The following is a 72,089-nucleotide window of genomic DNA, read 5'->3' as shown; positions in this document are numbered from 1 at the left end:
ACTTTCCTCTTCAAGCATAGGGGATGAAATAGATCTTCCATCAACTTCCATTCCAACGGATTACATAACAAATTCTAAAGACCTTGTAGGAAAATGTATAATAGAATGCACGAATGAGAAGCCTGAAGTAAGACCCGCAGCAGAAGATGTGATTCAGAAATATTATAGAGGGAAAAACCCATACCTTTCAGAAGCAGAGGAGAGAGAGTTATTTTCCTGTGGATTTATGGATAAGACAGACATATTCGTTGCAGATTCCTGCACAGACGAAGACGCTACTCAGATTGGCTATTTTGAATCTGGATACCGACCAAGTGGGTACCAACATGAAGACTTGAATTGTCCAATCCAAGTAGAGTCCAGACCTTGCAGGGATAGATATGAAAATTGGGACAAAGAGGAAGAATATACCGAAAATTACCAAGAATTTAGCAAGCAGGCAAAGGCTAAAATAATCGACAACAATCCCACCGTGGCATTAAAAAGTCTAGCATTTGCCCGTCCTGGTGAAGACGAGTGTCAAAGGGTTGAAATGTTTTTTAAGCAGTCAGAATACGTTCATCACAGAGCTATGAGAAAAATTTGGATGAGCTTGAGCGATCAACAAAAGCGAGATGCTATTCCAAACAAAGGAGACGTGAATCCCTATTTTAGCAATACATTTGGACTGCATGTTGCGATTCTGACAAACGAAGGTCCAGGAAAGCCTCAATACTTCGTTTTTCCCCAGCGTGCAAAGCGTGCAGGAATGTCAGCCCCGGGGGCTTTTACATGTGGTGCAGTTGAAAGTGCATCGACCCCAGACATTCAAGGAGAGGGAAATTCAAGATCAGTAAACCTTGTCAATACGGCAATTCGTGGTCTACGAGAAGAACTTGGTCTTGAATTGACCGATTCCGACGCCGAAGCAGTCTGTTTGACCACGATCTATCTGAAAACCGATACCCACGAATGGGGACTTTGCGGATTCGTTGATCTTACGGATAACAGAATTAAACCTGAAAATCGAATCAGTGCAGATAATTTAAAAGATCGTTTCTCTAGTGGTCCAAAAGACAAATTTGAACACCAGACATTAACGTTTGTGAAATTTACGCTAGAAGACATGGTGGACTTTGTTTTTGAAAACCATGATAATTTTGCCAGTTCCGCTAAACTAGTCGTTGTGAAGGTTCTACAAGCATTTTTTGGATGGTCGCGAGTACAGAGAGAGTTTGAATCTCGAAAGGTTACCTCAGAGAAATAAAGTTTATACATGTATATGTATTTACAGACAATATAAATGAAGCTTATTTTAGAGTTACTGTATGATGTAAGTACATGTAGATTCAAATATACTGTGATGTTCTGTAGAGCCGCTTTTAGCTTTACTTCCAACGCAATTAAGATGTAACACTTCAGTGTTAGAGTGTCTTTCAACTTCAATAATATCCTCCTCTCCATCATATCCAAAGCAATGATAAATTCATATCTGACTTTGCTGAGTTTATTGTGTCTTGATATCGATCTTGAATCAACTTTATAATTACATGCCATCTATTTAAAACCATTGGTCAATCAAATGCTTTAGAATTTGAAATCGTGTTACAAAATTCCATTGTTAAATCTACCACCAGATCTTTCATCCTTTTAAGTTTTTGCCTTACTACATTATCATGCAAGAACAGTCTCGTTTATCAACAGGTTCTTGCTTTCTACTGTGATACGAAATAATTCCCCATTACAAATGAAAAAAAAAATATGCCTATTGCCTGGCAAAATTTGAAAATAAGAAGCATATTGAACAATAGAGAAAAAGCAAAAGTACAGCAAGAGACTCTTACCTGAAAACAAATAAAAAAATTCGTTTCGCAATATACAAATAATGAATTTAACAAACAATGTCCATGTAATACATTTATTTTCCTTTAATTTGAAAATTTTAAACATTATATAATGTTGCAATTAGTCCTTTTGTACATTTCAATGATAAAGAGTATATCTTCTTTATCCAAATGTTTCTAATTTGCCACTTTCCCACCACATTTTAGGAGCTAGAGTAGCGAATCAGAAACCATTGGTTAAAAAGGTGACAGCGAATAGAATAATTTCTCAGAGCTGTCACTTTGATGAATAAGATATTACACTGACATTGCGAAATGGTGCTATAGATATTAACATGTTTATCTAAAATGCCTAATACTTATATAGATAAAAATTAAAAATACAAACAAAGCATTGAAATGACATTGCACTGCAAATTGTACTTTAACAAATATACAATAAACGCATTCTAAAGAACATAAGCCACGATCCCCCACTGCCCAAGGAATACAATAGATAAAAACATTAAGAAATTGGGGGGGGGGGGGACGCTGTGCATAACCTACATAACAACCAAACCTTAATAACATGACATTTCCGTAATACCGTTTGTAAACATGTTGTTAGGACAAATATTTTTCGCTATACAACGTATACGTAACGCGAAAAAAAGAAATTTTGATATCCAAAAAAAGGATTTCAGAATAAATAATTTAATTTTTCTTGTAACACGTCATTTGATTGGATAAAAGATTTTATCCATTTTGTATAACATAACTTGCCTACGTCACAATGAGTTACGTCAAAAAACGTGTTACTCCGCTTGACGTTATTTTTAAAATTTAATCAATAAGAAGCCTTATTCTGGGGAAAAAATTGTCGCATTGTCTGCACTGAACTGAAATTAAATTATAAGGAATGAAGCTCATTTCAACTTATATTATACGATATAACATAACTTCACGGTTTATAAAGCGTAAACTGCCCCAAGTTATGTTATATCGTATAGTATAAGTTGAAATAAGCTTCATTCCTTAAATAAATGATATTTTTATGTATATTTTAAAAAAAAAATCAAAAAGCTCAAAAAACCACTGAGCAGCTTAAGTATTTAAAGTTTAAAAAAAAAGTCTGAATGAGTAGAAAATTCTAAAATTCCCACATTAGTTTTTATGCCCTCTTTCGAAGAAGGGAGGGCATATTGCTTTGCTGCGGTCTGTCGGTCCATTTAGTTTCCATTCATTTTCTTCACTACCGTTGCACATACTGAAATGAAATATGGTATACAGATTTATCAGCTGAATATCTAGGACAAGTTCTGTTTTGGGTACGATTGCACCATTTTTGAAAGAGTTATGCCCCTTGGACTTATAAAAATTCCAATTATTTGCAGTTTCCGTTCATTTTCTTTGCAGAGGTTACACATACTGAAATGAAATTTGCTATACTGATTAATCAGCTGAATATCTAGGTCAAGTTCTGTTTTGGGTAGGATCGCACCATTTTTGATAGAGTAATGCCCCTTGGACTTGGAAAAATTCCAATTTGGGGGAGGGGGTATATGTGTTTTACAAACATCTCGTGTTTGTTTTTTTTTAAATTAATTATTAAAGCATCTTATTTTACGAATGCAAATCCATTTTTCTGTAGAATTATTTATATAACACAGCGACGTCAGGCCCCCTTTGAACGATGATATAGGACTGGCTGTTAGTTTGTGTTTAACGTTCCCACCGTAGTTTTTGAGACGTACGGAGTTACCGTTGGGCGATTGCAGAATTAGTACTTAAGGTCTTTGAGCAATGAGGAATTTCCTTTCAAGCTAGCGTCTTCTGCGACACAGGACTACACGATTTCATCCAAAGGACTGGTCTCCTTGTCGATCCTGTAATCATAAATGGGATTCGAAACAGGGGATCAACTCATTACTCAAAACTCTAGAACAAACACTCTAACCACTGCGCCACGCTTTACTTAAGGTATACCTTTACTCAGATGACCAAAAATTCCACTGATAAGAACGAAAAACCACCTATTGCACATTGTACACCAATGATTCTTGTGTTAAATTTTAATTTCAAATAAGTAGGTCAATGACCTCTTTTCATGCTAGTGGTCCCTGAGTATTTCTCGGGAAATACCTCAATTTCTCGCACTATGACCAAATTTTTCTATACAAACAAAATATTACAAGCAACTAAACTCTTTAAATAATGAAATACTACAGCAATGGAACAGCGTTGCTTCATATAAAGAAATGATTGGAGTTTGGGTCAGAAATGTGATAATTATAACAGTTTGAATTTCCTCTGTCATATTTATATTTTTTCCCCATTTTAAATAGAATATTACAAAAATCTGACTGATAAGAACTCTTTAACTATCTATAGCCTCAGATTACTTTTGATGCCCTAATTCTCACGGTATTAATATTATATGAGGTCAATGATCAAATTATTGAGATATATTGTCTAGAATGGTTTTTGTACATATTTTTTAATTTCTTTATTTCGTAGCATTCAATAATTTGAAATAATTTATTAGCTTTAACACATATAATATTTGCAAAATGATGTTTAAAAATATATTTAACCTTTACTTCGTGATTATTATTGAAAGAAATCAAAATTTTTGACAAAAATGAAAAATTAAAAATTTAGTCCGAATTTCCTCTGCATTACCATATATTGACTTTTGTACCTGTATATTTTCTTTAAACAATAAAATATTAAATTTTTAAATTGATTTCGATTTAAAACTTGATTATTTTATCCATTTAGAACAATTTTTGATTTAACATATTATACTTTATAATATTTCCTTTCTGTTATCTGAAACCTGAGTAAACGTCATCCTTAAAGTTACTTATTCTTGCATATATTTCTTGGAAGGATATGGAGATAACGAACAGTATTCAATCTCAAAGTCCATAAAACAATACAAAATAGGAGCGGAGCAAACACGGGCCTCTAAAACATCAGAGGGGAAATCAAGTGCCATGGAGGATTGAGCATCCCTTGCTGACCGGTCACACATGCCGTGTGCTTCTTGTCATGATCGGGAAATAACGGGAAAATTCGTCGTCAATTCAGTTTATAAATAATGGACTAACAATTAGTATGAACAAGAGGCCCATGGGCCACATCGCTCACCTGAGTACTGTAGCTTAGAAAAAGTAGAAATTGGTTTATTATTGAAAAGTTAAAATCCAAAAGTAATCCCATGATCAATCATGGATTTGCTCTTCTTCAAAGAATTTTCCCATATATTTCTATGTAAAACTTTGGTCGGCCATTTTGGCCACGCCCTACCCCCTGGGGTCATGATTTGTACAAATTTTTGAATCTACACTACCTGAAGATGCTTCCATATAAATATGATGAATAATGGCTTTGTCATTCTTGAGAAGAAGATTTTTAAAGAATTTTCCCATTAATTTCTATGTAAAACTTTGGTCGGCCATTTTGGCCACGCCCTACCCCCGGGGGTCATGATTTGAACAAATTTGAATCTTCACTACCTGAGGATGCTTCCATATAAATTTGATGAATTATGGCTCTGTCATTCTTGAGAAGAAGATTTTTAAAGAATTTTCCTATATATTTCTATGTAAAACTTTGGTCGGCCATTTTGGCCCCGCCCTACCCCCGGGGGTCATTTTGAACAAATTTGAATCTTCACTACCTGAGGATGCTTCCATATAAATTTGATGAATTATGCCTCTGTCATTCTTGAGAAGAAGATTTTTAAAGAATTTTCCTATATATTTCTATGTAAAACTTTGGTCGGCCATTTTGGCCCCGCCCTACCCCTGGGGGTCATGATTTGAACAAACTTCAATCTACACTACCTGAGGATGTTACCCCATAAGTTTCATCTTTCCTGGCACAGTGGTTCTTGAGAAGAAGATTTTTAAAGAATTTTCCAATATATTTCTATGTAAAACTTTGGTCGGCCATTTTGGCCCCGCCCTACCCCCGGGGGTCATGATTTGAACAAACTTGAATCTACACTACCTGAGGATGTTACCCCATAAGTTTCATCTTTCCTGGCACAGTGGTTCTTGAGAAGAAGATTTTTAAAACATGCCACCAAATTTTCATTAATTCCTAATTATCTCCCCTTGAATGAGGGCGTGGCCCTTCATTTGAACAAATTTGAATCCCCTTCACCCAAGGATGCTTTGTGGCAAGTTTGGTTGAAATTGGCCCAGTGGTTCTTGAAAAGAAGTCGAAAATGTGAAAAGTTTACAGACAGACAGACAGACAGACAGACGGACAGACGGACGCCGGACAAAATGTGATCAGAAAAGCTCACTTGAGCCTTCGGCTCAGGTGAGCTAGAAACGTCAGTCAGCATTTGATTCAATGATAAATTGTATTTGCTGACAAGGTCATTGTATCGACCAAAGGATTTACGAAATGATGACTTTAAACGAGACTCCTATTATTCTTGTTTTATCTACTTGTTTGTCAATAATTTACATCGTTTTAGAAATTGTTCATAGTTACGTAAAGCATGCTCTTGCGTATCGAATCAACTGAAATATTTAAACGCCGTATGCAGGTGATGAAGGTATATCGCTGCATATACGTAAGGGAAGTTGACGATAGAAAAGTCATCACGTTTATCATAGAGCTTGGTTGTTAGATTACCATTCACATCTTTTTCAAGTAAAATATCCAAGTATGAAACAGAAGTGTCAGTCTCTTGGTATCTTTTATCTCAAGCTCACCAGGATATATCATATCGACATAGGAATGGAAATTACCATTGTTAATTGACAGTACATCGTCGATATATCTAAATGTTGAGTTGAAGGCCACAGCAAGACTTTAGTGTTCTCTTCTTTTCACGCATAAGATTTTGCACAAATTCTGCTTCATAAGAATACAAAAATAGGTTTGCTTATAACGGAGCGCAATGTATGATTTAATAATATTATTTCCTCAGAAATAATCCTTTAGTAAAAATCTTTAAATGCCTCTAAAAAAGTACATGATGTTAATAAGCAAATTTGTCCGAATAGTACTTTCATGTTTGAAAAAATTATGGTTTTTTTTTTTTGAAAAACCTATTTAATGTATAAGTATCGACCTTGAAATTTTCGATGATTACGATCAATTAAGTCCCGCAAGTGAAAGCAGATTTTGGTGTGTTCGCGCCTCTTTAGCGCCAACTATTGGCAAAACGTGATGAATGAACATAAATGATGTGTCTCAAATAATATACAATGTAAGTGATTAATCGCAACACATGCTGCATTATTTAAACATAATCTATGTATATACCAATGCACTGAAAAAGTAACCACAAACTCAATTTTCAGTAAACTGTACTATGTATTTTCCCTCCATTGCACATTATAGTTCAGAGTACAGGTTATTGTGAAATAGTTTCAAGGACTATTAAAAATTCTTACATTAACAGCCTTTATGATTACATGCAATTAAGTTTACAAAAACATTTATCTTTTGTCTTTAGATAGGATTGACAGCATAAATACATTAAAAAGGAAATTATGCATCAATTGATGCTGTACTAAAGTAGTTCTAACCAATAAAAATGTTAAACGCTTGTTCAAACAAAAGCATGTTTATCAAAATCATAAACCTTGCAAACAGCAAAAAATATTTAAAAAATTAAAAATAGTAACAATAAAACAATGTGCATACACAAATAAGAACTAGAATATCATTATAACCAAATTATACTTTTCTTTCTTGCACTTTTAATGGCTTTTATGTAAATAAATCGAGAATTTCCATCTATTACACCACAGATTCTACCGTATATATTTCATATTTGGATGAACTATATACTAAGGTGAAACTAAAAAGAAAATACATTTGAATGATCAACTTCCCTTTTTTTTTACTTAGTTATATGCCCCTATCACCTGCATATGGTGCCAACGTCTCCAAATATATCCGGTTTTCGCTCTTTAGCGGACTTTTTCTTATCAATTGGTAAGCCATAATTTGTACTGTTCCGTCTACTTGATCAATACATAGGGCCCACGGGGGTGTCAACAGGGGATGTTACTCCCCCCAATCACCTGACCCTGTATCTGAAATCTCCGGTTGTACGTGTTCATGACATGTTCATTAATTTGTATAGATTGGAAATTTTTTTTTTTAGATCTAACACAGTTTATTATATTAATTTTTTTTTCATTTAAGATCAATTGTTTTACATTGTACGAACTAAACTCTATTAATAAGATTTTCCTGACGGCCCTTTGATATTAACTTTTTTAAAAATATATTTCTTTGTTTGTTAATTCCAATTCCGAGATCGATATACGTACACACATGGTGCTTTGGATACGGCAATAAAATACATTAATCGCAAAAGTGGGAAAATAGAATTCTGTATATAAAATATCTTGCTGTGGTCTTCACTATATCAATTTCAGATTAACTTAAGAGTGAATCGGATTGATTCCAACAAAGGACCATAGAATAATTAAAGGAGTTCATCTGACTTTTTTCCCCTTTCCATTGTTTCCTCTTATAAAAAGCTTATATAGTCAGCTTTTTCTGCTCTTAGCTTTTGCACAATACACGTATTCTGAATGAGATGAGGTATTACATTGTTTAACCTAACTTGATCCACGGATAGCTTGGAAAATCCTTAGAAATTTTCACAACTACGATACATGTACAATCACCAAGTTTATAGTTGTCCATGCAAAAATCACCAAGTTTATAGTTGTCCATGCAAAATTCAATGAAACATTATATGACGCATCTGTTTCATATTTAGATACCGGTATTTTAGTCAAGAAAGAGATCCCCCTTAATGATAAACGGAATGTTAATTACTACCGGGTATTTTTTATCGTCAGCTCCCTCCTCTATGTAGCAATGTATCCTCATCACATGCCTATGGAGTTTATTCTTGCAGTTTATTCCATACACAAGACCACTCTACATACGAAAAATTTGGTGGTGAAACAAAGATATCAACAATTTTGTTTAATTGAAAATTTTAGGAATTTTAAAGGTGCATGGACACAGATTTGAAGTCATTAATTTTTGTATAATATTACGACTTATTTATTTTAATAGCATTTCGCACAAATATATATTAAAAATCTTATTTCATCTAAAAGTTAATAAAACTTCAGATTTTTAGAAGGGTTTAATTGACAAATCCTTGCACTTTCACAAATTTTGATTTTATGCTTAATAATTAGGAAAAGTGGCAATCTTGTTGTGTATAAATGCAAAATATTAAAACTATAGTCCAAAAAAAAAAATTAAGAGTAGAAATGTTCGAAATCAAAACGTACACAGTATATTGTCAGTGCGTGTAGTTGTGGTGAGCAGACTCTAAGAATTGCACGCACCCGGTGAATCGTAAACATCAACAATGACAGAGCTCGTGCCCTTTTTAAAAAAAACTGTGTTCTTTTCACGGGTGTGATCAATTTGCTTAACTTTGTACACAACGCTTAGCGCGGAATGAGGATACTTGTGAAGGGTTTTGCTTTCAAACATTTCTACTCTGAATATAATTATTTTTCTGGATTAAAGTCTTAATATTTTTAATGAAACTCACCCAAAAAATCTGAAGTTTCAATAACTTTAAGACAAATTAAGATTCTTAATATACTTTTGTGTAAAATGCTATTAAAAATTTAAAAAAAAAATTTAAAAAGTCGTGATATTATACAGAAAATATTAACTTCAAATCTGTAAGATCTTTCGGATTCGGACTCATACAATCAGCCATTAAAATCTTTCATAAAGTTGAATGCTTTCTGGGTTTTTTTTTTCATGCAAATTGACAGAAAATTATTTACAAAAAAAAAATTGTGTTCAAATCGTGATAAAGAGCTCCGGTTTGGAATGACCAGTAAACAGGGATGTCCATTTTTCCATGGCACTTGTTTTCCACCTCTGATGCTTGAAGGATGCACATGTTTGCTCTGCTCTCTATTTTTATTGTTTCAAATGACTTCTTAAGTTTGATTATATCATGTCTCTAACAAATTAGTAGTGCGTTCATAGTTCCACTTTTAGCATTTCAAGGTTAACATTTTTGAAAATTGTTTTCTTAGTTTTTTTTAGCAGATGAAATAATGTCAGTTTTCTTATCATTATTTGAGTTTCTAGTCGATTAACCCATATTTAAAGAAGGTATTGACCTTAAATTATGAACTTCCTTACTATTTAATGTTTTTTTTATCAATATTATTTTTACCTTGTTTGTACATATAGTTGATCACAATTTCCATTTGTAGGTTGTTTCATTATGTTATGGTATTTGCTAAATTATGCTATGGAAAATTGTATTTACAATAATAATAAAATGGAAAAAACAATTGTCAATTTTTTATGAGTTCCACCCTAAGTAATTTCATACCGGTGTCCTCAGTTCTAATTTTTGTAGAGGACACAGGTATATATACATGTGTAGTTATTTCACGTATTTCCGCTTTTAATCTTCATATTTTATTTAACGCTTGAACAATCTGTTTTTGGATTTTCTCAATAAAATTAACCTTCCTCATTCAACAGACTGTTTGAAATCATTGAGGATTTCCCTTTCTTCTTAAACGTCATTTCATGATAATGATGTGTGACCTTGAGGTCAAAATATTGCATTGCTTAATTTCGAGGCAAAAATTGTCACGTTCGAGGTGTTTTAAAGATAAATTACTGAATATTATTTTGAAATAGTTTTTAATTTGTCGCTTGAAAACTTGCTATTATTAACTGTTTTCATGGATTTGTGTCATCCAATAAAATTAAAGCACAAAAGCATCTATTATAATAACTCGTACTTATAAACATAAATAAAAATCAAATTAAACTAGTGCTTTGTAAATCATTCAGGATTTTCCTTTTTGGTGCCATATTCCCTGTAAGCTTCATTAAATAAGACAAACTCTGTGCATTTTGACTTTATTTTCTCAGATAATATTCAAATTTTAGTGACCTTGATGTCAAAATACTTGCATTATGATCATAATTTCTACACAACACAAATATACAATATATTGAAGTGTTTAAAGATGAATTACTGAATATTATTTTGAAATGATTTTTAATTTTTCCCATCCTGTTTGGTTGAAAAACAAGAGTTATAGCCATTTCAAGTTTAAGCCAATCAGATTGCAGCACACATTTGCTTTTCATGATTTATTTCTATATCATATTGTAGGATATCCTAATGCATGACAATGTTTTAAATTTCAAAGCATTTTGTCAAAAAACAAAGTAATAAAGCCATTAAAAGTGTCAGCACGCAGGTATGCCAACATGAAAATTCTAATATATCATACTGTAGATCTCCCTAATGTATGACTATGTTCAAAATTTCAAATGATTTTATCAAAAAACAAAAAAGATATTGAGACTTTAGTTTCAGCCAATAACGGCACACGTTTTTTATTAAAAACAATATATCCTTACATTATAATTTCAAAACATCAAAAATAGAAAAAAATTATATATTGGTCATTTTAAGTTTTGCACTTCTTGCAACAGTTGACCTTGATTCATTTTAATTTCAAAAAGGTTTCACCTAAGTCGGATGTGTAGTTTACAAGATCATAAAAAACATACCCCCAACTTGGGGCAATTGGAAATTTTGTTTTAATTTCAATTATGATACAACATCAAAAACATTCCTCGGCGCAATTGGTTTAGTTTTATTATGTGGAGTAGGATAAGAGAAGTAGAAAGCATAATTATCACATATTATGTGCTTTATTTTTTTATGTGGTAAATTTGGTCACACATTCATATCTATAAATACTTGTATTTTTACATCTCTGAAAATCTTTTCTTTTTAAACTTGTGGACCAAAAGAAAGAAAACTTTCTGCATGATTATGACGAGCACATACTAACCTCACATAAATTGAAGGTTTCATGGCTCCAGTGGGATCTAGAGTTCGAACTTAAAGTTTAATTAAGTTGATAGTTTATCAATAACGTATTTACAACTTTCTTCTTTAGTAAGGGATTTGATGCTGGCAGTCTTTTTTGTATTAAACTATCATACAAATATCTATTAAAATCTTTTTAGAATCAATATTTGCGATAAATTAAATGTGCAACATGATTGATTTAGTTCTCTTTTAAGCTATCATTGATCATTAAAATTTGAGTGCAGATTAATCGGAAAAATATTAACCAAATCTTTATTAAAACTTCAATTCATAGAAACGGGAAATAAAAAAAAAATTAAAAAAAAGATTTAAAAAGTTTTAGATTTTTTTTCTCTCTCACATATAGTTAAGAAATTACCGTAGCTGTAGTTTATAACTCAATTTTTTTTCATTTAACTGCTGTTCAGCAATCACACAGTGGCGTTTTACTTTTTTTTAAACGTACGTCAAGTAATTTGTAATTGGTGTATTTCAAATTTACCAACACCAAAATCGAATTAACTAAAACTGGTAAAATTAAGTGAACAATGATTTGATATTGATTAATTACGATAAAGGACCATTTTAAGTAAAAGAAATCATCTAACGTTTATTATTTCCTCTTGCACCTTTGGCCGAGGAAGCTTACATTGTAAGCTTTTTATTTTTACACATAATTCTGAAAGAAGTTTAGTATCAAATTGTTATTGTTTAACCTAGTTTTATCCACAGATAGCATGGAAAATCTGAATTACGAATTATCAAGTGTAGTTGTGTCTGGCTTATTCAAAATGGAACCGCTGCCATTGAAACTTTTAAGGATAAGTTTGAGAATGACAAACCCTATTATACTACGTATCTCTTTAATATTAGGATACTGTATTACAAAAAGAAGAAAAAGACGTCAGTGGTAAGCTAACAACAAATCTATGTGACAGATAAACGAGGAATAATTTTATCGTTTCTTTCCTTACTTGTGTAGCAATATACCCTAAACATTTTCAAACTTATGCAATTTAAATCTCCCCGTAGTTTCGATGTGCTGTACGTACGAACAATGTCTTTATACATATAAACGAGATAAGCTATTGCCTTACAAGTTGATAAAACAAGGACATCAACATCTTCTTTTAAAGTCATTATTTCGCAAATTTTGCAGTCGATTTAATAACCTTGTCAATACATATAAAAACAATATTTCATTAAGTCAAATGCTGACTGATGTTTTTCATACATATTGCTGAGTCATAATAACATAAATAAGTTGTCAACATTTTTTTCTGTTTTCCAGATCATAACAAGGAGCATAATATCCCATGGATATTGACAATGAATGATCTCCAATACATTGTTAAACCTGGAATATATCCTTTAGATTATGATGAGTCATAATTTATGGGATACATTCAATCTCTCACAATGTATGGGGGAAAAAATGTCTGGTTGTGAGTATCCGTGGGATTTATCCCATTGAACAAATACATGGGAGAAAATATCTTATCTGACATTTTTTCTCCCATGGGAGAAAGGTGGGATAGTTGGTGGGACTGAAAATCCAGCAATTTTCCCATGGGATTCTGAGGTTCAGGACTTCACACCTTTAGAAGTGGAGATGTTTGAGAGTTCAACATGAGACTCAGATATACTGCTACGATATCCCAGCAAGTGATATAAAAAGAAGTTGGATATCACAATCAGAAATAGTAGTAAAATTTCTGGACAATGTCGTTTCCAGAGTTAAATGTTATACTGTTATACGCAAATTTTAAGACGAATCAAGTAATTCTTAATAAAATTACTTATTTAATCTGATATCTCTGATTTGGACCAAAAAAACTACGATGTCCAATTGCATTTATACGACCATGTTTCAAAGACTTAAGAAATTAAAAATAAATTTAGTGTAATAAATATATTCAGTAGTATATGATGTTAATTAAACTTGTGGTTTACAAAGAAGTTTTAAAAAATCCAAAAATGATTTTTTTTTAAATCGACCTTTACAGTGTCATTTGAATTTGACCTGGAATCAAGGTCCTTAAACTGTCTAAGCAGGAATTAATCCATATGAGGTACATGTGTATTGTGTAATTCCTTTTTTTACAACAACTTCCTCAAACATTCTTTTAAGAAATAAAAGTCTGCTTTAACAAGCCCTTAAAACTGAAACACAATAATTGTTTTCATATAGAGTTAATTCACATTTTTAATTACGTAAAATGACTTCTGTAAATCAAAAAGTAAACAACTGTACCAGACTTATTCAAACAATTGTTTTCAGAGCACACAACAAATCGCTTATTAGCATTTTTTGCTGGCATGCATGAATGAATTTGCGTAAAACAAACCTTTTAAGTATAGATATTCAACAGGCTGCGCCCTGCAAGAATGATTAATTACCGCAAAATGACCCTATATTTTCTTCTCCTCGCGTAAAATATCTTCAGATGAAAAAAGTGCATCGACAATGATTAAAGATTTGTGTTTTATTTTAATTTTCTTTATATTGTGGGATGAAACGTATTCACAAACAAATGGTTCGTATCAATTATCAAAATAATTCTTTATTTACAAATATTCTAAATATCAAATATAATTTACATAATAACAAGTTAACACTTAATTAATTTCACATTATTTTCATTGCCATTAATATATTCGTTTTAATTTTTTTTACTCGCATGAAATGTACGCGAGTCTGCTCCTGGGTGCATTAAGGGATATTTTTTTTTACTATTTATGAATTGATCAATCACTTATTAATAGAACTGATTATTAGAACTGACGATTGTTTTTGGCGTATGTCATTTCATTTTCATATATATTTTAAATTTCTTATGCTTCGTGGATTTGAATCTATGGATCATATGCGATAAGTGAGAATTCAAGTCTTATTTGATTGAGTAGTTAACATATTGCGGAAGAAACTAGTATCAAATTAGATTTTAGAATTCATTTTATACTAAGGATTTTTAGTAGACTGCAACCGAATTCATAAAAATCAAACAGCCAAGAAACATTTTTAAACAGTGGAGTTTGAAATTAAGACACTAACCTAGTAACTTTTATAATGAGACATACGAAGAAAAAGTCTAAATTAATGACATTTTCGAAAAATTTTGATGGTTGAAATCAGAAGTCATTTGAAATCAGAAGTCATTGAGAAAGGATTGTAGTATAATGCATTGTATCTAGATTATGAAACAAACATACATGCAATAGAGGATAAAAACTATGCAGACAAGAAAACAACCATATAAATTTTATAAGAATGTAGAAATCTAAATTTGTATTTACTTGATTTCTTAAATGCATTTGCAGATTTTCACCAAATGAGATATTAATCTTGTGCAACACGCATTCAATTATCTTGCTTAAGGATCAATAACACAAACTTTTTTCGGAAAGCAGCAATATTTCTCATAGATTTACATTTAAATTGGTAGCCTGAATAATGTTTACCAAGTATAGTTGGAATATTTTATAAAACTTTGTCTTAAGGTTAAAATTTTGTGCAAAATTTTGTATGGAATTATATAGGAAGCAAAACAAAGTCTCATATCTAAGCACCAAGGAAATAATACGATTTTTTTATATTTAAGGGATTTATTATTTATGTCATCTCAAATCAAAATCAATCAAAAAATATATATCAATCCATGCATCAATTTTTTGTTTGTGTTAAGTACCCTTAAGCAAAGATTTAAGTTTAAATACAACACTGTTTTTGTAGAATCACCAACAGACCTTGCAGTAGTCGAGGCTCCCGTGGAGGAAAAAAATCCTAAAAATATAGATATTGGTTTAAATATTGGAAATCAAAATAAAAATTTAGAACTTCATTTGGAAAGGTATGACGAACTGAATCCAAATGCCTTTGTGCTTGTTCCAAGAGTTGGACCAGACGGCAAGTCAGTTTTAGTGCGAGATGAGGTTCCAGCCGATTCGGTAAGAACATATTAATTAATATAAGACATTGTTTTAGGAATGTACAAACATTGACGTATCAAAGTGCAAAATTCAGGTATATGGTAATAAAAATTAACAGAGATTAATTTCTTTTTTATAATTTAAATAGTTTACTGCATAGTTTTCTTCACTTCAATTATACATTAAAAAGTAAGGTTAAAAGATCTCATAAATCTTCCAAAGAATCGAATCAAGAAGGATTCGTGGACCCATCATGTGTCTCAGTGGAGTAAGCATCCTTTGCCACACCCTTTGTAGACCCTTTGTAGTGTTCTGTATAAATGGATACTGCATGGGCATTAAATTTGCCTATTGAGCATAGTTTATGCTCATCAGAATGATTGTTCATTATGGCATTATTTAACACTGTGACGTACTCTATTGAATGATTTCAACGGATTAAAAAAATCCTTTCAGTTTACTCTCCTTAAATATTATCACATAATGACATACAAAGTAGAAGATTGCAAATGAAAACATTAGAAAATAAAGCAATTTTAAATTATTATGTTTTTATTTTAATTTATATAACATATTCTCTCTAATAATAAAAGTAAATTCCAGGATTGATTTTGTTCTGGTCTGTAAAACTACATCCTGGCATTTTTCTGTAATGAACTTTTTTTTCTTTTTACAGTCGGTAGCATTTTACCACGATCCAAAAAATGGTGGAGCTTTTCTTATGAAATGCGACCAGCAACAAGCGAACGGAGAATGCACAAAGACATTGGTAACTTGACATTCTTTTCATATTCTTTAAATCAAGCCAAGAGATTGTTTGCAAATACGGTATCATGAAACTATAACGTGCACAAATCAATTAGTGCACTCAAAATTTAGCCTAATCATCCTGTTTAACTGATTACCCGGTAGCATGTACAATTACAAAGTCGTTAACTTGATTTATATAAACAAAATTTTTGATATTATATATTAAATATTTTTATTTTTTAAATATTTTAATATTTTTAGTCTTTGCATCAGGGTATTTACAAATTTCCCAATTTATAACTTTAATGTACGGAAATAATCAATAGCAGATTTCAGATTATATTAACTTGATTCGTGGATGAAAATTTTGGGTTGGATGATTTAAGTATTTATACAAAAAAAGCAATTGATGCTTCAGATACTTTCTTCATTATTTATTTTAAAGGATTCTTCTACTTTTTGAACCATATTAGCCACTATACATTGATTCATGTTTATTTTCACACAGAGCAGAAATCTCGTTTGTTCATGATTTATTAAAGCGTAACATATTTTCCTACATATTACGCATCGGAAATGTAAAAACAACAGCAAATGCTAGCTAATTAATCAGAAAATTGGTCATTGAATCATTTTATCCCAAAGGTAAATAAATTAACATCTTATATTATTGTTTTAAGCTCCCTCTGCGTATGTACACATGAGTGATTAATAAGTAAAATTAATATTTTTTCTTCTTCAAATTCTGGATCTTATCATCTTATAATTGATTTAATATAAAATACTAACATAATTCAAATGGTTATTTTTAGAAAGCCCATCTTAATTAAAGGTGAATTTAGAAAAAAAATTAGGGAATTTTAAAATGTATAGTCCCATTTTCCCCGAATAGAAAAACAGTCGCGACTCCTTAATAGAAACTCGCTTCAGTTAATGAAAGGTCTGTGTTCCATTCGCATGTCGCATCAAATCTAAGACATATAACGTAGGTAGTGACTGTTCCCTCGTCATTCACTTTGCATTAGAAATGAGTCAAAGATCATTTCGGCTACAATGCATGACCTTCAGTCGAAGGTCAAGTGTAATTGTAGGCTTTGGATTTATTTTTCAATAGTCTTGAGTGCTAAGAATATGTTTTCATTTACACCCTTCATCGGAATATGATGATTACGTATACACGCATAGTGAAAAAGTTTGCAATTAAGGAACTTAATTCACCAATTAATCAATCAACCACTGCATTAAAACTGAAGACACGGGCTAGAAAATATTGTGAGGTTTTAAAATTTGTTTTCCTCATTTGGGAATGCTAGTAGTTTCCTTGTAATTATATTTGAAGAAAAATTATTTTTGTTGTGCATGCAGGTTAAGAAATTTCCATTACTTAGTAAAAAGAACTGATCAGCTCAAAATCATGCAGATTTTGTTAAATTGTATGAACTAAAGAATTTTGCATTTTAATAAGAATATAATTAATCATAAAATTATATAATTTATTTGCAGACATCAATTTCCTTGCGTAATAATCAATATATATTAGTCATAAGCTCATCATTGAAATCGTAAAAATTTTTTGATTCGATAATTTTTAGCAAGGATCTGTATATATAGAGGGAGAAGAATATGCAATGCAACCTTTGGACCAAGGAGCAAGACGCAAGCGACAAGTTGATATCAAGGTGGATAAACGTGGCAAAAAGAAAACAAGAGTTATGTATGGGTTGTTCAAGAAGACGAAACCCAACAAACAGAGTGCAAACTGGGAATTAAACAAGAAAAATCGAAACTTTAAGAAAGTGTGGGAGAAAGGTAAGTGAACGGCCGATGTGCTCTTGTATTGTGCTACTAAAATCCCTACTCCACACAAAATACACTTGGGTAAAATATTATATTAAGTAATGTCTTATATCTGCCCTCAAAATCATGCTTGACGGAAGCAATCTCAAATTATGAAGCAACTGAAATGAATTCCTATTGATAACAATTTTTAACAATATCTATTATTACCATGCTTTTTTCAAACAAACCGCAATCTTGGAAAATTTTGAAAGCTTTAATTCTAAGGAAAAGAACTAAGAAAAATGAAGTTTAAAAAAAATTCCATCATACTAATTAAATAAAAAACACATTATGTGTTTATATCTTTATATGACTCTTCACCGTCCGAATAAAAAGGTATTCAAAAAATATAAGTTTTAAAACAAATAGAGAAAATATTCTAGTTAGTCAATTTATTATTCTAGTTAAGATATTTACCTTAAATTTGTTTCACATGATAGGCCCAATATGTAATCGTCTTTCTAAAAAAAAACAACATTTTATCCTTTTAAAAAATATAGAAGGAACATGGAACACATGGAGATAACAAACAGTATTCAATATTAACATCAAATTTATTCTTTTTCATTAAAAAGATTATGAAATTGATCTGAACTAGCTTCTCCATTGAATCTGTCAATTTTATTCTAATTTACACTCTACTATTCATGATATTGTCGTCTTGAAAGCTGTGAAATATTTCATAATCTCATTATAGTTTTCACACACATTGAGAGTCCCTCCCTATAAAAAAAATCCTGAATCTTGCCGTCTTCAAAATACATTGACACATTTTAATTGCGCCTTCGATCAAATCTAGCTTCTTTAAAAAATGAGTGAATACTTACTTATTTTTTCATCAGTTAAAAAGGAAAGAACAAGTCAACCAGTGAGAAGTAAATTTGGAAAACCATCTGTTGGTAGGAACCGCTTGTCTAGACTTAACTGGGCACGAACCTCAAACATAGGAGTCCCAGTGTTTACCCCAGCACCTATTGATGTGAGCACCCCAAGGCCAGAACGAGTCGAACCCCTTCAGGCCTTTAAGGCTCTTGGTAGCAGAACCAAGCGAAGGCTTGTCGTGGACATCAATAATGCCCCAGTTCTAGGAGAGAGATTGGCAAACTCAGCCAAGCCTACTGCGTTCGCCACAGCCAGTAGGAAGACGGTTGTCACAACGGTAGTGGACGAGTACAACGTGGGCATCCTTGTAGGACTGGATTATGCTACATATGAAAGGTAAGTACATGTATTCAAAGATTCAGTTAAAATTAGATATGTTACTTCTAATAAAAGGGAATTACTTTTTTGGATTGGATGTATTTTGCTTCTGTTAAAGCTATAGCCTTAATTTGATTTGGTGGTGCAGTCAAAGCATAGACATTTTCTGAAATCGAAATTGTTATTATGGTAGTTTCTTTTTCATTTATTTGACATTAATTCTGATAAGCATTAATCAAATTTTTAAATACCTGTCATTGGATAATACAACTCCATCCATTACATTTTCTTTTTAATTGGTATCAGATTTTATAAGAAAGCAACAGGCGCAACCAGTCAAGAACGTGATATAAATACAAAGAAGGACATGAGACTGTACTTCTCACAAGTGGTTAACGGGGTATGTTTGTTTTTCTTAATGTGGTGTGCTTGTTTTTTTTTCTGTACAAATAGGATTAAAAATGAAAAAAAGTCTATTTTATAAATTTACTTAACCCATAGGTCTAAAGTCTGTTCGAGGACTTAAAGATTTGGTCTCTGTCAGTCATACTTCAACACGTAGCTACATGTACATGTATCTATGAATATTTTGAAATTCATGCCCCGTTTTTCAAAATATAGTTTCTAAAGAAAACGTTTTCACAGTTCCAGTTATACATGTAAGTTGCCTGAGAAGGAATCTGAATTGATCAATATTTAAAATATGCTTTTACTCTTAATGTTTTTCCGATTTTTTATATTAGTTCTAATCAGAGAGCTTCCGAAATATGATTAAAAGACATATACATATACGAGTATTTATAGTACTCACTTTAAAAAGCAATGCAAGAAAACAATGTATGTCAGGTCCATGGTCTTCTTGTTTTAAATGTCAGGAATATAATGATCATTCTTTGTTGAAAAAAATAATAATTATATACTGTATTACTGGTTTAAGTGGATTTGAAAGGGGGTTCGAATGGTTTTGTTTACTCGCCTTATGACGTTGTCTACTTCTTTTGTAGATTGCTCTCCGTTACAAAACCATTAAGGGAGATTTCTCATTAAATATTGTGGTCACCGGTTTCATCATCGTTGACGTAAGTAAAACTAAATACTTAAAAAAAATCATTTAACTATTAAGGAGGCTGGCGGGTCAACAATTTAATCCCAAATTAACCACCAGATTTAACTTATTTTTTTTATATACGGTATATTTAGCTGTCAACCATTTTGTAAAAAAAAGGAAATCATTTAACTATTAAATTTAATCTTTTAACCATAAAATTAAATTTGAATTAAAAAAAAATAGTGGATTGTGTTGTTTCTAAACTCCTATACAGTTGTGGCCTATATCTATATTTAAGGTTCAGTGAAATGATAGATTGTTTTCTAGTTAGAGTATTTGTACATTTCCTTTTCCAAATAATCCTCATTAATTACTTTCACCACAAAGATCAAAGAGCCGTTTTGTTTAAAAGTTTATTGTGCAAAAAAATCTATATTCCTCTACTAGTTGCCCCAGTGCTTTTTCTGCCGATTAAATAACGATGAATTACTTAATCTTTATTTTATATTGACATAAGTACCAGCTGCTGTGTAGTAGGTTTCTGGATTTTTCTAACCGTTTTTAAATTTCAGACAGATAAATGAAACACATATTTAAACTTATAGCCTAGTATTGTATTTGAAAATTGAAGAATACATGTCCACTAACAATGAACATCGTTTAAAAAATTCAGATCAAGCTGTCTTATTTTTGCATAACTAAAACATGTTGTATATAATAATTATGTATCCTGACACTACTATTTTTTTAAGGTTGCTGATTATCCATGTTTTACGTGTGGAAAAATAAGAAACACATTTGATGACACGCAAAGAGAGTTGACAAATATAGAATCGGCCCTTACAAACATCACAGAGTTCAGAAGAAAGACAACATTACCAAACCACGACCACCTTATGCTTTTCACAGAGTAATTTTGAAATATGGTATTTTTAAAGAGTGATAGAATTTTAAAAAGAATCCTTTTCATTTTTTTTTTGTATTATAAATGTTCGTATTTGTTAATGGTTTTCCTCTCAATATTTCTTAAAAGTGAAAATGTGTGCTTGTAGAAGGCGTAAACGGTTTTGTTTCCAATTCAAATTGTTGCTATCTTATTTGATTGCATTTCCTTTGCAATACACTGCGATTTCTTTTACAGTTTAGATCTTTACTACTCTCCGAGCAAAAATAACTATCAGACAGATGTCACAGGTACGAATACAACACATGGTTTTATTCTACAGACAAACACTCCAGCATTGTTTTTATAGTATACTAAATAAATCCAAAAAATACATTAGAACAATGTTCCATTGAATTTTTAATGATTATGATTGCATCGTATTGTTTGTGAGAAAAAACGAAATGCTTCTAAAAGCTTGGTTCTTATTTTTGTCTGATAGGGTTTGCTTACGTTGGAGCATTGTGTACAGAGGCCAGTACATCAGTAATTGAAGATTTTGGAAATTTTGAGAGTGTTTTTACTGCTGCACATGAACTGGGTCATAGGTATATTTATAAATTAAACAACAAAACAATTATTTTGAATGAAATCATTTTTGCTGAAAGCAAAGTTTATTAATTGATGTTCTTTCTAACAAAAAGAGTTCAATCCATACATGGTGGTAAAATGATACCATTTAGACATCTCCCCTGTGCATTGTATTTAGAAAATTAATGACAGAAATATGGACATTGAATGTAGATTTTCATAGTGTCAAATCTCAACTTGAAAGATAAAAGGAGAAGAGAATTGGGATGTTTAATTTTATAATTTTAAAGCGTGGCATTAGTTTTCATATCCTCCAGAATGAAAAAAAGACATTAAATGACATTTATGTACTCATAAGTCTTAGAACTGTTCTGTTGTTGTTTTGGCTAAAATAAAAGCTTCACTGAAGGCAGTTGCTTGGATAGGGAAAAGTCTTTCTCAAAATTTCTTAACTATAATGTCAAAAAAGCACTACTTAATGTTACTTAAGCAGTGTTTATAATTTTTGAATATATTTATTTCTTCAGTTTGGGAGCACAACACGATGGTGTAGGAAACGATTGTGCTGAAATGGACCAGTACCTACTGACTGCCGTGTCTGGCCAAACGACGGAAACAACGAAACACAATCCATGGAGATTCTCTACTTGTTCTATTGATTATTTCAGGGAATACATTGCTAACATGTGAGTACTAGTGTTTTATTTAATAAACAAACAATTAGATAAATTTGGAGACAGGCAAAGATTATGAAAGTCTCTGCTAAAGGTGCATTTTAATTGCGTGCATTATTAAATGTTGGTTCATGTATAAACTTCATTGTGACTGAAGAGGTACTTTAAGTCATGCATTGAAAAGTATATAATTAAAACAGCATCATTTATTCACGGTAGAATGGTAAAAAAGGCAAGAAAATAAATAAATTCATTTTAGTCAGTTAAGGTGTGTATAGTAAAATCCTGCAGTTTCATTGTTGTTAGGCAGATTTAATATATTAAAGTTCATAATGATTAAAAAAGACTATAAGAAAATGGAATTATTTAAAGATACTACTAACACTAAAACAAACAAACGCGTTTTAACTTCTAACTCCTTTGCAAGGGGATAATAAGAGCATTTGTACGGCCAAAACTATGACAAAATGGAATTATTTTATGATACTTAATTTTAAAAACAATTTGAAAGTTTTTTTCCCGTTATTAGCTCACCTGAGCCGAAGGCTCAAGTGAGCTTTTCTGATCAAAATTTTTCCGTTGTCTTTCATTGTCGTCGTTGTCATTTTTGTTGTAAACTTTTCACACTTCATCTTCTTTTCAAGAACCACTTGACCAATTTCAACCAAACTTGCTACAAAGTATCCTTGAGTAAAAGGATTCAAGTTTATTCAAATGAAAGGCCATGCCCTTTTCCAAGGGGAGATAATTATTAAAAAGTGAAAAATTAATGGCATTTTAAAAAAATCTTCTCATCAAAAAACCACTGGACTAGGAAAGATGAAACTTCTGTGAAATCATCCTCAGGTAGTGTAGATTTAAGTTTGTTCATATCTTGACCCCTGGGGCAAGGGTGGGGCCACGATGGCTCATCAAATGTACAGCCGTTATTACAAATAACAATTATCCTCGTTGTAAAAACCTTTATGAAGAACTTATAAACTTATGTCAAGAATGTAATAACGAAAAATGTAAATGTTCAAAGTCTCTCTTAGACCTTCATTCAAACAAGCCACATACCCCTACAAAATCTGTTAATTCACTATCAAAAAAGGAAAATTCAGAAAATTATACAAACAAAAAAGTCGCTAATAAAAAGGATACAAATCACCCTCCCGAAAAATCTAGAAATTCACAATCATTCAAATCTGTTTCACAAGTAAAGAAAACAGTTCCTTTGACCCGTAAAAATGATACCCAAACAACACAAAATAACCAAGGATTTGGATTGGTAAAAAAGGTTTACGATTCGGGAATTTAAATGTTGTCATATTATTCCAAAAATTGACGAAATAAAACTATTGCTCCAAAATAGACAAACTTTAGACATTTTAGGTGTATGTGAAACTTTTTTGACCGAGCAGATAGGCAACTCTGAATTAAATATTGAGGGCTTTGTTTTTGAAAGAAAAGATCGTAAACTAAAGGCAGGTGGTGGAATTTTAATATACATTTCAAATGATATTTCTTATAAACGTAGAACTGATTTTGAAATCAGTAATATTGAATCAATATGGCTAGAGATAAATCTAAAAAATTCAAAACCTATATTTTATTGCTCTGCTTATCGTCCACCATCTGCCCCCTCCTGCTGGGCGGAGGACCTAGCAAGGGAGGTGAACTGTGCCTCCTGCTGTGACGATACTGAAATAATTTTATCAGGTGATTTCAATATTGATCTAATGAAAGACCCCCCACAATACTGGACATCTGCTTTAGAAGAGTTTGGACTTTCGCAGATAGTTACTGTTCCTAAAATAACAAGTACCTCAAGTACTTTAATTGATCATTTTTATACAACCAAACCGGAAAACATATGTGAAACAAATGTGCCCCCTATCGCTATTTCTGACCACTATCCTGTATGTTTGACACGGAAAACTAACTGCATACAGCGTAGAGGAAAACATACTGAAATCCAATACCGAGATTTTAAACAATTCAATGAAAATGAGTTTCTAAGAGATTTAGAAAATGCAAATTTTAACACTCTTCTTGAACTAAAAGACCCAAACGAGATAATGAATAAATTTTATGAATTATATAATGATATTCTAAACAAGCATGCCAGAGTAAAAACTAAAAGAGTCAAGACTGAAACTCGACCTAAATGGCTTACACAGGAAATAAATGATGCTAGACATTTACGCGATACATATCATTTACAAAGGAATTCAGAAAATTACAAAATTTGGAGAAATAAAGTGACACAATTAATAGATCAAGCGAAATCAAAGTATTACAAATCAGCAATTGAAGAAAGCTCAAGTCCTAAAGAAATGTGGAGTTATTTAAACCATTTGGCATCTAATTCCAAAAATTTTACACCTACCCGTATTACACAAAATGGTTTAGATTTTGAAGATTTACAGGATATTGTTGATATTTTTAACAAACACTTTACGGAAATATCCTGTAAATTATTAGCAGATATGTCTGTAGAAAGTTTTGATCCAGAATTATTAAATCGATACACAGAAACTAAACTAGGGAAAGAAAATGTTTTCAGTATTAATGAAATAAGTGAATTTGAAGTATTGAATATGTTGAATACACTTGATGTAAACAAGTCAGCCGGTATAGACTTTATCGGACCTCTTCTTCTAAAACTTTCGGCAAATGTTATATGCAAATCTATTTCACATCTTATAAATGCTAGCATCACTAATGGAGTATTTCCGACCCGTTTAAAACAAGCAAAAGTCACTCCTATTTTCAAAAATGGCGACCACGCAGATCCAGGGAACTACAGACCGATATCCATTCTTCCAACATTATCAAAATTAGTTGAAAAACACATAGCCAATCAAATACGTAACTTTGCCTCTAACTTTGATCTTTTATTTAAATCACAATCTGGATTTCGAGAATTTCATTCATGTCAAACGGCCCTTACAAAACTTACAGATAATTGGCTACAAGCTATGGATCAAGGAAATCTAGTAGGCATAACTTTCATTGATTTTAGCAAGGCATTTGATTTAGTTAATCATGATATACTTATAAGTAAACTTCAATCATATCACTTTGATCAAATGGCTATTAAATGGTTTCATTCTTATTTAACCTCAAGGTCTCAGTGTGTAAAAATAGGAACATATTCCTCTGATTTTTTGCCCGTCACAGCAGGAGTACCCCAGGGATCTATCTTAGGTCCCCTATTATTTTTATTGTATATAAATGATCTCCCTTTACATGTAAATAGAACAGATATTGATATGTTTGCCGATGATGCAACCTTACATACATATCATAAAAATATAGAAGGTATTGAGAATGCCCTAAACTTTGATTTGTGTAAGATTGAAAATTGGTGTTCGAAAAATCAAATGGTGTTAAATATCAACAAGACAAAATGTATGCTTATGGGAACACAACAAAGAAAATCAAGAATAAATTCCCCTGAACTAAATTTATACCGGGTATGCTTCAAACAAATTAATTGAAAATGTTGAATCTGAAAAACTTCTGGGAGTGCATATTGATCATTCATTGCGCTATAATCACCATATTGACTCAGTTTGTAAATCTTTGACATATAAATTATATACTTTACGCAAAATTAAAAAATTTCTTCCCTTACACACAAGAAAACTATTCTATAATGCATACATTCTGCCTTCTATGAATTATTGTCTTACTATTTGGGGTAATGCGCCAGGTGCTGGCATAGATAGAGTTTTATAAATTGCAAAAAAGGGCAGCCCGGATTATATTAGATGTGGCTTATGATGCCCCTTCACTACCATTGTTTGAAAAACTTGGATGGCTGACCATATACGAGTTGATCGATTTTCATAAATATGTACTACTGTACAAAACACTTCATGGTATGGCACCTACTTATTTAAGAGACTCTTTTGAATTTATTTCTTCTAATAATTATGTTCTACGATCTGAAACAAACTATGACCTTCAACTTCCGAAATATCGAACAAATCAATTTAAAAATTCTTTTCATTATTCTGGTGTTCATTTATGGAACAAATTACCTTTGTATATACGTTTTTCAAAGAATTTACACACATTTCGTAAAAATGTTGAAACAATTATTATAACGTGTCGCAACTAAAATGTCCTAAAAATGTATTTTTATGTCATATTGTATTATTTATGTATTATTGTAAAATGTTTTTATTATTGTACATGTATTATTGTGAACATGCTAAGAGGGCCCCGAGGAAGACTAGTGCATTACACTAATCGGGTTACCCTCTCAAAATAAAGTATTATTATTATTATTTATTATTATTATTACATAGGAATATATAGGAAAAATCTTTAAAAATCTTCTCAAGAACCATTGGGACAGGAAAGGTGAAACTCATGTTGAATCATCCTCGGATAGTGTACATTCAAGTTTGTTCAAATCATGTTCCCCGAGGGTAGGGTGGGGCCACAATGGCCGATCAAAGTTTTACATAGGAATATACAGGAAAAATCTTTAAAAATCTTCTCAAGAACCATTGCGACAGGAAAGATGAAACTCATGTTGAATCATCCTCAGATAGTGTACATTCAAGTTTGTTCAAATCATGGCCCCCGGGGGTAGGGTGGGGCCACGATGGCTGATCAAAGTTTTACATAGGAATATATGGGAAAAATCTTTAAAAATCTTCTCAAGTACTGCAAAGCAATGATTAGTGATACTAGTATTTATATGGAAGCATCAGGTACTGTAGATTCTTGTTTGTTCAAATCATAACCCCTAGGGATAGGGTGGGGCCAGAATGGGGGATACAAGTTTTCCAAAAATATATTTTAAAAAATCTTTTTCTAAAGAATAGCAAAGCCATGATTAGTGATATTTATATGGAAGCATCCTCAGGTAGTGTAGAATTAAATTTGTTCAAATCATAACCTCCAAGGGTAGGGAAGGGTCTCAATGGTGGATCAAAGTTTAACATAGGAAAATAAAAGGAAAAATCTCAGTAACAGAAAAGCTATGTTAAGTCATATTGACATGTAAGCATCCTCATGTATAGAAGATTTAATTTTTTTCAAATCATGAGTACTCTTTGCAGTAGGGATGGAAACAATGGGGAGTCAATTCAAATTATCACAAAGTAATATATACAAACAAAATGTTAAAAAAAATCTATAAAAATCTTTTTCTCAAGAACTTTCTCAAGACGTTATATGCAGAATTGATATGGAGGCATTCTCAAATAGTATTAGAATTCAAGTTCTCTCCCCCACCCCACCCCCTCAGTAAACTTTTCAATTCTGATCTGATTTGTGCTTTTCCCTACCCAATGTGCTCAGGTGAGCGATGTGGCCCCTGGGCCTCTTGTTAAATCTACAAAGATGTCTACTTTTTGTTGTATACAAAAGTAGCATTTCTATAACTTAAGAAATATTATATTCTCCCTCACTTCGTTCGTCCGAATATAAATTAATGAAGTGCTAAATGAATAAATCACAACACATATTTAAAGTAGGAACGCTGCTCGCTAGTGCTTTTATTCAATTATATACTGCTAATACATAACCATTTTTAAATAATATATAGTAACTGTATAGCCCAAATTCATTACACTCCATTGCATCACTATCAGCCATACTACATGTAATCTTTAAATCCTAGCGAGCGAGCTTAGAGTGCCCTGCTACCGCATGGCTTTCTATTTATACCCTATATAACCCTATATAACTTTTAAAGATATGTATGCCGTGTTAAACAGTATTTTTGCACAGCTGAAACCGAACAAAAATTTCTGGAGTATGATAAGCTACCAAAAATGAAGCATTCTTGCAAATTCGACGAAATTTTATTCGGTATTAAAGAAGTACTGGTCAGGAAAAGAACACGATATTCTCATATTTATAAAGGACTGACGTTTATCCTGGATCTGCGCATGTGCGCGGGAAAAGCATCGCGAGAATCATCAGGTCGAGGAAAATATTTTTTGTGACGTCTGTTCAGTGAGGGACACAAATAGACCAATCAGCTCAATGAGTTGCATTTAATGCATTTTTGGTTTACTACATAAAATACTACATATGTTTTTCAAAAAGGCTAGTTTTTTAAATCGCTCTTAGAAAGACTTGAGGCATTATGTACATTATTATCTACTAATCCCATGCTCATATTTGCATACAAATGATTAACAATGATGAAAATTAAAGTTTTCCCCATTCCATTGTACAGGTCCGTTTGTTTAGAGTTTCCCCGTGCTGTACTGCTAGTGGACATTTTCGGTTGGGTGAACATTTACGGATCTTCAGTATGGAGCGCATTATGCGCAAAAAATATTTTATGTCAAGTACAATGTATGGAAAGTAATTTCAACTGCTATGTTTCCACCCTGAATGGGATATCGTCAATTATCCCTTTTGGTTTTTTAATATGAACTACATAACATATATAGATGAAACTTACATACCATGCATCTTGCCTTCTTAGAAATATAGTTGGGCTAATAAAATAAAATTGGTCAAGGAATTCCAGGCCTCTAAAAACTATTCCAGTTTGAGGGCACAACCAAGCATTTCGATAAACACCATTAAGAAAAATTAATTCAGGTAGGTAGCATCATTTTTTTAAAGTGGGTGGGGGGATAGAACAGTTAGAAGAAAAATCAACTAGCTCGAAGAAATCTGACATGTAAAATAGGTTCCAATATCTTTCACTACTAAATTTTATTCATTCACCACAATTTACTGCCAAACTCCAAATTTCACTTTCGAATTAGCCCGAGCCAATGCTGATAACCTACTTGCAAGATTTTTTATATTATTTTCAAGGGGTCAGAAATACTGTGGTTCATGTAAAGAATATAATTATATTATTTAGTAGTATTCTGGTTTTGGCATTCGGTATATTGTGCAGATTTATACATGATATTCTGTGGAATACTTTTTGTTGTTTTGAACCATTAAGAAATGCAGAATCGAATGTATCTAATAACCATTTTGATTGATCAAATTATATCATTTGTTTGTATTAGTTATTTCATTTTGGCACAACATGATTTCCACACTTCTTTATCCATAGTCGCTGACATCTGTAGAAGTTCACCCAACCGAAAATGTCCATTGAAAAGACAATTGCACGTGATTATTCCTCGGTACAAAAAGCAACCAACTCTGAGGTGCTCTCAATATTGACAATCCCTAACTCACGTGTTTGTAGTAAAAACGTAGTAGACCATCATGCTTTTCGGTTCATTCACGAGATTCGACCATTGTTTGCTGTAAACATGCGAGACAACGTGATCATGAATATTTCAATAAGAGGCTGTTTTTTATCCGACACGGAGAGAAAATAATTTTTACCAAATAATATTTCATAACTTTTAAAAGTGATGGAGTGGAATTGTCTTATTTGCAGAAAGTATATAACTTACATAACTTGATGAGACACCACATATATTTATTACTTTTAAAATAAAATACTAATACGGCATATATAGCTTTAAAGAAAACTTTTCGAACACGCTAAATAATACCATACCGCACATAATTTTAATTCTATTTTACAGAAGTAAACCTGATTCTAGAGTTGGTAATTGTCTTACTGATGAAGCACTAATTTATGATACCAAGGAATTCAATCAAAATATTGCCGCACACCCCGGTCAATTAACAAATCCCAATGACCAGTGCAAAGCCATTGTAGGACCTAATTCATATTATGGATGGGTAAGTTATATCTGTTGACTCAGTTGTGATTTCATGTAACACAAACCGTCTTCAGGGGCCTTTCTGTCCCGCTCGGTAAAGCAAACATTTCCTATTGTACATGTAGAAAGTCTCAAGATATTGTTGCTATTAGTTTTAATCAGGCAGCAATTGTTAGCTTATCTATATAACATGGGATGAAACTCTGCCATTAAGTTACCGCATGAATTGATGTTTTGCGGGACACAAATTTAGCGATTCATCCGAATAAATTATATAATTTAGCAAAAATAATGGAGTTTTTATTATGTGTTTAAAGATATCTAAATAGATGAATGGGAATAAATTGTTGGCGATCTTTAACTTGTCGCCTCTAATGCAAAAATCGAATCCTCTGCTTTTAATACATGTATACTGTACCTGTCCTGTTTTACTCATCACATATTTTGAATGTTTCCTACATCTTGCAACTATTTCTTAATTGTGTCATGGTTTCAAGTTCTTGGTTATTGTGCGTGGTATATTAATTTGGTTTTTAATCTTTTTGACAAAGATTATATTCTTAGTTTGACATACGTGTCACGTATCTATATAAAAAAAAAAGATCAGGAATAGTAGTGCATACATTGTAGTATTGAGCATTTATCAATACTGTACATAAAGTATTGTTACATAGCACTTTGAAAAATTACGCACTTTGAAAAAAATGTTTATGGCTTGGTCAATATTCTTGCAAATCTAAGGTATGATAAATAATTTAACATGTTTGATAACTCTTCGGTAATGAGGTCACTTCAGGATGTGAAAGTGAGCGATTTTGATTTTTCCATGCTTTGAAAATTCTTTCTCTCTTAAATATTTTACTGTACTTAATTTTTTCCCCATTTTGAATGCATTTTATATGTAAACTAAAATTTATTGAAAGTTTTCAACGTCATACCAGTTATGCAAATACATTTACACTAGTTTGGGTGTAGCATAGGCATCGGTACCGGGAAGGGGGCTTTAGGCACACAAATGTTTTGCAAAGATCTTTAGGCATTGAAAACTGGGGCTTACCTTTAGGGGGGTCTACTTTCAATTTGCTACCGACGGCTATGTACAATGTATAAGAAAAAAAAAGTTGGACTGAGAGACCTTCTACTCGTCTTCTCCTTGTTCCCAATGAGGATAAATGAGTACGTGTAAATTAAAACATTTTTTCGAAAGATATAACTAATACAAATTGATTCTCTCAATTACTAAAATCTGAGTCTAGAGTTATTTAACGCACTTTGAAAAAAATTTTCAGAGTGCGTTGATTTTGTCCCAATTTTAACGCACTTTAAAAAATGTTTTCAAAGTGCGTAATTTTTACAAAGTTCGTTGCCACAAAGCATATATACCCAATATGTTTTACGTGTAATATTAATATATACATATCTGAAAGATTTTTATCTTTGTTCTAATTTAGGGCAATGTTCTGAAATCATTCGCGGATATATGTACTTCAATGGCTTGTAACACGGGAGAGAGTGAAAATGCGTTTGTATTTGGAACTGCATTTAGGGGGACCTCGTGTGGAGATAAAAAGGTATGTTTTTTCTCAACATTATCTGGAAAAAGGGAATGCCATATTCGTTTTGTGTTTAAAATAATGAATATGAAAAATTGGTTTATTTTAGTGGTGTCTAGAGGGTCGATGTGTAAGTGACGCAGAAGCTCCTAGCAAAGATCGTGAGTAAAATTTAAAAATGCTTTTAATCATACATTCGAGGATTGTTCGAAAAGTTCGTTGACTTCCGTCATAAGATTATAAACCTTTCAACTATTTCATTATATATTGCAAACATCCCCATATCACCTTTTTAGCTCTTCTGAGCCAAAGGCTCAAAGAGCTAATGCTATGGCCATTTGTGCGGTGTGCGGTGTGCGTTAACTTTTTAGAATATGGACCATAACTCAAGAACCCCTTGGCCAATCAGTGTCAAAATTGTCACAGGGTATCCTTGGCCCAAGGGCTACCATTTATACTAAAATAAGGGTTGGGCCCCTAAAACAAGGGGAGATAATCAGGAAAACAAAACCAAAAGTACTGGTTGCTAAAAAATCTTCTTCTCCAGAACCACCAGGCAGATTTTCACCAAACTTACATACAAGGATAGGGATATGTTGAAGATTAAAAATTGTTCAAGGCATGAACCTGGGGCAAAGGGCGTGGTCTCAAGGTCACTTCAAAGTTGACCTAAATTTACAATTAATAAAAACGTTTATATTTTGCTTACTATAAGGACTAGGATTATCAAATCTTGTAAGTTGATGCATCTTAGGACTTCACATCATGTTAACTCAAAAGTAGGTCACATTGACCTACTTTTTTAATTTTGCGGGCATTTGTTTTCAAATTGATTTGAAGGCATATTTTGGACACTTTAAGGCCTATGATCAACTTTGTTAGTTGATGCATCTTGGGTCCTTAAACAACGTCAACTTAAAAGTAGGTCACCGTGACCTACTTTTTGAACTTTATGACTTATCCTTTATAAAACATTTAGTCCCATTATTTCAGACACTGAGAGGGTTAGAATCATCAAATCTTGCAAGTTCCTGCATCTTGGGACCTTAAAGCATATTTAAGAAAAAGTAGGTCACTGTGACCTACTTTTAGAATTTTGCAGGCATTTGTTTTCAAATTGTTTAAAAGGCATATTTTGATTACCTTCAGACCTACAATCATCAAACTTGATCAGCAGATGCATCTTAGGACTCTGAAAAATGTCAACCAAAATGTAGTTCACGGTGACCTACTTTCGACATTTTATGGCTATATTTAAGTATCTTAAGTATTTATTGGCTTAGAATCATCAAACTTTGTGAGTTGATGCATCTTGGGTTTTCGGAGAGTGACGATCAAAATGTAGGTCACGGTGACCTACTTTCGACATTTTATGGCTTTATTAAAGTATCTTAAGTATTTATTGGCTTAGAATTATCAAACTTGGTCAGCAGATGCATCTTGGGACTCTAAAAAATGTCGACTAAAATGTAGGTCACAATGACCTACTTTCGACATTTTATGTCTATATTTAAGTATCTTAAGTATTTATTGGCTTAGAATAATCAAACTTTGTCAGTTGATGCATTTTGGGATTTCGGAGTAATCAAACTTTGTCAGTTGATGCATTTTGGGATTTCGGAGAATGTAGACAAAAAGTAGGTCAAGGTGACCTACTTTTGAATATCTCAAATACTTATTGGCTTAGAATCGTCAATCTTAGTTTGTCTATTAATGCATCTTGAGTCCTCAGAAAACTTCATTCTAAAATAAGGTCACTGTGACTTACTCATGGTTTTTTATAGCTTTATTAAAATATCTTCAGTCCTAATTGGCTAAGAATCATCAAACGTTGTCAGTTGATGCAACTTAGGTCTTAGGATACTTAGGGTTAGAGGCTTCAAATACAAGTGATAGGTTGTACAATTTATCAGAAGAGCGATTCAAGGCTCGTGGGCCTCTTGTTTACACTCATCTTATAAAATTGTAGCTGACTGTGTGCACGGGGATTCAATTAAAACATTTTCCTTCCTCGAGAAGACGTGCGCTCAGGTTGTAGCAGAAACCCCTTCCCAATGCTACAAATCCAACTACATGACGAGCTGTTGCGAATCCTGCGGGAAAGCTGCAAACAAATTAAAACCAGGTTGTAATAATAAAAATGTCGAATACAACAACTTTTTCAACGTTGTTATCTAACGACGAACCTTAATTTAGTGTCTTTATTTCGTTCAAAAGAGTATGTAAATGTATTACATACGGAAAACATGGCATAAAATGAAAATAAAATTTAACAATTTTAAGAAAAGTTATTCTACTTCTGGTGATATATATCTAAAAAATTTATAAGCAAATGAAAATGCCAAAATTCATATTTTAAATCCGTTAAATTCGCAGTTTTATAGTTTCTAGGTTCCTAGGAGACCGATTTCATAAAATGATATACAATTTTATTCACAGACTGTCCATTTGGCGACAGAAGTGACTCTTGTTCTAAGATTCTGACAAACCCCTCTCTGTGTTACGTAGAGGAGAAGGATTGTTGTGACACTTGTGATAAAGTGAGCACGGGACCAGAAGGTGAACTGATTTTTAAATTGTTGAATATTTAGTCTTGAGTTTTAAGCTTTTCTGATTACATTTTATCTGGCGTCCGTCTGTGTGTTAACGTTCGGCATTTTTAACTTTTCAAAGCATTCGCCGGAAGTGTGGATTCAGTTTTGTACTAATATTTGAGATAATGTCTTTCAAGGTTGTGAATATGGTGATAAGATAGACACATGTGTACCAGAGGATTGTGGTACAGACGAAGCATACAGAGATCAGTGTTGTGATACGTGTGCTGACTATGTCCCGCCAATCAGTACTACACCACCAGTGACAGAACCAACAACAACAACAACAGCAACAACAACAACTACTACTACTACTCAGCCACCACCAACAACTACCCAACCGCCACCTACGACAACAAAGCCACCACCCACAACTACGACTAAACGGACAACTACCACAGAAGCGCCAACCCCGTCACCAATTGTACAGACAACCACACAAGTACCAACTCCATCGCCAACAGAACCACCCACGCCGCCTGCTGCAAGTGAACCAACAACACAAACAACAACAGCTGCTCAGCCTGTAACCACAGCAACTACAACACCAACAACAAGGACAACAACAACCGTACCAACCACCACAGCAACTGTATCACCGTATCAACATATGTGTGTCAACCCTTCAGTTAAGTTTGGATTTAGATCCTGTACAGAAGTGGGACAGCAGCTGTATATTCCGTGTCATAATAACATGTTTAGAAGATTATGCTGTAAAGAATGTGGAGGTAAACCTTGTCTTTCATAAACACGTCAGATGAGATTAAAGATTTTCACTAGAGTTTTTGTTGAGGAGGAAAGTTTTAAAAATATTGTACCTCTTTAAAATTATAGAGTTTGTTTAGGGTTTGATTTTTTCAGTAAAGATACATTTTTTTCATCAAAGGTTTGTAGTATTGAATGATTGAATTATACGAGGTATTTTGAACGAAATCCGTTCTCCTTATTTCTCATTCGTAATACTTTTAATCCTGATCGTGGTTGTAAATACTAGAAATTATTCATGTTTTATTTCACAGCATGTGCGGATAGACAAGACAAAAAATGTTGGGATGTACAACAGAATCCTGGACAATGTTTCTACAAAAATGTCAAGCAAGATTGTTGCGAGACATGTACAAAAATTGCCGAAAAAGGTGCATTTTCATAAGTTTTCTTTAATTGATTTTTAATTGAAATCTACAAAAGAGAAAAATGGTAGCATCAATTATATAAAAAATATATTTTAAAGCTCTAAATGTCGTAAATAGTTCAAAGTTTTTCTGAATTTGCTAGCACTTAACATCTTTTTTTTCAAATAATTGCATCCAAGAAACAAGAGGCCCATGGGCCACATCGCTCACCCGAGCATTGTGGCTAGGAAAAAGTAGTAATTGGTTTACTATAGAAAAGTTTGAATCCAAAAGTTTGGCCCCGCTCTACCCCCGGGGGTCATGATTTGAACAAACTTGAATCTACACTACCTGAGGATGCTTCCATATAAATATGAGCAATTATGGCTTTGCTATTCTTGAGAAGAAGATTTTTAAAGAATTTTCCTATATATTTCTATGTAAAACTTTGGTCGGCCATTGTGGCCCCGCCCTACCCCCGGGGGTCACGATTTGAACAAACTTGAATCTACACTACCTGGGGATGCTTCCATATAAATATGAGCAATTATGGCTTTGCTGTTCTTGAGAAGAATATTTTAAAAGAATTTTCCTATATATTTCTATGTAAAACTTTGGTCGGCCATTGTGGCCCCACCCCACCCCTGGGGGTCATGATTTGAACAAACTTGAATCTACATTACCTGGGGATGCTTCCATATAAATATGAGCAATTATGGCTCTGCTGTTCTTGAGAAGAAGATTTTTAAAGAATTTTCCTATATATTTCTATATAAAACTTTGGTCGGCCATTGTGGCCCCGCCCTACTCCTGGGTGTCATGATTTGAACAAACTTGAATCTACACTACCTGAGGATGCTTCCAAATAAATATGAGAAATTATGACTTTGCTGTTCTTGAGAAGAAGATTTTTAAAGAATTTTCCTATATATTTCTATGTAAACTTTGGTCGGCCATTGTGGTCCCGCCCTACCCCCGTGGGTCATGATTTGAACAAACTTGAATCTACACTACCTGGGGATGCTTCCACATAAATATGAGCAATTCTGGCTTTGCTGTTCTTAAGAAGAAGATTTTTAAAGAATTTTCCTATATATTTCTATATAAAACTTTGGTCGGCCATTTTGGCCCTGCCCTACCCCCGGGGGTCATGATTTGAACAAATTTGAATCTACACTACCTGGGGATGCTTCCATATAAATATGAGCAATCATGGCTTTGCTGTTCTTGAGAAGAAGATTTTTAAAGAATTTTCCTATATATTTCTATGTAAAACTTTGGTCGGCCATTGTAGCCCCGCCCTACCCCCGGGGGTCATGATTTGAACAAACTTGAATCTACACTACCTGGGGATGCTTCCATGTAAATGTGAGCAATTATAGCTCTGCTATTCTTTAGAAGAAGATTTTTAAAGAATTCTCCTATATATTTCTATATAAAACTTTGGTCGGCCATTGTGGCCCCGCCCTACCCCTGGGGGACATGATTTGAACAAACTTGAATCTACACTACCTGGGGATGCTTCCATGTAAATGTGAGCAATTATAGCTCTGCTATTCTTTAGAAGAAGATTTTTAAAGAATTCTCCTATATATTTCTATATAAAACTTTGGTCGGCCATTGTGGCCCCGCCCTACCCCTGGGGGACATGATTTGAACAAACTTGAATAGACTACCTGAGGATGTTTCCCCATAAGTTTCAACTTTCCTGGAACAGTGGTTCTTAAGAAGAAGATTTTTAAAACATACCACCAAATTTTCACTAATTCTCAATTATCTCCCCTTGAATAATGGCATGGCCCTTCATTTGAACAAACTTGAATCCCCTTCACCCAAGGATGCTTTGTGGCAAGTTTGGTCGAAATTGGCCCAGCGGTTCTTGAGAAGAAGTCGAAAATGTGAAAAGTTTACGGACAGACAGACAGACGGACAGACAGACGGACAGACAGACAGAAAGACGGACGCCGGACAAAATGTGAATATAGCTAAAAACATAGCTATTGAAACCTAATATATATCTTTCGATTTATCAATTTTCAGGTTGTGTCGAGGATGCTAACAAATTCTGTGAATATTTTGTCAAGGAAAACCCCATTTACGTTTGTGAAAATTACAGATCAGTATGTTGTCAATCATGTAAACCATACCCCGTCAACGCTTTGTTTGCGCGTTCTGCCAAAGGAAACACTCAACCTACAAAAATGCAAACTCAGATAGACTCAGTCTTGAAAAAAGCATCTGATCCTAATTTTGTGGTAGATTTAAATAAAGAACATTTGAGGGATGTTCCAGAAGCTCAACAACTTGAGAAGGCAGGAATAAGGGAAAGGCCAAAGAAACCCGAAAGGAAAAAATTTCAATCTAGAGGTTTCTTAAATCTTAGGAGAACCTCGGGCAATACTCGAAGGCCCGCCAATACTCGAGGTCGAGGATCCGGCAATACTCGAATCCGAGGAAATATTCGAAGACCACGTCTACAACAAGGGAATACGCGAAGAAGATTTAGGGCACCTCGAAGGAACAATCGAAACCCTCGGCGTAATGTTGGATAAAGTGTTGTTTTTTTTAATTTTATCTAACATAATAATTTACATCTTTTGAACTTAAGTGTTGGTCAATGTATGTACAGGACTAGTGCAATAAAAAAATTCTCTATATATTATTTTCTATATTGGAAGTCATCAGTGATGTATAATTATGCCCATGAGAAAAGGGTGCTAAAGGCAACTTTGACAAGGTATGGTAACCACGGAATCTGCCCCCCTATTTGATGTAAAAAGAAAACAGACCAAAGACAAAACTGTCAGTGATAGTTTGTAGTTAAGAACTTGGATTGATGCTTGTTTTAAAACCAGGACTAATTTTGATTCAAAGCTTTCACTGAGGCAACAATTGGGTGTAGAAATCTGACGTTTTTTCCAAATTTTCTCAATGCTGGTGAATTTTCGTCATATTTGGGATACATTTCACTTCGGAAAACATATAGCACAAACTTGCCTATCTGAGATTTTTTATACAAAACGTACATCTGATACTAAAGTATGATAGATAGGAAAGCTTGTGCTTTATGTTTTTCTGAATGAAAATATGGTGTAAATTGATTAAAATTTGCATGAAAATGACGCAATACGGAAATTGACGTACTTTCAGACATTCGTGTGACCTCTTTGTATCCTGTAATTTAGAACAAATACTCATTTTGTGGCAGGGTGATAAGTGGTTTTCAATTTATAGACTGTTGCATCATTCTAAAAGACACCGGAAACCAGAGGCCAAAAAGGGGTCTTGTACTATCTTGTCCTTTGTGTAATCGACGAATTGAGGGTATATTGTTTTTGCCCTGTCTGTCCGTCTGTCTGATTCTGGGGGAGGGGGTACTCTGTGTTATTCGGAGTTAGATATATTGTGCTCTTATTATGTGATGGGTTAAAATTTATTACCGAAACAAGTGCCTGTGAGTAATATTAAATAAATTCTGAAACATTTACATTCAGCTTATTTATGTCTGCATGCTTGCCTTACGACCTACATCAAATAAGAACATAACTCCTCTTTAAAGAATAAATATGGTCATTTATTAAAATATGCAATAAATGACAGTGGATCTGACGAAAGCACAATATAAAAACATGTACAAAAGTAACTAAAATTATATACATCAACATCAAAAGTTAAGAGACAAATAAAATCAAGTTTGTACCTGAGAGCAACAACAAGTTACATCAAATGACTAGATACAATTATGGTATGATTGACATAAAACATATAACCAAATGGGTCTCAAGAATGGTGTCAATCTGAAAAAGGGGGCGTTAACCCCACCTTAACAAGGTAGACGATATTTGATGAATACACGACAGATATAGGCTAGCTAATAGCTATGATGATTGTTAACATTTATGGTTAACAACAAGTTGCTGTCCTTTAAAAAAGGACTGCAATACGTGGACCATGCATATGCATGTGTTTCTAACCGAAATTCAATATATAAAAATACAATGATCTGCCAACTTGTGACTGATTGCATAGGCGTCGGAACCGGGGTAAGGGGGGGGGGGCTTAGCCCCATTTTTTTCCAAATATATACTTAGTATAGACATTGAACATTGCTGCGTAGGTTTAGCCCCCCCTTTCCATCGACAAGTCGCAGTATACGTTAAGAAAGAGGAAAGTGGTGGTACTGAAGTTTGAACCTGCCCCCCCCCCCCCCCCATCGAAATAGGATTTTCGTGTTTGGGAAAAGGACATTTCCCTTTTTTTGTTTTTTTTTTTTGCTTGTCAGTTTTTTTTCAAAGGTACAGTTTTTTTTTATACTTAGCCCCCCTCCCCCAATTTCAATTTCCTTCCGACGCCAATGGATTGTAGTCTCAAAGCAAAATTGTTTAATTTTATCTCCGATTTATACGGAAGAAATCTATCATGGTTAGAATAGATCTGATGGTTCACGTGTGGCACAGCTCTGTAGTAATCAGATTTTTTGTCAGAGTCCCCCCGCCCCCCCAACATTAAAAACCGTTGCTACCGACCTCTATTAGACGGTAATTGGATGACTGAAATATCAGATTATTTTGCGAGCCTTGATGCACAAAATTAATGCCGGTGAAAACTTGTTTTATCTTTTAAAAGCTTTAACTAGTCGTTGAATGACGTTTTTCATTCAAGTGGTTAAGTTACATGTACAGTATTGACATACTGCAAGTTCTTCCTACTTTTTGAAATGCTTGTGCCATAAAACATGTCGAATCAATAAAAGTATACGTATAAGAGAAAAATTCGGATCTGCCCCTAAATATATAGATGCGATATGCGCGATTTGCCAATAAATGGCATTGATTCTAATTCGAATAGGGCGAATTATTCTACGGGCAAGTTGCCTAAGGTGCGAACTCTCTAGCATATTCGCGCATGTGTAGCCTGTCGTTTGCCCATGGCAGGATATCCTGTTTAGCCTCGCTTATATATTTACTGCATGGACCTCAGGGTCCACGCAACAACAGCATATCACTATCTCTGTAAACATTAGAAAGATAAACATTGTGCTAACGAATTCGGGAAATTCTATAATATAATAAATATGGATCGACTCAATGCACGGTCAATATGCATTTATAATGACCTAGGTTGACAGATATTGACCGACGATACATGGAGGGCGCTTCGCCCTTTATCCCATGTTTCGCACTATCGTTCTTGCCCTGGAATACTATACTAACTAAACAGTGATTCCTTATATAAGTTGAATGTAAAAACAATTTATCTTGCCTGAAGTTGTCCGTATTTTAAAAAAATGTTCGTATCATTACGAATATGCTGTAGAATTGTAGCCCTCTCCAGAATTATCAGATTAAAAAATCGGCGAGGGCTATATTTTTGCAGGTTGAACCACCCATTAACGGTTCATTATCAAAAATGATTGATTCTTTGAAGCGTTACATGCGGGGCCCATCCCACTTTTTGCAAAAATAGATATAATATAGGCATTGAAAATTAGGGCTAACATTTTCTATTGGTTTAAACCCACCCACCCCCTTTCAATTTGCCTCCGACGCCTATGGTATTTACCACAAGCACAAACAATTTGTATTTGTATTTTTTCCACACATGGTTATTATGAAAGTTGTTCTTGCCTGTGGTCCCATCTTTGAGTTTGAAAAAAGGGTTTTTATCGCATTTTAGAAGCCATCACATGTGTAATTCGTCAGATGTGCAAAAATGCGCCTCATATCACATTTTTTAAATGTTGGATAGAAGTGTGTTGGCTTCCTACCTGATAAATATTAAAGTAACCATATAGGGGGTGTTCTTTACAAGTATTTATTAATATACATACAAATACACAAATACAAACACAGTGGGTTCTGGCCCGGGTCGACTCCCCGCTTAGCTGCTGTCCCAGACACGTCCGGTCTGCTCGGCATCCACGTGTAGAAGAGAGTGCGACTATCCCGCCGTCTGACGTAATACAGACAGTAAGTCGTACCACAGGACAGTCGCACAGATACTATGTACAATATATTATACCCTTTTGGATTCATGATTTAAATTCAAAACTATGTGATACTTCGGATTTTTATTGCTAGGGGGTTCGAATACCATCTAATGTCTTTATATTAAGAAAAAAATTTTACGAGATTTTTTTTCTCTCAGAAAAGGTTTTTTTTCCCTCTTGATTTCATAACTTTCAAATATTGATAAGTTAATTTAAATACTGAATATCATTTGTTAATATCTGACGTTATAGGTATTCTGACCGCCTTGTCCTCCCCATCTTCTCTCTCTCTCTCTCTCTCTCTCTAATGGTGTAGAAACTACATGACTACAGGATGAAGGGGGGGGGTTCTTCACAGTAAAGTATGACAAAAGAAAACCAACGTAAATTATTTCCCATTTGACCTTTTTCCATTTTGTTTTGGTAAATAAAAATTCACATTTATATTACTGTACATATTTTCTCAGGATGATTTTTTGATAAAAGTTCGCTCGGTTAAATATAATTGCTTTTTCGATTAAATGTATTTTAAAAATCACTGCCATGGTCATGATTCATTAAAGTTGGTGTTAGAAAGCCGGGTTAGGGTTTAAAATACGACATGCTGGCTTAACATTGACATTTTGACCTCAAGTAGAAAACATCTTAATTGTTGTGAATAAAAATATATTTATCAGAGTCTTAATATTAAACGGCAAAGAATGCGTCAATAATCAATGCAATGCCTTCATTTGTAAAATTACTTTGCAATTCTCAATGAGGGGAAATGTTTACTTGAAATCAATTATTAAACGCCTAATCGTTTACTTCAATCAAAATAATTACCAGTCCATCAGAGTTCATGGCAAAGTTAAAAAATAAATCAGTCTGACAAAAACCCATGTATGACTGTTCGTTGAATTCAATCTGAGTTGCAGTTGTAGAGTACTACCAGTAGATAATGAATGCCTTTCTCGTAAAGACAAAAACGCATTTGGTCAACGTACGTGATACTCTGTTTTTCTCAGGCGTACATATATTTATCTAATGCTGAAGAATTACATACAATAGAGAAAGTGAATAGTTTATTTAAGACTTGTCATTAACAAATGTAAACATTACCTGATAGTTTGATCAATTTATACCATTAATAAATGAAAAAAGAACAAGATCAATTAATTCGGTTAGGGAAAACATATTTTAAAAAATACCAATATCGATACGAGTAAACGATTGACTGCTTACGAAAGCGTGTAAGAACTTGATTGATTGGTGTTGATCTCTCGATATAAACAAGGAGAAACCCAGAAAATTGAAAAACAATTATGATGTCACAACGGGTGGGATTCCGCCTTTGTCGATAATCCCCTGGCAATTAAATCTAGTTATTTCAATTTATATCATCTGACGTCTAACATATAAAGGGCAGAATTAACATTTCTGTACTATGTATTATTGTTGATTTTTAATTCGGTTCCAGTCAAGATGGAATTACTATTTAGGAATATTCTGTACATGTACTTATTAAGTAAGTTTTTTGCATCTACTTTACTTATGGCAAAAATATATATATTATGTACATATTTTTATATATTGTTTGATATTCCTGAATTAGATTTAAAAAAAAATATTTTTCTTGCAATTGATGTGAAAAAATGCTGTTTCATTAAATACTTGTGTCTTTAAACTTCGATAAGTACACAAAGTATACTTGCGTACATAAATGTTAATAAATAATTAAATTTTAGTACTCATTTGCGTTTCTCCGCCTCCCCCCACCTGAAATTTCGAATGGAGTACCGGTATATAGGAACGTATATATCAAATATGAAAATAAAACTTGATAATTGGATAGATGCCTTAATATAAATTGTATGTTTTCAGGTGCATTTTATAGCGTAATATACAAATTTTGAAAGAGAACAGTTATCTTACATGTATGTGAGTATAGTGAAACATTTCTTCCGCCACAGGCCCGTAGATCGCCCCCACCGGGGGAAGGGGGGTTGCAGGGGCTCGCCCATCTTTTTCTGAGTATACCATTTTGCTATTTGCTAATTATAATACATGTATTTCCATAAGATGCGGTTTGCCCGACCTAAACAGCCCATGCCTACCCTCATACTTTTTATTGCTGTAAGGTCGATCAATGGCAAAAAAGTTTTTGTCAGAGAAAGAGTCATGTCAGATTATCTTGGGAACCCCACTCCCCCCCCCCCACCCCCACCCCTTACACACGCACACTTTTGAAACTGTCGCTATGGGCCTGCGTCACAAATCAAATTACAAATTCTCTTTAGTCAAGAACAAAAACTCAGTGAGGTATTTCATAAACACGATTAACAGATAACATGTTGTATGGATGGATATATTTACCGCACATGTACAACCTGTTTGACGTATTCATAACAATAACAGTACTCTCACAGAAGAAGAAAAATTATACTTAGTGTAAATTAAGCGTATTACTTGATATTGAACATATTTATAATTTAGTATGCGCACAGATGTACATACGCGTATTTACCACGCAAAGAATATTATATATCGTCCATTTTCAGGACTTTAAACAAATTAGGTCCAAGGGAAAATTCGGTGGATACAATCATGTACACGTATGATTGTGTCAACAACTAAATATTCATTTCATTGTTTAAATTGTAATGTTGAAATAAATGTACTTTTTGAAGACATTCATTGTACAAAAATAAAAACCACATAAGCAAAATCTTTGATAGTAAAGAGAAGTTATTAGGGGTAAATCCAGGATTCTTATTACACATCACTAATCAATTTTTATCTAAGAAGTTATCGATCTAATTCCTTCGTTAATTGGTCATCAAATGATATTGATTCGCGTGTCACAAAATGCCGTAATTGTGTATCGCAATTAACCTTCGGTTAATCAATAAATTAAATCTTTTTTTTCAAATGTTGTCTTTTGATTAATTATTAAATTTGTACAGATTTTTATTTGAATGGGGATATCAAAAAGGGTATATAGGGGTCAAAAAGGGACCATTTATCGAAACGGCCAAAGATTCGGGCATTAAGATCCTTTGAAAGCGTTTTAAAGTTCTGTGATACTAATACATGTATTACAATCTACATCGACGCAATGCAATTAATTTTTACATAGAAGAAAGTCTTTATGTTTTTAAGCGCGGGAAGGGATGGTGTGCAAATATGCCCATTTTGAACAATTCTAACTCAGCCTTTAATTAAGTATTAAATTATAATCCCTGACATCTAAGTATGACGGTTTCACAATATATCAAATAGTCCCGGTGCCTTTTTTTATGTTCAAAAATTACGATTCCAGGCATTAACAAAGTTCATTAAAAAATTATCCCCATTCTCTTACCGTTGCCTTTAATAGGTAAAAAACTATTTTATGGCAAAAATGCATTTTGTTGTGTTGCAAATTAAGCTAGACACGACTTAAGATGGTCTTTTTACGAACCCTATGCCTGGTTGGGATGTTTCTTATCATGACGTCAAATTCAAAATCATCATTTCGAAAATGAATACCAAGTATAAAGTGTTATAAATATAATTTTCAACGTCAAATCTAAAATTGTGACATTGCAATAAACAGCACTTTAAACATGTTTTAGAAACTTTTATCTCTGGTCAGAGTAACGAAGTTAAAATACAAATTGAAACTGAATTGGTCAGTGTGTGATATAACTCAGCATTGAAATGAACATTTTCATCATTATTTTTGAGGTCGAACACTTAAAATTTGTTTAAGATATCCTCAAGGATACTTAATTTCAATGTTTTATTTAACAGTCTCCTTGATGTTCCGTGGGGGCTATGCCCCCGGGCCCCCTCCAGTATATTCCCGGGCCCTAGAAACTGCTCTTCGCACGGAATTGTTTGAAACAGGGAACTATTCCGTTCTCCAGCGACCAAACCAAAGGGTCAATGCCAAGGTGTCCTTGACTCTGTTAACTGTTAATGAACTGGTATGTATTCACACTGATATGGTGTACAAGATTTTTTGTTTGTATATCAAATTATTCTGATGAAATCGTAATTTGTGGATATATATTTTATGAAATAAGTTGTTTAAAAGACTTTTCCTGAATAAATTCATTATCCATATATCCAAAATTACAAGGTTTAAGCACTAGCAATTTTAAATTTTGATTCAAACTGAATTGACTTTAATACAAATACATGTACATATATTCTCTAGTTACGTGAAGATTAGTCCGAAAAATCTGATGTTTTTCAGGCTTTTTTCACGATTTTGATATTTTACGTGCCATGCATAGCGATTTCCTGGCACATATAAAATATCAAATATGCTAATAGGATAAAAGCCTGAAAAACGTCAGCTATTTCGAACTACGTGACCATTAGATAATATTCTATGAAAATAAGCTAGAAAATGTTTTTGGACTTACATAATCAAGAAGAGATTTAATATCTGGAGTGTACGAGTATAAAGCTTCACATGTTTGAAAAGAATTCATTTAGGAAAAGTTTTGTTCTGTTCGGTCTTAAAAAGAAAATTAATCGATTTTTTTATTTCGACAGTGATGTTTAGATCTAGTTAATATACTTTTTGATGAAGATGTAATGCATTAAAAGAGAACACACTATAACTTTAGATTAATTAAAGAACTACGAATTTAATGCCCCTTTTATTAAATAATGAGCTTTGTCAGAGACATCCCATAAAATCAAGGTGCTGGAAAAAGATCAAAATGATAACTTTTAAAAAATCAATATATTTTGCATTAAATTTATTTCAAATTTTAATTAAAGAATTAATTTAGTCTTAGCAGACAAATCTCAGGCGCACGATGCTTAATGAGCGCAACATCCACAAAATCAATCACAAGGGAATGTCGATCTCTCTGTCATGTTATAAATTTTGTATTTACTGCCATTAAACATTTACAACATGGCATCTCTGAAGAAATTGAATGTAAAACAATATAAACAAGTTCTGTTTTTATTTTATCGTAAACTGAGTAGAAAATCGTTCAGTTGTTTATTTTGGATTTAGGGACTGACCGCCTCATATCTTTAAAAATCATGAAAATATATTGAAGGGTAAACCAACGTACATGTACTAGCTAGTAACGGTGTACAATGTACATATTTACAACATAAACTGATCGGATGCATTAATGTACAACTTTTCTGTATTCCGGTGTTTGAACAAGGGAATTAATACAAAATATAGAATGAAAATGTTTTGTAAATACGGTCTGATTTTTTTTTTTTGGGGGGGGGGGGGTGTCCAAATACATTGCATTTTTGTATGCACACGCAAGAAAATAAAAATATACTAATCCCTTGATAATCGGTCTTATGAAAACCCATGACGTACTTAATTATGTTCCCCAAACGAAGTTGGGGAACATATTGTTTTTACTCTGTTTCTTATTATGTTCCCCAAACGGAGTTTGGGAACATATTGTTTTTACTCTGTTTCTTATTATGTTCCCCAAACGAAGTTGGGGAACATATTGTTTTTACTCTGTTTCTTATTATGTTCCCCTAACGAAGTTGGGGAACATATTGTTTTTACTCTGTTTCTTATTATGTTCCCCAAACGGAGTTTGGGAACATATTGTTTTTACTCTGTTTCTTATGATTATTATTTTTTTTCTTATTTGTTCTCCGGTACTTTTTTGTCCGCGAGTGTTCTCAGAAACTGTTCACCCAACTGAGCTAAAACCTTTTTAGGGTTAATAGGTGTGTAGTGTAGGTGTGCGGAACGAAGGTCATTTTGCGCGCATACGCATGCACGTGCGTGCGCGTGAAATGAGTCAATTGACTGATATACTTAATATAGCTATAACTTTTACTTTTTTTGAACAAATGTTTTGAAACTCATTATATAAAGATATATTAATAGTGTAGACAATATGACACTGTCAAATTAGCACGAACTCACGTGCATGCACGTGCGCTTAGCTCTGATTGGCTGAAACAGACATCTCAATATCTCTTTTGTTTTTTGACGAAATGCTTTGAAATTCAAAATATAGTCATGCATTAGGATATCCTACAAAAGGATATATAAAAAGTTTCATGAAATCACGTGCATGCGCATGCGCTTTAATCTGATTGGCTGAAACTTGAAATGGCTTTATCTCCTTTGTTTTTTTGACAAAATGTTTTGAAATTTAATATATAGTCATGCATTAGGATATCCTGCAATATGATATACAAAACATTTCAAGAAATCACGCGCATGCACGTGTGCTGCAATCTGATTGGATGAAACTTTAAATGGCTATATCTCCTTTGTTTTTTGACGAAATGTTTTGAAATTTAAAACATAGTCCTTCATTAGGATGTTCTACAATACGATATAGAAAAAAATTCATGAAATCACGCGCATGCACGTGTGCTGCAATCTGATTTGCTGAAACTTGAAATGGCTTTAACTCCCTTGTTTTTCAAACAAACAGGATGGGATTTAAAATAAGATAGATATAAGGGACTCCTACAAGAAGGTATGGTCATCATGCTCGTGCACGCACGTGCGTGCATTTAGAATGAGTGAAGTTAAAATACACTTGAATGAGTGATTTTTAATACTTTTGGACTGAATGCTTTAAAATATCATAGTATATTAAAATATATAGATATTGTAGACAAGATGATATGGTCATAATGCACATGCATTCACATGTGCACGGGTGCAATGCAAAAATTTTAATATAATTGGAATCTTTCTGTGGAAACGTTGTTAAAGTCTCAAATGCAGTGTTTGTCTTATTTAATGAAGCTTACAGGGAATATGGCACCAAAAGGGAGTTGGGGAGCGTTTGGGGAACATCTGTAACGGTTCCCGTTACAATTAGCACTAGTTATTATTATTCTTATTATTTTTCTTCCTGGGAAAATTTTGTCCGCGAGTGATCTTGTAAACTACACATCCGACTTAGGTAAAACCTTTTTAGGGTCAGTAGGGATGTTATGTAGATTTGCCGAACGAAGGTCATTTTGCGCGCACGTGCTTGCAAGAGCGAGCACGTGCAACACGTGAAATGGCAAATATAATGTATATTGCCTTATCTTTTCTATTTTTTTATGAAATGCTTTGAAACTCACAATGTAAGGATATGTTAGTAGTATAGACAAAATGACATGGTCAAAATAGCAAGATCTCACGCGCATGCACGTGCGCTTCGCTCTGATTGGCTGAAACTAAAGTCTCAATATCTTTCTTGTTTTTCGATGAAATCCGTTGAAATTTTGAACATAGCCATGTATTACGATATCCTACAACTTGATATATAGCAATTGTCATGAAAACACGTGTACGCACGTGCGCTGCAATCTGATTGGCTGAAACTTTAAACAGCTATAACTCCCTTGGTTTTCAACCAAACAAGATGGGATTTGGAACATAGATAGATATAATGGACTTCTACAAGAAGGTATGGTCACAATGCAAATGCATACACGTGCGTGTACGTGCGCTGCAATCTGATTGGCTGAAACTTTAAACAGCTATAACTTCCTTGGTTTTCAACCAAACGGGATGAGATTTAGAACATACAGTAGATAGATGTAATGGACTTCTACAAGAAGGTATGGTCATCATGCTCATGCATGCACGTGCATGCACGTGAAATGGGTAAAATAAAAGATACACTTGAATGAGCGTTTTTTTTTACTTTTGGATTAAACACTTTAATAATTAGCATATCAAAATATATAAATTGTGTAGACAATATGACATGGTCATTACGCACATGCATTCACATGTGCAAGTGTGCAATGATAAAATTTGAATGAACATAGTACACATTTGGGTAAATGTTGTTAAAGTGTCAAATGCATAGAGTTTCTCTTATTTAATTACGCTTACAGGGAATATGAAGATAAAAGGGATTTGGGGAGCGTTTGGGGAACATCTGTAACGGTCCCCGTTACAATTAGCACTAGTTATTATTATTCTTATTATTTTTCTTCCTGGGAAAATTTTGTCCGCGAGTGATCTTGTAAACTACACATTCGACTTAGGTGAAACCTTTTTAGGGTAAGTAGGCATGTTATGTAGATTTGCGGAATCAAGGTCATTTTGCGCGCACGTGCTTGCAAGAGCGTGCACGTGCAAAACTTGAAATGACCAATATATAATGGATATAACCGTAACTTTTCTATTTTTAGACGAAATGTTTTGAAACTCATAATGTAAGGATATATGAGTAGTATGCACAAGATGACATGGTCAAAATAGCAAGATCGCACGTGCAAGCACGTGCGCTTCGCTCTGATTGGCTGAAACTAAAGTCTCAATATCTTTCTTGTTTTTTGACGAAATCCTTTGAAATTTAAAACATAGGCATGTATTAGGATATCCTACAATAAATAGCAATTATCATGAAAACGCGTGCCTGCACGTGCGCTGCAATCTGATTGGCTTATGCTATAAATAGCTATAACTCCCTTGGTTTTCAACCAAACAGGATGGGATTTGGAACATGAATAGATATAATAGACTTCTACAAGAAGATATGGTCACCATGTACATGCATACACGTGCTTGTACGTGCGCTGCAATCTGATTGGCTGAAACTTTGAACAGCTATAACTCCCTTGGTTTTTAACCAAACGGGGTGGGATTTAGAACATAGATAGATGTAATGGACTTCTACAAGAAAGTATGGTCGCCATGCTCATGTGAGCACGTGCGTGCACGTGAAATGAGTAAATCAAAAATACACTTGAATTAGCGTATTTTTTAATTCTTTTGGATTAAATACTTTGATATTTAGTATATTAAAACCTATAGATTCTGAAGACAAGATTATATGGTCATTGCGCACGTGCATTCACATGCACACGCGTGCAATGCTAAAATTTGAATGAAATTGGTACGCTTCTGGGTAAACGTTGTTAAAGTCTCAAATGCATAGAGTTTGTCTTATTTAATGAAGCTTATAGGGAATATGGCACCGAAAGGGAGTTGGGGAGCGTTTGGGGAACATCCGTAACGGTCCCCGTTACAATTAGCACTAGTTATGTTCCCCAAACGAAGTTGGGGAACATATTGTTTTTACTCTGTTTCTTATTATTATTTTTCTTCTTCCTGGGTACTTATTTGTCCGCAAATGATCTTGTAAACTGTTCATCTGATGTAAGTAAAATCTTTTTAGGGTAAGTAGACATGTTATGTAGATTTGCGGAATCAAGGTCATTTTGAGCGCACGTGCTTGCAAGAGCGCGCACGTGCAACATGTAAAATGACCAATATAATTGATATAGCCGTAACTTTTCTATTTTCTGATGAAATGTCTTGAAACTCAGAATATAAGAATATATTAGTATTATAGACAAGAGGACATGGTCAAATTATCATGAACTCACGCGCATGCACGTGCGCTTCGCTCTGATTGGCTGAAACAAAAATCTCAATATCTTATTCGTTTTTTGACGAAATACTTTGAAATTTAAAACATAGTCATGCATTAAGATATCCTACGATATGATATAAAATAATTTTCATGAAATCACGCGCATGAACGTGCACTGCAATCGGATTGGCTGAAACTTTAAATGCCTATAACTCCCTTGGTTTTCAGCCAAACAGGATGGGATTTAGAACATAGATAGTCTTTATGAACCCCTACAAGAGGGTATGGTCATCATGCACATGCATGCACGTGCAATACGTATAATTACAAACGCACTTGATTTAGCGTTTTTTCGAATACTTTTTGATTAAATGCCTTGATATTAAGTACATTAAAATAAATTAATAGTGTAGATACAATGATATGGTATAGTTTAGGAGAAAAACGTTGTTTAAGTTTAAGATGCATAGGGTTTAGTTTATTTGATGAAGCTTAGAGCAAATGAAGCACCAAAATGAAGTTGGGGAGCGTTTGGGGAACATCTGTAACGGTTCCCGTTACAATTAACACTAGTTATTATTATTATTATTTTTTTTCTTATTTGTTCTCCGGTACTTTTTTGTCCGCGAGTGTTCTCAGAAACTGTTCACCCAACTGAGCTAAAACCTTTTTAGAGTTAATAGGTGTGTAGTGTAGGTGTGCGGAACGAAGGTCATTTTGCGCGCATACGCCTGCACGTGCGTGCGCGTGAAATGAGTGAATTGACTGATATAATTAATATAGCTATAACTTTTACATTTTTTGATGAAATGCTTTGAAACTCATTTCATAAGGATATATTAAAAGTGTTAATAATATGACATTGTCAAATTAGCATGAACTCACGCGCATGCACGTGCGCTGCAATCTGATTGGCTGAAACAAAAATCTCAATATCTCTTTTGTTTTCTGACGAAATGCTTTGAATTTTTTAACATTATCATGAATAAGGATATCCTATAATATAATATGTAAAAATTTCATGAAATCACGCGCATGCACGTGCGCTGCAATCTGATTGGCTGAAACTTTAAATGGCTATATCTCCTTTATTTTTTGACGAAATACCTTGAAATTTAAAACATAGTCATGCATTAGGATATCCTGCAATATGATATACAAAAAATTTCAAGAAATTACGCGCATGCACGTGCGCTGCAATCTGATTGGCTGAAACTTTAAATGGCTATATCTCCTTTGATTTTTGATGAAAGGCTTTGAAATTTAAAACATAGTCATGCATTAGGATATTCTACAATGATTTAGAAAAAAATTCTTGAAATCACGTGGATGCACGTGTGCTGCAATCTGATTGGCTGAAACTTGAAATGGCTATAATTCCCTTGGTTTTCAACCAAACAGGATGGGATTTAGAACATAGATAGATATATGGGCCTCCTACAAGAAGGTATGGTCATCATGCACGTGCACGCAAGTGCGTCCATTTGGAAAGAGTGAAATTAAAAATGCACTTGAATGAGTGATTTTTAATACTTTTGGACTAAATGCTTTAATATAAAGTATATTTAAATATATAGAAAATGTAGACAAGATTATATGATCATTATGCACGTGCATTCATATCGGCACGCGTGCAATGTTAAAATTTGAATATAATTGGTATCCTTTTGGGAAAACGTTGTTAAAGTCAAAAATGCACAGATATTGTCTTATTTAATAAGGCTTACAGGTAATATGGCACTAAAAGGGATCTGGGGAGCGTTTGGGGAACATCTGTAACGGTTCCCGTTACAATTAGCACTAGTTATTATTATTTTTCTTCTTCCTGGGCACTTTTTTGTCCGTGAATGATCTCGTAAACTACACATCCAACTAAGGTGAAATGTTTTTAGGGTCAGTAGACATGTTATGTAGATTTGCGGAACGAAGGTCATTTTGCGCGCACGTGCTTGCAAGAGCGCGCACGTGCAACACGTGAATGACCAATATAATGTATATTGCCGTTACTTTTCTATTTTTTGATGAAATATTTTGAAACTCATAATGTAAGGATGTATTATTAGTTTACACAAGTTGACATGGTCAATATGGCAAGATCTCACGCGCATGCACGTGCGCTACGCTCTGATTGGCTGAAACTTAAGTCTCAATATCTTTCTTGTTTTTTGACGAAATCCTTTGAAATTTTGAACATAGCCATGCATTAGGATATTCTATAAAATGATATATAGCAAATATCATGAAATCACGTGCATACACGTGCGCTGCAATCTGATTGGCTGAAATTTTAAATAGCTATAACTCCCTTGGTTTTCAACCAAACAGGATGGGATTTGGAACATAGATATATATAATGGACTTCTACAAGATGGTATGGTCACCATGCACATGCATACACGTGCGTGTACCAATGCTGCAATCTGATTGGCTGAAACTTTAAACAGCTATAACTCCCTTGGTTTTCAACCAAACAGGTTGGGATTTGGAACAAAGATATATATAATGGACTTCTATAAGAAGGTATGGTCACCCTGCACATACATGCACGTGCGTGTACGTGCGCTGCAATCTGATTGGCTGAAACTTTAAACAGCTATAACTCCCTTGGTTTTCAACCAAACAGGGTGCACGTGGGATTTAGAACATAGATAGATGTAATGGACTTCTACAAGAAGGTACAGTCACCATGCTCATGTATGCACCTGCCTGCACGTGAAATGGGTAAAATCAAAAATACACTTGAATGAGCGTTTTTTTTTTTTTTTTTACTTTTGGATTAAGTACTTTAATATTTAGCATATTAAAATATATAGATTGTGTAGAGAATATGATATGGTCATTACGTACATGCATTAACATGCGCAATTGTGCAATGATAAAATTTGAATGAACATGGTACACTTCTAGGTAAACGTTGTTAAAGTCTCAAATGCATAAAGTTTGTCTTATTTAATTACGCTTACAGGGAATATGACTATAAAAGGGAGTTGGGGAGCGTTTGGGGAACATCTGTAACGGTCCCCGTTACAATTAGCACTAGTTTTTATTAAAGACGATAGTATTTAACACAGAAGTTGTTGACGTAATGTTCTACAATCGTCATTATTTTGATTACAGAACATCAAAGACCAGCTCTTATCTATATCGGGATATCTAGCAGTGGTAAGATTTTAAATCTTTCTGTTGTCTATAAATTAAACTTTTATTATGATAGTGAGGATTTTCCCCTGTATATTATGGCCAAAATTTCACGAGAAGGTCACTTGATCTGCTTGTCAAGAGCAATTTCAAATACTGCAACCATTTTCCATTTTTCAAAGAATACAAAGTAGAAATTGTCATCTATTATAACAATCATTTGCAATCTAGGGGTGCTTCTACTTCAATCGAATTTTTGAGAGGGGACTTTGATAATATCAATTAATTAACATTAGAGGAAAATTCATTTTGGGCCAAAATTATTTCTACTTAACACTACAAAATCATTACATGTATTTATTGCTTTTGAAATTAATTTTCTTTGGTTCGTCAATTACCAAAGACAAATCTACAACGACCAGAATTGCCCTGTCGAAGAATGAAATATCGTTAATGTGTAGGACAATTTTTTTTTTCTATTTAACTTTAAATGTTTGTGTGACTAAGTACCTTTGTCTCTTAAATGCTTAACTATTTGATAAAAAATTGTACACTCTTCAAGACACCAATACATGTTTACAAGTGCAATATTCACCTAACATTAAGCTCCATTCATTTGTCAGGATTGGCTAGATGACCGACTTTCCTGGAGCAATACTTCGGCCACTTCCCAAGACTACTCGAGTATAGATTTTCTCTTCAGCACAGAAGTATATGTTTGGACTCCAGCATTGATCATTGAAAACTCGTGAGTATACATGAACTGCCATTTGCAATGTTACACATGCATCATAAATCGTAAACTCTTGGACTGGATCAGAGGTTATGATGATTACTGCAAAGAGATTTTCCCAAAGGCCTTGGTGTAATGTGTCACTGTGGCAATATGGTGTCATTGCCGTGGACATCAAATGCAAATTTATCAATTGACAAAGATTGAAATTAACATGCAAAGGTGTTCAGGGCAATGTCCCCTAAGGTACAATATACAGCCTTGCTGAAGATATGGAAAAAAAATGCATTTTCAAAAACATCTCTTTGCAACAGAAACAAAGGATTATCAGATACGAGACATTTTTTCATTCAAGGGTCACGAAGTCAAAGTTCAAAAACAATCAGGGACACATTTTCCACATTAAATTTGAAAAATACCAAATGACCAAATACTTGTGAAATATTCATTCATGAAAAACAGAGATGAAGTACAAAAAATGTCATTAACACCCATTTAAAAGAAAGTTTCTTCGATTGTTAAAGCTCGCCCGCGTGGAGTAGTGAATAAAGCGTCGCGAAGTAAGGAGTTGATCCTTATGTCGCGGGTTCGAATCCCGTAGTGGGACGTAGAGACCGGTCCTTCGGATGAGACCGTTTAAACCGAGGTCCCGTATCGCAGCAGGTGCTGCACGAAAAAGATCCTTCCCTGCTCATTGGCCCTAAGTGCCGAGTATAGGACAAAATTTGCAGCTCCAAATCTCCAAATGAGTGAAATTTTCTCGAGAGGGACGATAAACAATATACAATCGATCGATTGTTAAAGACTCAATAGCATGACATTTCGAGTTCCAATTCTGTTTCAAAGATTGGTGTATGGGCGCAAGAGAAAAAAATGCGTATCAGTCTCTATCAAAAGGTTCTAAACATGAACGTTTGCTTACGCAGGTTGTATGTATTTTTCTGCAACACTTGCGACATTAACCAACGCACTAAGGTCCATGTTCAGATTTTACATCAAATAACATCATAACATTTCCAAAGTTTTCTAAAATGATATTATTTTTTGCAGAATTGATGATATTTCTATCATCAGCGACACTAAAATCCCAATGCGGATTAGAAGTGATGGGAGAATAGCATGGAATCCGGCAGGAATCTACAAAGTGGCCTGCGAGTCTGACATTACGTACTACCCGTTAGATTCACAGACGTGCACCATCAAATTCAGTACCTGGGGTTACACGCAGGCAGAAATCAACCTGATTCTGGACGCCCAAGAACCGGTGGATCTAAGTTTTTATGGTGAAAACGGAGAATGGGATCTCCTATCTGCCATAGCTTACAAATCCAGCGATAGATCTCGAGGTGGACAATCGTTTTCTAGTTTGTCTTTTGCAATAACTTTGAGAAGGAGACCGCTTTTCCATGCTCTCAACACGATATTTCCGGTTGTCTTGATGGCGTTTTTGATACCCATGGTATACAAATTGCCCGCAGATTCTGGAGAGAAGATGGGATACTGTCTAACCGTTCTGTTGGCCTATGCTGTGTACCTAACACTCATTTCTGATAATATTCCAAGCACTTCGATGAACGTTTGCTATTTATGTAAGTACACATCCATAATTTCTTAATATCAATTAGTCCAAAGATTAAATAAAATTAAAGAAGAAATTATTCCTACTTTAAGAGTAAAATATTTTGTGCAGAGTTAAACTTTTAAATCTTTTCAGAACCTGTAATGATTGAATAAAACTTGTTACTATTGTCTTTGATTAATTTTCAATCTTAATTTTAAAATTATTACATGCAAAATTAATTTTTCATATAATCATTTCAACTTTAGATTGAAAATTAATCAAAGACACTATAGTGTTCGTATTATCGTGTATACATTGTACTAATAAATACATGTATATATCTTCATACAATCTTTGCTGTGTTAATTTGTATAACATCTTTTTCAGCAATTTATCTTGGACTGACCATGGCATTCAGCACACTTTCTGTAAATATCGTGATTTTCGTTCTCAATGCTCATTTTCAAGGGGAGAAGGAAGTGCCAAATTGGATAAATAAAATCTACAGGAAATGTCGTTGCAAAAAATTCATAGGAAGTGACGTAGACAAAAATAAAGTTTCACCTTCTAATGACGAAAAGAAGAAAGACAATGAAATTCTTGTAGAAAGCGTGCAAATGGAAGATTACAATGAAACTGAAAAACTGACATATCGCGAGTTTTCAGAGATATTGGATAAATTATTTTTTATTATTTACATGGTGGCAATTTCACTTACAACATTTATATTTCTTATAATTCTTCTTGTTCATTACTCCTCAATATAACCTAATGCATAATAAAACACTGACATATATATACTTATCCTACATATAAATCGTTTTCCAGTCCCTTTTTCTTCAAGTTCATACAGTTCATGGATTGTTCAAATATTTAAGTGTTTCGCTTGCTCTGCTTAACAGTAAATGAACACTTAAATTCATTGTCTTCATGCACTTCCTAGCTCTTGAAAATAATAGCAGGTGCGTAAATTCAAACAAAAATTCATAAATATAATCTTGCCGCTTTTTCGCATTTAGTTGCTTTGTGTAGGTCTTGCACTCTAGTGAGTCTTTTTTGTACAAGTTTAAACATAGACACCTGACGAATGGATGATATCACACCAATATTACATATGATATCATTTCCCGCTTATCCCAAGATTTAAAGATCAGCCTATACGGTACTATTATCGTGTACCGTATATAGTGATATAGGTATAATGAATTTTAACGATAACCTCTTCTGCAATTTTCTTTAGTTTTCAGAGCATTATCCGTTTTTACTTCAGTATCAGCCAATTAGTTTTCTAATGTCAGCTAAACTATGTTCAATTAAATTTTACTCGAAAACCTGATACCAGCTTCCTTTTGATGAGAGAGTTAACTGAGATAGCTATAGGGTGTTTATGTGTTTCTGGTTGTCAATAATTCATGAAAAGTAAAGATACTGCAATTGTGTTTGTAAGTTGTTTAATCAATATCTTTGACTACTCAATTCCAGATCTTAGTTTAATCAAATAAGGAACTATAGACCTAGTTTATATTGGAAAACAACATGATTATAGGTGGAGATAAAAATAAAATATTGGACGTCATATATTGAGGATACTTATTTAATTTGTTTCATGCTTATGCCTTGTCAGTGAGGGATAGTTTGAACTCGGACCAAAGTTTAAGGACTACATGTAATGATTTTGTGTTATGTTTAGCCAAATTGACCTTCCATAAAATTACCAGAAATTTAAAATTATGGACATCTCGTTTGCCACGTAATTAATATCTTAATTTACACATTCTTTGAATTATCTGTACTGGTTGTTTATTTGAATATAGTCATGCTAATTCCAATGTTGACACTTTGTCAGATTAATGGATTAAATGTATCAAATCTATTTTACAATTTCGTATTTAAAGATTGAGGGACAATATGAAAACCATCTATCCATCGATCTGTATTTAATAATCCAGAGAAGCAAAAAAAAAAAACTGGGTAGATTACATGATCAGTATGTACTGGTCCTTGCTGACAAAACGGGTAACAACATTGTCTTCGTTTGTAAGCCTCATTCATTGTATTTCAAAAGAAGGTGGATTTAATTCTACAAGTAGAAATCCAACTTATATACAAAAAGTTTCCTTTCTAAGGAAGGAGTTCCTTCTAGTTATATGTCATTTTAATTTGAATATCTTTAATATACCAAAGACCCAAAATGAACTGAACTACCATATCTATATTGGATACCGAAACTTCATAAAAACCATTACAACCAAAGATACAAAGCGAGTACCAGCTAGTAAATGCTCAACCAAGTCTCTTTCTTTAACAATAGTGAAGGAGAAACTTCACGAGTACTTTGCAACATTATATTATATTCAAGAAGTGGTGTAAATTAGATATGGATACTTAAACATTCCAAGGAACTTTCGGACAATTTAAAATCAAGATTTTACCAAAATCAGCAACTTATTAATAAAAAACTTATGACTTTTAAACTTTATACAAAACCAAATCCCCACGATAAATTAAAGTCCAGGCTTTTTGATATCAGTGATAGTTGTTTTTTTTTTAAATTAGAATGGAACTCGAAAATTTGCTTACCTTGTCATTGGTCATTTGCAAAATTATTTCGTTAAAAACATGATTGTACACATACCTAATCTGAAGTTGACATCAAAAATTTGATCTGAATTTAAAATTCTGATTGACAATATCTATGTGGTTTTTGAAAACCCGTTATTAGCAGACCTATTGTATACAAACGAAGCAAAATTTGTCCAAAACCTTATACATTGTACGCGAAATGTAGAAAACACTTGTGGTGGCCTTCAACTCGACATTTAGAAATGTCAACGATGTATTGTCAAAGAACAATAGTAATTTCCATTTTCACACAATGTATGTCAATGTGATATATCCCGGTGAGCTTGAGATAAAAGAAACCACAGAGTCTGACACATCTGTTTCATATTGGGATATTTTACTTGAAAAAGAAGTTAATGGTAACCTAACAACCAAGCTCTATGTGATAAACTTGATGATGACTTTACCGTTTCAATTGTCAATTTCCCTTAGGCTTACTTATGAAGCAATATATCTTCATATTTACATCCACTGAACACTAGTATTTTCTCCTTTATTTCTTAAGAAAACGCACTACGTTAATCACTGCATGAACTACATTAGGCATGTCGCTTGATCAGTGGCTGTTCCATCAATAAAACGTATAAAGACGTTCGCATCATTAACACAATAATTTATTAAACTTTTTAATCCTTCTTTAAATGATTTTTTAAAGAGATATAAATATAAACAATAAAATGTCTTTCTTTGTTTGTTATTACTGGAATTAACGGTCGCAGCTATTGCAGAAAAAATTTACATAACCCGCTTACGCGGGTTATGTATTTTTTCCACAACACCTGCTACCGTTAATTCCAGTCATAACAAACAAAGAAAGCATTTCATTGTTTAAATCACCTACATACGGAGTTTATATATCTCAGTAGATTCGAAATACGGTAAAATAATCCATTTAAACATATTACAGTTGTTTATAATTACCGATTATTAATTTCTGTTCAGTACCAGCGTATTTTTTTTACTTACATCTATGTGAAATCGTCATTTTACCGCTCGCGAACTTCTGGGGTACTTTATCATGCGTTTCCTTCGTCTGATTGACCGCTTCACTACTCATCTTGTCACCTGTGATTCTGCTGCCTGATTTCTCATTATTTAACCATGTTGTACATGTACATTATTTTTATTTTGAATTATTGTAATACGATGCTGACCAGTATTTTAGTCCTTTATTTACTTTATGATGGTGAACTAATGTCTTATTTTATCGATCTATCCAAGGCACTATGTTGTGAAGTCGCACTTCCGTATTTGCGTATATCGCTACGCGCACTACATCTGAAGACGCCTAGATTCGAAACTTGATTTTTATAATAAAACTACGTAGTCCTGGATAATTTCATCTATTAAACTAATTACGTATTTTAGTGTCCATATAATTAAAGTAATCCGGACAAGGTCTTGTATTGTTCATTAAATGTTTATTAAGGGTTTTAATTCTGCGTGTCCGGAGATTGGATACTGTTCGGATTTTCCATAGATCCGTACAGCGTTTGGATTGGTTATTAATTTTCCGGACAAAAAGGACAAAAGCTGATTGGTGATAGAAGGTTTTATATATAGGACCCAACTTCAGCATCTCGACAATCACTCTTGACTCTACATCCCTTGCGGTTGTTAGTTCTTGAACCAAAGCCTCAGAGAAAGTTTAAGGTATTCAAGATGATAGATCTTGTAGTGGATGATGCTAACTTTTACAAAGACTCGAGCGTCCGGACAGGACAGTATTATAAGTAGAGAAATTATTCCAGTCATGTAGACCAGTAATTTGTTTGTTTACAGAACTTTCGAGTTATTAATTAGGACTTATGACCGGAACATTTCTATTAGTTGTTTCCAAGTTCAGAAGTTAATTTGTTATAGTTTATAACAGAATTATATTTTGATAGTTGTCCGGATGTCCAGAGTAGTTCATACAGTTAAGTTCACATAGGTTATTCTTGTCCGGAATGGGTTGTCCGGATTTGGCAGTATTTGTTCGGATTTGTTTAAGCTGAAAATAAATTCATTTTAGGAACATTCATATGTTCGGGATAATTTACGCATAATGTCTTTGTAAGTTAGGCAGTAATAAAGTCGATTGTTGAAGATATTTAGTACAGATTTAGAATAGATAGTTAGGGACTGTCCGGATTAACGCATGTTAATAAAAAATAAATTCATAATTATTGTTAACGCAAGTATTTACGCAAAGTTATTTCACTTCGAGTCCGAGGGCTAAGGTTGTTTGCAGATACTAGAATAAATAAATAAACTGTATAAAGTAGTCAAGACAAGTCCCCCCCCCCCTTTTTTTCAGGTCAATTGATTGTCTGAATGGTCAGCATCTCATTCGTTGTTGTTGTTGTTGTTCTCTGATTGTTGCCATCCTCTATTATATAAATGTTGCCTGTTTTGGAGGGTAACAGTTGAAATTGACACCCCAAGGAAAACCATTGTCAACCGACGCGTCAGCGGAGGTTGACAATGGTTTTCCGAGGGGTGTCAATTTCAACTGTTACCCTCCAAAACAGGCATCATTTATTTTATTATACTGAATGTCTTCTTGATTTATGATGTCAGAAAAAAAATCGTCGATCGTCTTTACGTTCACGTTTAGAAAGCATTCAAACTCGAAAAAGATTTACTGACTACTTTATTGTTTATTTGATACTCTAAGAGTCCTTTATCATCTAAAGTTTCGTTATTTCTGCACTCGCAAGCATGTTTCGTCTATTCGTTTGTTGTTTTCAAGTAACCTACATCGGACGCAAGCTTTTATTGACGTCAAGTTTATTCCGGTTCTTTCAAACGCACAACTGACGTTTTGAGAATTCTACGGTGAACCTTACGCGGATAATTTCCACGCATGTGACATTACCCTTGTGTTACCCGTTGTCACGTGTGTTGCTAAGGCTGAGGGTAATAGAACGGATTGTTAACTGCGTCTAAACCAATCAGATATTAGTATTTAACATGAAAGTATAATAAAAAAAACTTGTTATGCCTGACAATGGAGTTTTTATTTTGTGACAAGGGTCCGCTCGACTTGTTACAATAAGTTCTATGGTCGATACAATGACATTGTCAGCACATACAATTTATCATTGAGTCAAATGCTGACTGACGTTTTTCGTACCAATTGTAAGTCCATTATTTATACAATGATTTGACGACGGATTTTTCTGTTATATCCCGATCATGAGAAGAAGCACACGGCAGCTTGGTGTTAGACATATATATACTCACCGTCAATAGAAACGCAACACCCTAATTTTAGGGCAAAATTAAATACAGGTTATAACTATGTACCAAAAAAGTTAGGACATCTTTTACTTTGCCAAATCAGTTATTTTACGGTTGAATGAAATTCTTTCCATTACCGGAAGTTGCTTTTTAGCCCTCTTAACAGAATTAAAAATTTTCCATTCTTAATAAAATTTTAACAATATTTTGGGTTTCCTAGGTTTTGAAACTGTTAATCATAAGTATTGTACTAAAAGGCCGGGAAAAAATCCTTCTTTCTTTACCGGATGTGATGCCTATATTTCCTCAAAATGATGCCTATATTTCCTCAAAATGACTGATTTTCATTGCTAATGCTGAACGGTGAGTATATATCTCTGTTGAACGTACAGCTAGCTTTAATAGCCGCTAGTTAATAAAAATTTACATTTAATTCCCTCAGATGTTGGAAATACTAGTTTTTGTATTTCGAAGTTGTAACTAAGGAGGCAATCTTAAATTTGGTGCTTATCATCAAATGCTAGCTCTCCCTATGTTACGACCGGGTTAGCTCTCCGTTCAATAGCGTATCATTCTATAGCGGCTAAGAAACAGCTACGCTTATGATCGCGCCCCTGGTGAAGAGCTGCAAATTCTCGGCACTCAGAGCCATTGAGCAGTCGCGGTGAGCGATCTTTTTCATGCCAGCGCCTACTTGAAAAGGGATGTCTGTTTATAAATACGGTCCCATTCCATCAAAGGACTGGGCTCCATGTCCCACAGAGGAATTTGAACCCGCGATGTAAGGATCGATTCCGTACTTTGCGACTCTGGAGCAGACGTTGTGACCACTGCGCCAAGCAGTCGTTTGTATGATTTTTCATAATCTCAGTTAATAGAATGGGAAGTAAGTATATATCTATATTAGTCATTTCTTTTTCAGCAAACTTATTTAATTTCTCTTGAAAAGCCATCGACAGAGAACGGTAATTTGAAAGACTATAATTATACTTGTAATTATATTTGGGTACAGTCAACTAATTCATTTACCATAGGCGACAATGGCAAGTTTTCTTCTCACAGCGATGTCCCTAATTTCGTTCAACTGTGAGTGACAACTCAAATCAAAGCACATCAAGTTGTCTTTCCTTGGTTAAAATCTGGAGGTGGCATGTCAGATTCGTTTTCCGGCAAAATGCGTCTGTCTGCGGGAACCTCTGAAAATGAAAGTGAAAGTAGTTGAACTTCAGACTTCTCACTGGCGTTATAATACACAAAATAATTCGGATGATCTTCTTGATGAATTAAATTTGCGAAGTTATTTTGGTAGGAAAGATACTTCTTATCAACAAGTTTGAGGCTCAGTTTAGTACATCTTCACAATTTTTTATGCAAGTCTGCAAATTACGGAACTTGTAATATTTTCTGCACTACTTTCTCCTACCGATTCTAAAATAATTAGAGGGATGTACCAGTTTATGAATGAAAAAAGGAAAGTTAGATATACATACATGATATAAATTTTTACAGACTGGTTCAAGAAGACTTCTCATAAATTATAATTGTATTCTTTTAGAAGATTACTTTGAAGAAGATAGAAGAATATTCTATGGTTACTATACAAATTCAACACAACATTGAAGCGAAATAACATATAATAATATAACAGGGATCTATGCTTAAAGAAACAATTGACATTCAGACTGCATGGTTTTTTGGATCCCAAGAAAAAGAGCTATGCCCCCGAAAATGTTTCTCTTAAAAAAATACAACATTTAATTTGAGGGCTAACGAAGATTTAGTTGAAAACCTAGCCAAAATTCTCTCATCCCTCTTCAAAAGTAAGGAAGAGGTATATGCAAGTTATCATGTTGTAAATTTTGCATTTACCTCCCCCTAGTTAATTTAAAATTTACAACATGATATTTATATCGGCAAATTAACTGGAAAGGTGAATCCCTGTGATTCAGGACTATGACCATGAGATACAAAACTGACCCCCCCCCCCCCCCCCCCCTAAAAAAATGTCAATTGATATATACACAGTAGATGAAATAGGAAAGTTTCGGGGGAAAATAACGATTTGGAACTCTTTACAATAATCTCTCAAATGGTGAATATGAAGAGCACAAAGAAATCACCAGCTCAAAAGCACATGCCAACGTAACATTCAGTTGGGGTTATCGTTCTTTGTCAACTCGAGATGTTACTCAATTTCTTTATCCCGGTACAAACGCGTTTTGACTTTTTAAAAGCTTAATCTATTAATTGCACTAATTACACTTATGGAAACAACTTAATCAAGCCAGTTAATAATTTAATTGATATTATGTTACTGCTTCAACCAGAAAAAAAAATCAGCTCGCGGATTTATCAATTAAATTGTAAATTCTATTTAGGGTCCCAACAGTATACTTTAATAAAAAAACATGACAAGTATAAATACAATGTAGGATACACTTACCTAAACTTGTTTGTCTTCAGTAAGTACATTGTACTCTTTCAAAAATCCATTATGTAATATTTATTCATTAGATCGTGTAGTCTTGAAATAAACCGTCAATCCAAATAAAGAACTACTTGAAATTTGTAAAAGATTTCAACTAACTGACCTAAAAGTGAGGTAGATCATGCGTGAATGCTGTCCAATAAATAGCTGAATAAAATTAACTTTTACAGTGATCCTTATTAAATCCGAATTTTAATTGAAATGTAGAACATCTCCCGAATCTATTAATATGCAAGGTGAGTTGGGAAAAGTTCAGTCTGATATTATATTTACACTTTTAATTAGGTTAAATGTTTGGATTTTTGTCCCCCGCTTGAAAAGTGGGGGATATTAATTTGGGTTTGTCCGTCCGTCCGTCCGTCCGTCCGTCTGTCCGTCCGTCTTTCTGTCTGTCTGTAACGCTTTCGTTTCCACACGATATCTCGAGAACCCTTTGAGCTTTTGCAATAGAATTTAGCATAGCAACTCCCTATGGACTAAAGAAGACCTCTATTGATTTTGAGGTCAAAAGGTCAAAGGTCAAGGTCATAAATAAGCAAATTCTGTCTGTTAAAACACTTTCGTTTCCACAGGATATCTCTAGAACCATTTGAGCTATCGCAATGAAATTTTACATAACAACTCCCTGCGGCATAAAGAAGACCCCTACTGATTTTGAGGTCAAAAGGTCAAAGTTCAAGGTCGTAAATTTATACATTGTGTCTGTGTGTAACACTATCATTTCCGGGCAATATTTCAAGAAGATTTTGAGCTTATGCAATGTAATTTTATACCAAAACTCCCTAGGACGTCTCTCGCCCCTCTCAAAGTGCCCCGCCCCGTTTGTTTTATTAGTATTTATAGTATTACATGTCGCTATTTTTAGCGCAGGGGCATGAGGAGAGTTATTGCGTATAAAACAGGTTCTCGGCGGACTTTATGTTCTTATTACATCTATTATAACTGTTTAATAAAGGCTAAATAAATCAAACACCATGGATTGTGTAAAATTTTGAGAATACCGAACATGAAAACATGAATATATACATGTATGTGACTTCTGTTCTGCATATACTTATCCCGGTAAAGCGACTCCGTGGTCTAGTGGTTATGTCTCTCGCTTCAAATGTGAGAGGTCCCGGGATCGAATCTCGGTCAATCCTTTTTTTTTTTTTACTAAATGATAGTATTCAGTATGTGAAATGAAAAATTTATGAGGTTATAAAATCATCATTACAGTGTGATAAATATTCCATATAAAAAAATCTTCTATACACATAATAAAGAATAAGCAATCAAATCTTTATATGCATATTGACATACATGTATTTTATTTCCTTCAGTATACATGTATACATTTAATAATTCTACAAATTCAGTCAGGGGGAGCCGACTTTTTCCCTAAGCGGGGGACACGAATTCTCTGAATTAGCTTGTTAATTGTAATACTATTAAATTGATGAGAGTCAAAAATTGGAGTGTTTCTTAAAAGAGGTGAGTTTTATAATCTTAAAAATTATCTTCAGGGAAATATATTATCTTTATTGATTATTCTGCATCACAAAAATCTTATACGATTTAATTAGCTATAATAGTGTGGAACTTTTCCATGTTGCAGTTACGTTTATAAAATATCCTATAAAATATGTTTGTCATATTTAAAATTATATGAATAAAAAATAATCAACAAATAACAAATAATAACAAAATTAATTGCATCAATTACAAAATATACTATAAAATACGTATAACAAATTATAAATCATATAAATTATATTAACAAAAAAGAAATGGCATGATAAAATATTTTCCTTTAAAAAAAAAAAAAAAAAAAAAAAAAAAAAAAAACTAACATTCTAATAAAAATGGAGAGAACTTTATTGGTTTGATATCTTAGGATGCCCGACTTTTAAAATAGGGAATAATTCTACAAGAACTGAATGGATGTATAGGCATATGCAACATGACGGTCAATGATTTTCATTGAATCCCCTCTTATTTTTCTTCCCTTGTATCTGGACTTTGAATTCATTTCTCATTTTAATTTGCTTAAAATTTTAGGGGATCCTTTATGTTACTATCAATTATCATTTATTTCAAGATTAGTCAATTCAGATTGCATTTCATCCTTCATAAATTTTCTAATACAATACATATATAAACTGAACTCTAAATTTTTTTTTAAAAATGTTCAGAATAACTTTATATCATAATTTATAATAATAAACCTTTATTTTTAAATCAAAACTGCGATATAAATACGAGAATTATTTTTTTAAAGAAAATTTTTAACATCAATGCCATACATGTATTTTTAAAATCTTATTACGGATTTCATAAAGATTAATTTTTTCTTAGTGGTCAAAATTTTTTTTAAGGCAGGCCATTATATATGAACGCAGTGAAGACGCACAAGCATGACCGCAGCATAAACGCAGTGATAGAAGACTGCGCCTCCATGGATATCTCAAAGAGACGCCGCGGAGTCCATGGAGATGTCACTGCGTTTCTATGGTGCCTATATTACGGTGCTTGTTATTATACAGTGTATGAGATTGAACGGCTTGGGTTTTTTTCGACTGCGATTACACAATGACAACACGGAGTTCTCACTGCGATCGTTGCGCTCCCATGGCGTTTCTACAGCGTCCATTGGCGTTCACATTTGCTCTTTCACGGCGTTGTTAGAGCGTTGTCAGCAAGCTCACAAAACAAGAACACTGGTCTTATATTTGATCAGCAATAATTCTAGTATTTATTGCACTGAGAGCATTAAAGTAAAACTGGGCAGAAAAAATTACACCAGAACCTGCGCTGTTGTTTTAGTGGAGTTGCGGAGGAATAACTTAAAATTTGTAGCAACTTCTCAATGTGTTTTATTTATAATCGTAAAGAAATCAAAGAAAATATAAAAATACATCTGAATCGATAAAATTGAAAAAAAGGATTAAAAAAAAACCTATTAATGATTTAGTAATAAATCACTAGTATTCAAATAGATCATTTTTAATTAAGAATTATATTTCTTGGCATGAATGGAAGTCTCTTCATCATGCAACTTAAATCTTTAAACAAAAATGTTTTACACTTCTGAATATTTATCCATTGGTGAAACCGGTCACGGTAGCCTAGTGGTAGAGCGTTCACCTCGTGATCGGGAGGCCCGGGTTTGATTCTCATTCGCGGAGCCGCGTCAAACCTAACACGTAAACATAGGCAGTAACTATGTCTTCGCCAAGCGCTCGGCACTATATAGAAGCGAAAGTCACGGGTCTTTCGGATATGACCTTAAAAACGAAGGTCCCATGTCACGATAGGCGTTGGCACGATAAAGAACCCTCACTGCTCAATGGCCCTGAGTGCCGAGTATAGGTCTACTGAAGACCTTCACCGGCATACGGTGACGTCTCTGGATGAGTGAAAAATTCTCGAATGGGACGTTAAACAATATATGATCAATCAATCCATGGGTGAAGAACGCATTGTGAACGTATTGTGAACGCAGCCAGCGCAGTGAGAACGCCGTGAACGCCAGGTGAAAACTCTTTAAAACGCGCCGTGATAACTCCGCGGAGGCGCAGTCAATCGCGAAGACATCTCCGTGGAAACGCAGTAGCACTCCGTGAAGTCGTCGTAGAAATGCGTCGGTCGCCGTAGGGACGCCGTGACATCTTCACATTCTGAAAATTTTACAGAAAATTGTGCAATTTCCCTGCGATTCTACGGCGATTTTAAAAATTTTACAACGCCGTAATGACTCCACGCAGCTTGGTGTGACATGTACAGGGCTAATTAAAAATCTTTAGAAATGTTAAGATTATCATCGTTTTTAAAAGCATGTAAAGAAAAACAATTTGTTTGTTTCAACATTTAAAAAAAGAGTATTTCAGAACCGCGAATTCCAAGCGGTTTAAAAAAAATAGCTTCAACTCAACGTATTTCCTCGGAAGCCCTGGAGGGACAATGACTTATAATTACTTGTTATGACTTATTGTTAAAACTTATTTGTTTTGACTTATTTGTTGTGAATATTTTGTAGGTACATGTAGTTATAACTAAGAGTAAGAAAGCTATTGAGAACCTGTTGCTTGGCTTACTTTTATAAAGAAAATGATGTTTAGTCCTATTTTAACTGTGGTTTTTGATTGATGAATTGTTAGTCTGTGATTACTAGTGCTCTATTGTTTTAGTTGTTAATAACAATTCCTATTTCTTGTTTCTTATATGTAACTTCCAGTTTGCATCATGATAGAAGAAGGAACATGGCTACTATTTTATCTTGTCGTTAGTAATAAATTCAAGGGCAAAATATTACTGACTTTTTTCTGAAACTACACGTTGCCTCAATCTTTCACGCCACTTGTTTTGTAAAGTCAACTTGTGATAACAAATTTAAAATAACAAGATTTCAAATGTAAGTCATAAGAACTAAGTCAAAACACATAAGAAGTAAGTCAATGTCCCTCAAGGGCGTCAGTAATTAACAGAAAAAAGTTTATTAATCACATCAGTACTATACGTTTAACTACAAAACTACAATTAATCGTTCTCAATGGCTAACCTACACTTATGTAGTTATAACTAGCTATAAAAAATTCAGAACAAATAAGTCAAAACAAATAAGTTATAACAAATAAGTCAATGTCCCTCCATGGCCTCCGTATATTCTAGTATAGCTTGGATAGCTTTTTGACTATTTTTTTACTATTTTAATTTTCAATTTTTTTTCGAGAGAGTGAAGAAATGATAAGCCATCGTATTGTAAACTTTTTCTTTGATGTTTTGTTTGTCTGGTCTTATTTGTACTTTTTTCTAGTCGTTTTTCAGGAGATCATGATCAGATATTATCATATTTTACATAACTTACAATCAGAGCTTGTGAGTTTTATAAATTTCTTGTGTGTTCAATTGTTTACATTTATACAATTAAATTCATTTAAATAAATGACAAAATTCATCTTTCAGGATGTGTTTATGATTTGTTTTATAAAAATTTAAAAAACAATAGCTATGGTGGGCATAAGAGGACATAAATATTTATTTTCATTTTAGAATGAAGAAAACAGCAAAATGGTTTTTCGCTGTGACTTTATCCTGCAGTGTGTATTTATTATTTGTGTGTTTCCATATGGACATAAGGAGAAAGCATAATGAATCGCCACAAGAAAACTTGTTATTACAAGAGCAAAGTAGAATCTTCGAGGATTACCTGAATTATTCCAACCCTAGTAATATAACCAGAAATGATACTGAGGATATACTTAGCATGGTATATATTTATATAATTTAATTTTATTTGTATTCTCGCTTCTCATTGGTTGATTTCCAAAAAGGAACGCATAACATTTTGTATAATCTGGTTTGGTATGGGGACACACCCCCTTGACGACCAGCTTAATCATCATATCCATGCAATCCCCTCATTTCCAGTCCTCGAAATCCATGGAAAATTCCAGATTTAATAAATGTACCTTCAACTTTAATCGATTACTCGTTCTTACCTCATGTAAACAAACATCATGGCTGCTAGATCTATGAATCAGTCATTACCTCCCCTCGCTTCAAATCACTTCCATTACTACGGTTGTATCATTGCGCGGTAAATTTGAACTTATAAAAAGCAACACAATTTTACATCAAAAGTTGTTTAATTATTTTAAAATTAAATTATAAGGAATGACTTTAATTCTTGGCCATATTATCGAGTATAATCTGGTTTGGATCAGTTTACGCTTTTTTATAATCCGCTTCGCGGATTATAAAGCGTAAACTGACCCAAACCAGATTATACTCGATAATATGGCCAAGAATTAGAGTCATTCCTTAAGTATTAAAAGTTGATAGGGGTTTGTTTTTTCTGATTCCTAAGTTTACACTTTTTTTTATATTTTAAACTTCATTAGCAAGATGTACACTATAAATGCATGTAGCATCGTGTAAAATTCTGCTGTCAAACTGACATGAAATCATAATCACAAAACGTTTTATACTGTAACAATTTTTTATCGATTTTATGAAATCACTTTCTGTGTACTTGAGGATATCTGCAAATTATGCTAGGAACCAGTTTCACCTAATGCGTACCTTACTATTTAGTAGGATTTAACAATTTTTAATGTTGTCATATACTTCTGTTATTTATGTCTTACAACTAAAGTAAAATATGTCAACATATACATTTTTGAGATAATTAGTTAATTTAAACTATCGTCAGTGAAAATAAGTGCATAAAATTAAGGATGGAAATACCTTAAAGATGGCGGATGATCTTACTCCATTTCATCTTGTTCCTCTTCTACTTGTCTTTTTTGTTACTTACGAAGAAAACTTTTAAAATACAGGAGAGAGAGGAATTCCTGAAGAATTTAAAAAATCCATGTTGGTTCAAATTCATAAATACAACCCAGGGTCCGAAGAAAGAACTTCGATGCTTCCTATTCTTCCATATATTTGGTGTGTGTAAATCTGAAGCAACAGATCTGTTCTTCCGTTTGACCCAGCATCCACAGATTTTGAACAACACTGGTATTTTAAATAAGGAAACTCAGTTCTGGTCGTGGAAACGTTTCGGGCAAGGTAACTTTAATAGCATATTTCTTTATTGTTTTCATTATCAGTGTTATATAGACCTAGGACTTGAATACTTGTTCCAGGGGGCATTTTATAATTTTGATTTGAAGCAAAAATATTTTTATTACCCAGAAGCATGTCCTGGGTACGATCAATTTTTTTATGATGTGTAAAGCTAGTTCCAGATAATGTGGTAGACGGTACATGTAACTATTAAGACATTCAAATTATGTTTCAAACATTATGTAACATACATGTATACTAGTATTGTCCATTCCGGCGGCACTTATTATAAAGAATCCATTTATGTACGAAGATATTTTTGAAAAGATATTTTTGATCAAGAGTATGTCCAGTCTCTTGCGTAGTGACCCATCTCACCACATTAGAAACATTCCAACGTTCTCTCTCTTTCAGGACTATATGATCTTAATCGATCATCTCTTATAGGAGATTGTGATGGTGATCTGTATCTTGGTCTTGGTTATCTCTGTGTTTCCATCAATCTTTGTAAAAAAAAATCCCTTAGCAATCTCTTGGTTGTCATTTTCTAGAGCTGTCATTCTTGTCTCCAAAGAAAGTACAGTTTTAAACCTTATGCTCGCATCTTCTTGGTGTATAGTTATAGGTCGAATTTCCTCTGCTTTCTCTTCAAAGAAAATTTTTCATACATTTCTTTCTCTTTCATGAAGAAAACATTTCACCGTTCTCTCTTTCTCTTTCATAGAGCAGGAAGAATACATCTCACCTGTATCGGTGAGGTATCTCTTTAATATTTGTGCATAGTGTAGAAATAAAAAATTGGTATTAAAAGTGGCAGTGGTATAAATTACACCGCACAGAAAATCGTGCATTTTGGCGCCGTTTTTTCTAAAAATTCTCTTTGTGTCATAAAGACAATATTTTTTAAGAGCTCAATTACTAGTCGAGAGAAAGCAGAC

The 72,089-nt window shown here is 33.5% G+C and overlaps 4 protein-coding genes across 4 annotated transcripts in view; all 4 read left to right on the top strand.

Annotated features, from left to right (window-relative positions):
* The window catches only part of LOC134249149 (uncharacterized), a 2,922-nt gene extending 935 nt beyond the window's left edge, over positions 1-1,987 (top strand). Inside the window, exon 1 of the mRNA XM_062731502.1 lies at positions 1-1,987. This exon is cut by the window's left edge and continues 935 nt beyond it. Within this exon, the coding sequence (XP_062587486.1) occupies positions 1-1,246 (1,246 nt within the window). The 3' untranslated portion in view covers positions 1,247-1,987.
* A 12,128-nt stretch (positions 1,988-14,115) lies between these two features.
* Positions 14,116-38,183, top strand: LOC134249148 (uncharacterized). The gene is made up of 19 exons (XM_062731501.1): positions 14,116-14,225; positions 15,422-15,636; positions 16,295-16,387; positions 17,961-18,177; positions 19,050-19,425; positions 19,714-19,807; positions 20,412-20,486; positions 21,208-21,365; positions 21,597-21,649; positions 21,841-21,946; positions 22,457-22,615; positions 30,127-30,286; positions 31,719-31,838; positions 31,930-31,981; positions 33,790-33,945; positions 34,260-34,379; positions 34,552-35,142; positions 35,434-35,550; positions 37,567-38,183. The coding sequence occupies exons 1-19, from the start codon at positions 14,156-14,158 to the stop codon at positions 38,076-38,078; spliced, it is 3,444 nt and encodes a 1,147-aa protein (XP_062587485.1). The 5' UTR covers positions 14,116-14,155; the 3' UTR covers positions 38,079-38,183.
* Positions 38,184-45,297: 7,114 nt separating this feature from the next.
* On the top strand, positions 45,298-57,043 carry LOC134249168 (neuronal acetylcholine receptor subunit alpha-3-like). Its single transcript, XM_062731544.1, has 5 exons — positions 45,298-45,465; positions 53,950-53,994; positions 54,594-54,718; positions 55,754-56,292; positions 56,652-57,043. Exons 1-5 carry the CDS (start codon positions 45,298-45,300, stop codon positions 57,029-57,031), a joined length of 1,257 nt encoding a protein of 418 aa, XP_062587528.1. The 3' UTR covers positions 57,032-57,043.
* A 12,663-nt stretch (positions 57,044-69,706) lies between these two features.
* LOC134249167 (carbohydrate sulfotransferase 15-like) overlaps positions 69,707-72,089 on the top strand; it is a 6,863-nt gene continuing 4,480 nt past the window's right edge. Inside the window, exons 1-2 of the mRNA XM_062731543.1 lie at positions 69,707-69,847; positions 70,920-71,154. Of these exons, the coding sequence (XP_062587527.1) occupies positions 69,707-69,847; positions 70,920-71,154 (376 nt within the window). The remainder of the gene's footprint in view (positions 69,848-70,919; positions 71,155-72,089) is intronic.

This window comes from Saccostrea cucullata, unplaced genomic scaffold, assembly GCF_032062105.1.
Source record: "Saccostrea cucullata isolate Sc308-1 unplaced genomic scaffold, CSIRO_AGI_Scuc_v1 ctg25, whole genome shotgun sequence".
NCBI classification, from domain to species: domain Eukaryota; kingdom Metazoa; phylum Mollusca; class Bivalvia; order Ostreida; family Ostreidae; genus Saccostrea; species Saccostrea cuccullata.
This window is presented reverse-complemented; position numbering and strand designations above follow the sequence as displayed.

Excerpts from the sequence above, each read along its gene's own strand:
- LOC134249148 (XM_062731501.1), top strand. The coding sequence starts at position 14,156 with ATGATTAAAGATTTGTGTTTTATTTTAATTTTCTTTATATTGTGGGAT. Across the intron at positions 14,226-15,421 it reads AACGTATTCACAAACAAATG|AATCACCAACAGACCTTGCA; the intron begins GTTCGTATCAAT and ends CTGTTTTTGTAG. Across the intron at positions 19,426-19,713 it reads GATTATGCTACATATGAAAG|ATTTTATAAGAAAGCAACAG; the intron begins GTAAGTACATGT and ends AATTGGTATCAG.
- LOC134249168 (XM_062731544.1), top strand. The coding sequence starts at position 45,298 with ATGTTCCGTGGGGGCTATGCCCCCGGGCCCCCTCCAGTATATTCCCGG. Across the intron at positions 53,995-54,593 it reads TATCGGGATATCTAGCAGTG|GATTGGCTAGATGACCGACT; the intron begins GTAAGATTTTAA and ends TTCATTTGTCAG. Across the intron at positions 56,293-56,651 it reads GATGAACGTTTGCTATTTAT|CAATTTATCTTGGACTGACC; the intron begins GTAAGTACACAT and ends CATCTTTTTCAG.